The sequence below is a fragment of the Spea bombifrons genome, chromosome 5, assembly GCF_027358695.1.
Source record: "Spea bombifrons isolate aSpeBom1 chromosome 5, aSpeBom1.2.pri, whole genome shotgun sequence".
NCBI classification, from domain to species: domain Eukaryota; kingdom Metazoa; phylum Chordata; class Amphibia; order Anura; family Pelobatidae; genus Spea; species Spea bombifrons.
Genome location: NC_071091.1, coordinates 106,582,898 through 106,654,986, shown reverse-complemented (window position 1 = coordinate 106,654,986; position 72,089 = coordinate 106,582,898). Strand labels below are relative to the sequence as shown.

The 72,089-nt window shown below is 39.4% G+C and overlaps 1 non-coding gene across 1 annotated transcript; it reads right to left on the bottom strand.

Annotated features, from left to right (window-relative positions):
* Positions 1-38,614: 38,614 nt before the first annotated feature.
* Positions 38,615-38,755, bottom strand: LOC128498534 (U4 spliceosomal RNA). The gene has a single exon (XR_008354753.1). It is a non-coding gene; the product is annotated as a U4 spliceosomal RNA (small nuclear RNA).
* Positions 38,756-72,089: the final 33,334 nt, after the last annotated feature.

Sequence of the window (72,089 nt, the reverse complement as noted above, 5' to 3'; positions counted from 1 at the left end):
TTGAACGAGAGAGAGTGAATGAGAGAGAGTGAATGAGAGAGAGTGAGTGAGGGTGTCAGGCAACGAATTTCGTTCCCAAATCAAAAATGCACCTAAATATTTGGCCGAACCAAATGGACGGGGAATTAAATTTGTTGCCCGAAAACAAATGGGCAAATAATGAACCAAAAATGTGTTTTTGGCCCATTTGGAGATGTCTACTACTCACATGGAGTGGTCTGGCTAGCCCCAGAGTCACTTTTCTTGGAGGCGAAGTTGGAGGAGATCAGGTGAAGTGGGAGCGGAGCAGGCAGGACATAGGCAGGGAATTTGCGAGGCTGACCCTGAGATCCGGGGAAGCAGGTCAAACCATAGAGTTCCCAGATATGCCGGTGGACATGTGATGCGGTTGGGACATGCGCATAGGGTTGTGACATCTGCAGAATGTCCGATTTATTCTCCTTTTTCTGAGTTAGCTCACTAGGCTAACATTGCAAACCCAACAAGCGGGGACAGCCGATACCAGGAATGATTGCAGGGACTGTCCTGCTGAATTGAGGACTGTGGGAAGCTATTTGGAAAATAAAATCCACCATGCTGTAAAAACAACAAATACAGATTATAAAACCGGCAATGCTTTCTAGCTCGGCAGAGCACTTAAACGACGGTGCAATTTTCCTGTCTCTCAGCGGGTCATGATACAAAACTAAATACCTCCTAAAAGTTTCATTTAATCCGGCAGCAAGGCGATGGTCTGCGATGTTCTCTCACCATGTAATGGTTAAGCGAGATTGTCTGGGCTTGCAATCTATATCCACCATGTGACTGCTGGGACGTACGAACGCAGTCAGAAACGCTACATTTAAACAAACGCGCAAATGAGATGGCAATAAAAATGAAGAAATCACAGCGTGAGCTCCTTGCACTTTTTTTTTGTCTCTTTGCTCATTTTATCCGTTTTCTCAGCCATTTCGATTTGCAGATCAGGCGTCTCATTTTTAATGCATAATCATCCCTCGAAAAAAAAACGTTCCAGCTCTGCTTTTTTTCTCTTAACCTTTTAATGACGTCCAGAGGAAATTTTTAAATTGGAACAACTTGAGGTTTTAGCAGCTACAACCCACATAATCCTCAGCCAGCCTTGGGCTCAGTGCAAAGATGAGTAGGGTTAATCAGGTTTATTTTAACAATTGCCGGAGTTAGCTACTGAAGATGCGTAATCAGTTTAATTTCTGGAATGATATTTGTACAGAAAGTTGCATTTGCAATTTATCGCAACATTTATGATGTCAGGGCTGGTAATCTGGCACACCAGGAAAATGCCCAGAAGGCCATTGGAATACCAGGGAACTCTCCGGGTTTGACCCGGAGATTGCCGGGTGAGCGCTGCTCCTCCGGTTCTCCGGGTCAAGACGCGACTCTTTGGGGTCACTGGAGCGTGGTCTTGGACCCCTTTAAATGGGGGTCTTTCCCGGTGCCGTCAGCGTGAACTCCCCCGACGTCAGCGGGAACTCCCCCAACGTCCGTGGGCGGTCCTGGAGCAAGGAAAGGCTCCGGGTAGCCGGAGCCCAGAAGTTCCCAGGTATGGCCATTGGCTGACAACCCTCCATAAGGACCCAATCAGTTGCTCCAAAGCAGATCAGGTGCTGTTGGATATACTCAGCCGCACGGTACGTGAGCATAGAAACGTAACGTGTAGCCACTCATATCAAGCTGTCGGCCGCTGGCCTTAAAGTGCCAGCTCCTTCTGTACTTTCCCAGTCCGGCCATGTCGGGGCTTAACCTGTTTCACATAAATAATCTTAAATATAAAAAGTCTTTATCATTTCCCCAATTACCAGACTGAGATAATCTGATCATATAAAGCGTCGAGGACAGTTCCTACTGAATAAAATCACAAAATGCTATTTACTAATGAAATATATATGTATAAGAAACCCACCGTCTGTGTATACCATGGGAGGAACCACATTAACTTCCTGTTCACACGATCTCCCCTTTTTGTTATCTCTCTCCTTGTTAAATTGCTGATTGTTGTTGATTGGTTTAAACAACTCTTGGGCAAGAGAGAAAAACTTCAAAAAAGTTTTTGATATGGTTTCTAAGGCTTTAACTCCCTACCTCACTGGGCCCGAGATGGAGGGCAGGAGATGTGCTCCGTACTTTCCATAGTTTTTTTAATTGGCCATGGCTCATTTATTGCCTCATTTAATAGAACTTTTGATAAAATATGAAAATATGGGTTTGTATAAAAACTGATGCTGGTGAGAAAAATATTTGTATCACCATAGCAGACAAATAAATGATCAACACAAATGGAACATTCCATTGGTAACCATGGCAATAAGATACATTTTCCAATGGTGCATCAGGACAACTTTTTATATCTTGCCATCATTCTCTCCAGTTATTGTCACTTATACACGTATATAGGAGCAACGTATATTTTGTACACAGCAGTGCAGGTCCCTATCGTGTCGGATATATCAGGTATGTGGGTAGCCATGTTTATTAAAAGGGCAAGATATGGTCAGGTGGTAGCGGAGAGATTTCCAAATAGGCGTCCTGCTTGGGCTCCATTTCTGGGGCCGTAAATGATATTTTCAAAAGCCATCTTGGATGAGGCATCAATTTACGAAGTGGAGAGACACCTGCTGGTTGGAGGTGCAAACAGCACAGGTTGTTACACCGTGACATTCAGGTCTTCTCGGGGCAAATCAGTAGTGGTCCAAGACATGCATTTGGCAAATTCTGTTGTTGTGATTAGCTCTCCGACTACACGACATGAAAGCATTTTCCTTACGGGGACCTTAAAGTAACCCCACAATGGAGATACGCGTTTGGCATCCCGGGTCCATTTTGAAACCACGTATTGCATATGTGATTGGTACTGAAAGGGTTAAATACCATGAATGCTATTTCCCACAATCAATGGTATTATTAAAAAAAAAAATCCCCAGCAATCGCTATATGCTACTCTTAAAAACAACATCCTAAGTGTGATAAAAAAAATGATTATTATAAAAAAAATACTTCTTGTTCATGCCATGTTTATTTCTGATGGCGCTTTCTTTATTACAGACACATTTCTGCCAAATGCAGCGTATATTTCCTGCTCTTTGTCTATAGCTTTGTGAAAATGTTATAATAACAACCATAAAAAATGCCTGACTTTATATGCATTTCATTTAAAAGTCAGCGCGCTGTATATATGCCATAGAAACAGAAAAATAAAAACGATGGCGGCAGATAAGAACGGCGCTATCAAGACACAAAGCCCTTGGTCTCGTCTTAGATTCAGGAGCCGTATGTCTATCCCATGCATGTTTCATACCCTCACTGTATTACCCTCTACCACTTCTGCTGGGAGGCTGCTCCACTTATCTACCACCTTCTCAGTAAAGTAACTTCCTTAGATTCCATGGGCAGACTCTATGACCCGAATGAGACTGCCTGCGGATTCTATGCTTCGTCTTTATTTGGATTGGCCATATCTTGAGCTTTACGTCTTTCTGATCTGCATTCGGCTGCCGTAAAAAGTGTTACGCTGTTTTACCGGAGTTTTCAGATAATAAATCTTGTGCATTATCACCAGACTGTTCATTATGCAAATGTTTAAATACCGTAATGATCTTTTATATCATTTATTTGAAATGTTTTTGCTCTCGTTGCGTTTTATTTGATGAAATAAGGAGGCGATAATGTAGCGAACAAGCCCCCCTGCCCCCCCCCTTAGTAACGCACTAAACATTTTATGCCAGACAGGTAATAAAGTGGAAATGTTCTATTATATTATCCCAGCAGCTGGCGCCGGTGTGAGCCGAGGTGCGCACAACAGATCAGGATAATCTCCGTTACTGAGACGGTGTGAATATCCACACACACACAAAATATGGCAGATCGCACCGATGGAGGACACGACACGGGCGGCGTTAAAGGCAGCGCTCCGGATAAAGGAAAGACACGGAGCCGCGTCTTGGGGATTACTGAACAATCTGTCGGCGAAAGCTTCCTTCATCATCAGAGTTCGGGTATGTGTGGAAACGGTTAATTCAACAATGGAACCACTTACCCATACCTCCCATGTGTCCCTGTGGAAATTGCCCAGTCCCTCTCGCAAATCTTTGTGCCCTGAGGCCTCTGTTTTTTAGGTGACTTTGTGCCCTATTGACACCTATTAAGGTGATATAAAAAAAAAACATGTAATGGGTACCAGCATGAAAAAAAAAAAGAAAATATAATAAAATTAAATTGCTTGGCTTTAGATGGTAGTAAGAAAGCTACGAGAGTGGAAAGAGAGAGAGGAAGTTTAAAGTCCAGAACGGGAAGCGGATCAGGAGAAAGGAATGTCCAAAAACGTAAATACCAACATTTGGCCCAAAAAGAAACCATGTCCCCTAAATACATATTTATTACATGTGTAGGAAAACATGCATAAATGTACAAAATATGAATTAATAACCTAGCTTGCAGATCTGCCATAGTGGTCCAAATGAGGTTGAATACACTTTATATATTGCAGGGGCCTCACTTTATTTGGTAGTAAGCAGCCTGCTTGTGATGGCTGTACACACAAATACACATGCATACACACATACATACATGCATACACACATACATACATACACATACGTGCCACACACACACCCATACACAACAGTACTTACAGCATCCTCCACCTCCATCTTCCTTGTGGCCTACAGTGATCCTCCCTCACTGACATCTGCTTTATGGAGTATGAAGAGCACAGGGTTTAGGTTATTTAACACTGTGTAAGAATCATCATTTTAGGGAATAAGTTCAGTTAACGCCAACTTGGTGTTAAATAAAAATAGTTAGATTTGTTTGTTAAATTTACAGTAAAATTGTAGCAGTCTTTTCATAAAAAACGTGGCCGTTACAATCCAGCGCGACTCTGCGTCTTTATTACAGATGGATTAATAACATTTTGGATGATGATTTTTTGCGCAGTCATGTAGGGACGTTTGATTTTTCTGTTCAAGGAACAAACGCCAAAACATGAAAAAATAAAATAAACCAAGAAAACAAAAGAAAAAAACAAAACACGACTGCCCTTTCAAAGAGAAACGAAATGAGCCTTTAGTCCTTAAAAGCTTCAAAAGTTCTGAAAAGAAAATATGTTCTAAGTACAAGAGACGGTACGAATCAAAACAATTTTAGATGTCTCAGAACATCAAGGTTTTAGTTTTTTCTCTCATGTTTGAACCTCTTCAGGTTGGAAGTCCGCTCCAATAAACTAAAAACTTTTACAATTGAAGAAATTCCCATTAAAAAAAAAAAGATATTAATATCAGAAAAAATCTCCTTTGAAATATCTTGTTTACCAAAATCTGTTCCCCGCTGCGTAATCACTCGTCGGAATATATTTTGTGAAACGGAGTGGCTTGACATTTTATTTTTGAATTAATTTTCGCATTAGTATTTTATCTACGCACATTTTGTGGTAGATGAGGGCCCAAAAATTCCCCGATTTCTAAGAGCTGATAGATGGTTGTTTAAAGCGCCTTTCGGCGGCCGGGGAAGATTGATCTGCGGAATCTTGCGGCTTTCGAGATGTCGGCGGAGGGAAAGAATAAGACTTGTCACATGCATGGCAAGGGACGCAAGACAAAGCGACTTAGTCCCTGCTTCTCTGTCTCTGGAGTGGACCATTGAAATAGGAAAATATAGTCCGTTTATGAAAAGGGCAGTCGCTTATTCCAAAAGACAGATTTAATGTTAATAAACCGTTACAGAGAATTAAAAGAAACAAAGGGAAGCAAATAAACAACATGACTTTTCTTTAATAAAATGTAAAGTTTTGGTAAATTCTGAAACAATGAATAGAAGTTTCTGCATTCTAAACCAGCGATCAAGAATTCAATTATTAATTATTAAGAATCAAGAACTTAAGGGTTAGATCTTTATTTTATACTAATGATCGACATACCGCAGTTCTAGACCATCGAAGAAGTCACATGGAGGACCCAGCAGGAATATGATAACGGTTCAGCTGGTATGGTCCGTCACTCGTGAGTTACTGGAGAAGTCAGGTGAGGAGCATCACTCGCCTAAATGGATACCATCCTCAGTCCTTACTTCCTTACCCATGTAAGAATTAGTTATGGTCCATCTTTGTCTGCTGAATTTCTTCCGTAAGGTCTCAGCTTGTTTCGCGTTTTGTCTCGTTGTCCATCCACAGACCTCAACTTGCTTTCTACTCATCTCACTTGACCATGGTGGACATCCTTGACAGACCTGGACCTGCTAGACACCATAGTGTGTTGTCTCTCCTGGACCTGCTCACCCACGTGGGTCCATCAAAACTTCCAGTGGGCACAAGAACGGGAGGCTCAATCCTTCAGTTATCATGGCCATCAACATCAAGAACTACTTGAGTATTAATCTCCTGAGTATGTTTACCCCCCATCAAGGATTTGCCCTCTGAATTTCAAGAATAAAACACGAACCACAATATTTGAATGACTTGACCTTCCACAACGAAAGCAGAACCAACTGGAAGAGCCCCCCATCCTCAACTCAGTTCTAGCCCACCTTTCCTATACTAATCCCCCAATGAATAGATCTTTTGGGGTCTCTCCACAGAATTCCCAATATCCAGGGATGCTCCAACCTATGATGACCCATTTTTGATTCTCTTACTGTAACCCTAGTTTTCTTTGCATCAGCTACTGGTGTAGGCTTGCCGTTTTACATAAAGTAAATAAATAACCCTTTTGAAGCAATATGAAGCATTTCTGTTTTATTTCATGCCATCAATTTATGTGTTTATTGGTTGAGATAAATGTAATGTACGTTATAAACCTTAATATTAAGATTAATAATTCAAACTTGCACTTTTATTCCCTTTCAGTCTATTTTTTTTTATTACCATTAAATTCAGAAGTGAAAAAAGTCAGCTGGATCAATTTTCTTGTTAACGCGACGCATTCTTTTTTAAAATACTGGGACTTTCTAAAATAGATCCAGAACATTTATATTAAAATCTCCCGCTTGCTCTTAAAAATAGACGTGTTTCTCTAAAGGTCGCGTTGACCTGGCCATTTGACTCTTTATGTTGCCTTTTTTCATTAACGATCTTTCATATTCTTAACATTTTAGAATAACGTCACATCAAGTGGAGGTGGTCTTATTACCAAGGCAACCCATTAATTAGCCCCGCTGGCCGGGCAATACTATTGGTTGGTGCAGTGATAACATTGATAAAAAATAAACATTAATAGAATGTGAAATAATAATTGTTTTAATGTGTACATTAAGGGGAAAATATATATGAAATATACAGGAGAAGATCAAGGCCAGACCTAAGGGCGACAAGGCCTAAGGGCAACAATGTTACAAAGGGAAGATCAAGGCCAGACCTAAGGGCGACAAGGCCTAAGGGCAACAATGTCTCCAATAGAGATACAAACGTACCAGTTTTCATGTTTTAATACAAAACAGTCACAACACAATTTATCTTGGAATTGGAAAGCCTCAGTCAGAAAAACTCCATGGACTAAGTGGGCCCTCATGTCGGCCCCAATAACACATTTTTCAATGGTGGTAAAACAAGTAAGCAAGCAAGTGGTGGCCCTTCCAACCATAAGCCAAAGAGCATATGCCCCTTTCGTTTCAATGTTAATCCACCCCTCTAAACATGGCAATATCACATTCTATATCATAGACATATGATATAGAATCTAAAAAAGACTCTAAAAAGTAAAGTACAAATAACTAAAATAGTGGAAAAAAATATAATTATGATTTTTGTCCCAAAAATCCTGAAAAAAGATTGAATTCTTGTAAATAACCATTTTTTGTTGTGTTTCAAATGACTTTTTAAAGATCTATGACCCGTATGAGCTAAAAATCTGTATTTTTGTTCCTTTAGTATTGATTGGAAGTCACATAAGACCGGTTATACATTAAGTAACATATCGGTTTGTAAGTGAAATTGACATATTAAATTTCTAGCTCGGTCGGCAATCGTATTTGTAACCGAGCAATGGTTTTATATATATAATTGACTCCTGCTTAAAGTGCATCGGCCTGCTATTGGCATTCTTTCTTAAGGAAACAATCAATAAAAAGCAAATGAAACAGGGAAAAAAACATTTTTTTTGCTATGTTCCTTTCCAGAATTCAAAATGAAGGAATAGAAAAGATACATTGATTTAACAATCTTTAGAATAATTTAAACGGTTGTAGACAAATATATCAATTGAACGCGAAACATTTCCTGACCATGAACCCACAATTTCTTTCTGCTAAGGTATTTTTATTTAATTGTTTAATTGTCACATTATATCAAGAAGGCTAAGGGGGTGCTATACTTTTAATGATATTTTTTTAGGGATTAAATCCTTTTTAGATTGAAAAACAGAGAGAAAATAAAACAATATCTAAGGTGGAAGATGGAGCTAAAAATGGGTGATTCTGTCTTTGAATAATATGCAGACATCATTTTGTGGTACCCTGGAGCTCTGGCCTCATCTTCCAAAAATGGCCATTGTGGGAACCCTACCAAACAAAGGTGTAAGGATTGGCTTGGCTAGCTGTTATTTACTTATTATTTATATTTACTATAATTTGTTGAACCTTCCTTGTAATGTAATTGGGATTGAGTTTGTGCGAATTAAGCGTTTATGCCGAATTGTATTATATGCACGGGTCAGGGCTGTTCTTATACTAAACTGATGAGATTAAAAAAGATCGAAGATTAGAGGTTAGACAGGGAGCAGTCGTCACCAAGCTTATTTAAAGTCCTTTAGCGGTTTTGGGTATCTATAGTCACAACGTTGGCCAAGTAATCCATCCTCGAGATGGAGTTTTCATCAGTAATTGGCTCTTACTGTAGATCTTCTAAAGGACATCAACGACCCTTTGTGCGTTGAGCTGGAAATACCAATGTTCTTTCAGGGCCATTATTTTCATTTTTTTCTTGGTAGCCCATAAGTCTGGGCTAGGCAGATAATCTCCCCCGCAGTTACTATTCCGACTTGTTGTTTGTGGATTTTTCAATTTAGTCGTCTGTAGAGATGATTGGATACTGAAGTTAATAGGACAGTTCTGCAATCCCTCTCGTAATTGGTGAACCCACAGTTGTGTAAATAAATCCCATAAACCGTTTATACGACTTATTGATTCATGTAAAGTAGTTACAAGAGAGAGAGAGACCTGTATAAATCTCTTTGATTCTTTTGGGAGTCGGAGGGGGTTTATTCTAAAAAAAAAAAATCACCATATCACGTGAGATACAAAGATACATTGTATTTCCATCTCTCTCATCCTAATCTAAAAATAATAATAATTATTTTTATAATAATTAAATATAATGATATTATTATAATAATATAATATAATAATATAATAATAATAATAATAATAATAATGATAATATTTTGCCATTTTTGGGGTATGTCAGTTTAGCGATTATTCTCCATTCCTGTGAATAGTGTACCCATGTAAACTATATATTGTTTTTTCAAGGAGAGATAGAGCTTTCGTTTGATACCATAGTTGGATGATTAGCTGAAAATTTAGAATGAGAAATTTAGTAAAAACTAGCGAAGATTAGAAAAAAAAACTAATTTTTTACATTTTCCCTCTGAATCCTCACAATGGGTTTGGGGGTTGTGAACGGGGGCAGGAGGGTTATACTGACTAGATGTTATGCTAGGGCAATGGGAAGTAAGGTTTTTGAATATTTTTTTTTTTAATATATTTTTTTAATTTTTTTTGTATTTTTTATATATTTTTTAACACAGAAATGGTTAGAGGTCCTCCTGAACATGCCAGTGATGTCACAATGACATCACAGCTCACATTATAATTTTTTTTAGTATTATTTATATTATTATTTTAATGATTTATTTAATATTATTTTTTACATTTTTTAAATTAATATTCCCCCCCCCAGCTTTTCTGTTTCAGGACGGGAGGGGGAGTGAGAGAGATGGTCTCTCACTCCCCTCCCCGCGATCCCCCTGCACCGATCACACTGTGATCTCTATGCAGGTCCTCACAGACCTGCATAGAGATCGCAGCGTCTCTGTGCCTCATCGGAGGGCAGGATATCCCCGCTCCGATGACCTTCCGGGTTACGTCAGCAGTGATGCAACCTGGAAGGGAATGCCCGATCGCTCTTTTGAAAGAGTTACAATGTTCTCCCATTACAATGTAACAGCTGTTACAATGTAACAGCTTACCGGCTTTCATGCCGGACAGCAGAAAGCCGGCAATGCTGTCAGTGGGGAGTCCAGGCTGTCAAACCGGGACGTCCATATGGGTTTCTTAATAGGCGTTTTTTGGACGTCCCGGTACGTCTATAGGGGAATGAAGGGGTTAATGATATTATTATTATTATTATTATTATTATTTGCTACATTGTTAATAAGGCATAAATTGGAATAAGTTAAATAAAAAAGATTGCACTTTCCATTTATAATAACATAAAAAAAAAAACATGCACCGGATAAAGACTGTCAAAGGAAATATTCAATTCCCTCCTTATAAACCACTGTACAGAACAATTACTTTAAAAGATGGTATTTTTCTCCAAGATAATGCTTTTATGCTCACATCATGAAATTTACTGGTCAGCTATTTGATTTTTATTTTCTGACCACATGTCGCACCATAAAAAAAAAAAAACATAAAAAAAACAACTGCTAGTAAAAAATGTTTGATGAGATGAATATATAAAAAAAAAAAATTAAATATCTATAGAGTAAAAAAAAAAACATTATAAAAAAAAATAAACAAGCAAATAAAATGTATTAAAAGAGATGTATGATCCCTGGAATGTTAACACAATAGTTGAGATTGAAATTATCGACCCACGTTTGATTTAGATATGCATTTTCACATTCTGGGCAATGACTACATATTAAGTAGCCTGGAGGCAATAAAGACAGCAGAGCGATGCTGACTTCATATCTTTGTTTTTAATTTATACAGTAAAGTAGCTTTAGTAAGTGCCTTTTCAGTGTGATTTTAGGTGCCGTAGCACAGAAATATGTCTCTTGCCGTTCGGCATTAGGCGATATATCGGTGAAATATGGGAAGTAGACGTGCACTCCAGCCAGTGGGAATAATTAGCTTATTTTTTATTTCATAAGACGTTTTATAAGATTATTCCAGGCTTTGGCTGCATGGCGTTCGATAATATATTTTGTGTGTGTTTTGTCTGAGCAGCACGATGCGTTTCAAAGACAACAAGCTAGGATCTAAAACGTTCCATTAAAACAGGGATTGTAAAAACAGTCAGACGCGCTTTATCTGCCATGCGCGGGAAAAACACATGTTGGCATTAATTTATATGTCGTACATGCCGTAAACACATGACTCTGTCTCTGTTCTGAAATTAAGGTATGTATATTATTACAATGACAATCGTTCTAGTGTTGGGTTTCCAAAATGGCAGAACAAGTAATTTGTATGATTTTGATATATAAACAAATTACTACATTATTTATATCGGTCATGCTAAATTGCCATTTTCTAAATACATACTACTTCCCAACAATTTAACTAAATAACAGGGTAAGCGTGTGTAGTTATGTTGAATACTGATATGGTGAAATCTGGTAAGTGTGTTGCACAGGGGTGTAACTAGAAACCACGAAAATTCACCCAGGCCCCCCAACTTCAACAGCTAGTCTGTGCCTTCTTTGCCCCTTGGCCCCCTCCTTCCAACATAAAACATATGTAAACACACAAATTACACACACTTACTCATACCCACTAACACATACTCCATCTCACCCCACTTATACATCCATGCTCACACAATTATACATCCATGCTCACACACACACAGGTGCACATCCATGCTCACACACACAAACGTACACATCCATGCTCACACACAATTACACATCCATGTTCACACACAATTACACATCCATGCTCACACACTAACACAATTACACATCCATGCTCACACATACATGCAATTACACATCCATGCTCTCACACACACTAACACAATTACACATCTATGCACACACACTAACACAATTACACATCCATGCTCACACATACAATTACACATCCATGCTCACACACAAAAGTACACATCCATGCTCACACACACAAACGTACACATCCATGCTCACACACACAAAAGTACACATTCCATGCTCACACAATTACACATCAATGCTCCCACATACACAAAATTACACATGTATGCTAGCTGTTGTGTTCTATGTGCAGCTGATTACTGCCTCAACAAAAGGTATTCTAGTGAAATAAGTGTCTGACGTACCGATGTTCTAGTTCCTGAACTACTGCCTGAAGTGATGGTATTCTAACTTATGAGCACCCTTTAAAGGAAAAGTTGTTCTAGCTGCCAAGTATTACCCAAAGTAAAAGTTATTCTAGCTGCTGAGTACTGCCTGGAGTAAAGGTGTTGAAGCTGCTGAGTCCTGCCTGAAATAACAGTTGTTCTAGGAGATAAGAGAAAGGTGTTCTGGTCGCTGATTCTTACCTAGAGTAGTACTTTCTATACTGTCTAACATACTAGCCACTGATTACTGTACCAACTAAACATACTAGCCACTGATTACTGTACCAACTAAACATACTAGCCACTGATTACTGTAACAACTAAACATACTAGCCACTGATTACTGTACCAACTAAAGGTGTTCTAGAAAAATAAGTGTCTGAAATATTGTTCTAGCTTCTGCCTGAAGTACTGCCTGCAGTGTTCTAGGTGCCATGCACCTAGTTAGTAAACTAAAGAAAAGGTGTTCTAGGTGCTAGGTAGCCAGTAAGTAAAGGTGTTCTAGCTTCTGAGTGTTCTCTCAAATAAAAAGCGTTCTAGGTGTCAAGTCCTGCCTCGAGTAAAGGTGTTCTAGATTCTGAACACTCACTAAAGCAAAAGGTGTTTTAAGTGCTGAGTACCCACTGAGTAAAGGTGTTGTAGCTTTCAACCTACTAAGTAAAAACCTAATTCCACTAAATGTATCCTTTCTTCTCCTTTCCTGTAGGTCAACAGAATCTATTGTCATCCCGACTTATATGTTCTCCAGAAAGCTTTTCTCGGAGGTATTTCCGCTCTGTGTAATAAATTAACTTCATTATTCTTCTATGTTTGTTTTTCAATTATTATTTCTGACCCTCTCCCTAATCATTTGTTTCCCGATTCCCATACCTGTCATCTTCCCTCTCCCTACACTTATAAAAGCAATAATTAATCATGCGTCGTTAGAATTATTAGACATTGTCTAATGTCCTTGCCCCCCCCGCTCCACAATTTCCATTAACTTTTTCCACTTTGTTTTACTTCATAATGCAAAACAAACAAAAAAATGATTTTGCTTCCCGTCTTTACAATTAATTATGATAAGTAAGTCGTCACAGTAGAAGAACATTAATGTGTGCCCTTATAATAACCTAGAAACGGAGCTTGGGGGGGGGCGATTATTGGGGCAAAAAAAAACAAAACTAAAAGCGCTACGTACAAGAAAATCATACGAATTATAAATTAAACATAATGTTCATGTTTGCATAATGTCTAATAAAATGAAATAGAGCCAGACAAAATATTGATTTGTTTTATATTCAAATCACGCGATGACAGATAAACAGCAACTCGCATAAATTATTCATGGCAAAATTGAAATGATTGTTTTAATTACGTGCTATACGTTGCTGTAAATTTTATTGCGTGATATATGGTATTGAGGGCCAAAAACGCACAGGATTTGGGCAATCTGTATAGTAGCGCTGGGTTATAAAACTGTCACAATGTTTTCACGTCTCAATTAGCTATTTGGGAATCTAAAACCAATATTAACCCCAGCCATGAAGACCTTTTATCACGGACTTGATATTCATCAAAGGTGTTGTTGCACTTAGAGAAAACATTGCTTGCATGTTAATCAAATAAAGTAAGCAGATATGTTATGTTGTTCTTTCCTCTAAAAGTTTAATAAACTACATAAACATTTTTTTAAGATAAGTCTATGGCAACAACCTATCAGTAGATACTTTGATGTCACATGAAAATGAAGTGTTCGAGCAAAAACAAAATAGGCAGAATGTTAAATAATTGAAGGGGTTGAGCATTTAGGAGTAGTATTGCTAATAGTTACATTACGCAGATAAGGTGGGACAGCACCTTAAAATGATTTTGAATTGAAATGAGCTTCCATTTCTAAAAGTTTGCAAAGCCAAAAACCAACAAAAGCGCAACCATTTCAATTTAGGGAAAAAGGATGGCGCTTTTGGTGACATCCTCTCCCCAGAGTGTGGGGGGGGGGCGTTCCGGCTGGGTTATGACTGCAGAGATGCAGATGAAGATAGTAGATTAGATATAGCAGATTGTAGATAGAAGAGAGAAGTGAAGAGAAAAGAGAAGGGAGAACATAAAGAAAGAAGATAAAAGATGGAGAAGGAGAGTGAACAAGAATGTGAGTGAATGTGGGTTCATGTATTTCGGAAACTAAACTTCTGAGATTTTTGCTTAATTTTCAGGGGATCTGTTCTCATTTTCATGGCTTTGCATGAATTGCCGAATTTACCAAAATTCTGTAAACTTGCAATTCATTTTTGGCCCATATGTTTTTAAGCAAATTTGGGGGCATTGTTCATTTGTTGTCCAGTGCCTACGTTCACTCTTTTTCACCCACTCACTCTCTCACACTCTCATTCTCGTTCACTCTGTCTCATGCTCTCTAAATATTTCCCTACCTGCTCTGCCGACCACTTCAGCTTCCGCATCTTCTTCTGCGTTTTCTTCATCTCCGGTCTTCTCCCCTCTCTTCTCTCTTCAAACTCCAATCTTCTATCTTCATCCACATCTCCACGGACATAAACCTGCGTGAACTTCCACCAATATGACGGCGCTAGCGGTGACGTCCTTTCCCCAATCCTCCAATAGCCAACATGTCTAACCAACGAAGACACCTTGGACACTCAGTCTTAAAGACTTAAAGATATTTATTTCCATAGACCCTGAGGTTAAAAATATCTGTAAGTGTATCCAAATAATAAACCAGTTATTATCTCCACTGGAACTATAAATGAAAATAATTGTCATTGTTGGGATGAAGCACAGATGTGAATACATCTGTGCTTCATCCCAACAATGACAATCAATTAATCGCTAATATGTCACCCATCATGATTTGCTACAGTTTAAGAAAGCTGAGGGCAGTTTAATGGCTGAAAAATTGGAGAAAACTGAATTAAAACCCAATAATATCTGCAAGCGATGAGTGCGGTTAAGGAGTTGGTGAAAAGATCTTCAGTTGGTCATTATTAGTAACATTGGAGGACACTACTGTGGATGAGGAGATACGAGTATAATAAACTAGTATTTGGTCAAGGTGGACTCGAGCAACATGCAGATGGACAATTAAACCGCTGTGTGGCGGATACAGGGGACCCCGAATTACTTAGCCCCGACATACAAAAATTGCGAGGTACACAGAATATCTACGGAATTTACTGAACTAGCTGGTAAGGTAAGGCACGGAATATAATAAAACCCGGCTTATGCATAGGGTTACGTTACTATCCCCTGCATCTTCTACAGTAAGAGGAAAGATCTTGGGTCTCATTAGAGAAAATGAATGTGAATTGTAAGATGAAGATAAAAGCTACTCGCAGCCTCTTATCAGAAGAGCTGTTCTTGTGGGTTGAGGGAGAATGCACCCAGATCACCTTTAAGGTGAGTGTCATCATCATTAACACTGAAAACATCAAGCACAATTATAGCACAATTTAGCGATTATTGAATCCGGTTAAGCAAGGAATAGAAGTATCAATAAAAGAACTGAAATATAAGCTTTAATGATATGTTAGGTATCTGAAAGATGATTGTGATCTTAACGTCTCTATCTAAATATCAAGCAGCAGTCTGTCTGTCTGGAATTAAGGGTTGTAGATTGTAAGCTCCTTCGAGTAGGGCCCTCCCCCATCTTTTGTGTCTGTAAGTCCAAATTGTTTTGTGATACACTACCTATGTCCTGTTTATGTCTTGTTTACCCGTTGTACAGCGCTGTGGAATATGATGTCGCTATATAAATCAATAAATAATAATTTAACGAGCAGACTCGTTTTTCTCTGCATCCCGTCACACTCTAACCAGCAGAATTCGGGGCGCATGTGTACATAGAAAAAAGAAATAATCTGATAGTGTAATATTGTCAAAAACAATAAGATATGTAGAAGGTGTAAAATGCACTCACAAACAGTGCCAGCACAACAGGCTCGTCTGAGGTATGAAGACTGTTCTTTATTCTTTAAAATCTCTAAGAGCATAAAATAAAGAAAACAACCATATGGTGCAGTATCTTCCTTAATAGTATGTGCGCAAGTTAAAAAAGCACTTACAGGATGGTTGAATTCAAGTCGCTATTCAAAATAAATGTCCATTGAAGTGGATCAGGAACATGCAGATTAAAAACTTCTCAACGCGTTTCGCCGCTCACTGGGCTTCCTCAGGAGAAATAAATATCAATTGATGTCATCCGCTATGATAATCCGCAATCGTGGTGAGTAAAAATAGAATTCTATTTTTACTCACCACGATTGCGGATTATCATAGCGGATGACATCAATTGATATTTATTTCTCCTGAGGAAGCCCAGTGAGCGGCGAAACGCGTTGAGAAGTTTTTAATCTGCATGTTCCTGATCCACTTCAATGGACATTTATTTTGAATAGCGACTTGAATTCAACCATCCTGTAAGTGCTTTTTTAACTTGCGCACATACTATTAAGGAAGATACTGCACCATATGGTTGTTTTCTTTATTTTATGCTCTTAGAGATTTTAAAGAATAAAGAACAGTCTTCATACCTCAGACGAGCCTGTTGTGCTGGCACTGTTTGTGAGTGCATTTTACACCTTCTACATATCTTATTGTTTTTGACAATATTACACTATCAGATTATTTCTTTTTTCTATGTACACATGCGCCCCGAATTTTGCTGGTTACGTGTTTGAACGCCGAGAGGAGCGTTTTGGTTGGGCTGCGGCAGTGATACATTAGAGAAGTATTTTTTGGTTCCTATTCTTTTACCATCACCTTACACGTGTTTTTTGGGTGTTTTTAGTTTTTAGTTTTTCCCGTCACACTCTGTAGGGAAGCTTATTATACTTCTTGTTTCTGTAAGTCCAGTTGTTATATTATGCACTGCTTTTTATGTCTTGTACAGCGCTACGGAATATGATGCCGCTACATTAAACAATAAACAATAATATGTCTGTGTGTGTTTACGCGTGTTTGTGCCTTTGTGTGTCTCTGTATGTCGGCGCGGCAAAGTAAGTATAGAAGCAGATTCCATAACATATGTAAATGTTTATCTTTAGACTGATGGCCTAATGGCCACCTGTTTTCATGCAGACTAAAAAAAAATAGTTTTTCATAATACACCCAACAAGCGCTCTCTGTGGCCCTTTCCAGTCCTCTTGAATATGATTCCTTCTAAGTGTAATAGATATGCTGCCACTCTGTGTCCCCCCCCCCCCCGAGATATGCTGCCAGTCTGCTGCATGTCCTGGGCGTCGGGCGATACGAATTGTGCATTCCTGTGCTAAACCCCGAATATAGGCCTATATTCAGGCAAATACAGTATATATTTATATGAATTTCTTAATTATTTTTTTTATTTTTTTCTTCATTCACCGTATATATATATATATTGAATAAAGAGAAAAAAATATTTAAAAAAAAAATTAAGAAATTCAAATATATAATTATTATTATTATTTTTTATATTTTTTTTCTTCATTCACCATTACTCTCTACTAATCTCTTGGCAGGACCACTGGGTGTACTGCGCACGCACATTTGGCATTATAACTTTTAGTAACATTTTATAGAATATATATATACAATATAACCCATATATCTATCTATCTATCTATCTATCTATCTATCTATCTATCTATCTATCTATCTATCTATCTATCCATCTATCTATCTATCTATCTATCTATCTATCTATCTATCCATCTATCTATCTATCTATCCATCTATCTATCTATCTATCTATCTATCTATCTATCTATCTATCCATCCATCCATCCATCTATCTATCTATCTATCTATCTATCTATCTATCTATCTATCTATCATCTATCTATCTATCTATCTATCTATCTATCTCTATATCTATCTATCTATCTATCTATCTATCTCTATATCTATCTATCTATCTATCTATCTATCATCTATCTATCTCTATATCTATCTATCTATCTATCTATCTATCTATCTATCTATCTATCTATCTATCTATCTCTGTGTCTTCTCTATGACTACATCTATTCTTCGCTACAATTCGCTAAAAATGTTGTATTAAACCTACAGATTGGGAACATTTGCTGTATATAATTAGCTCGCATTTTTAAACACTTGAACCTAATTGCTGCTATATACGAGTTAATTAGTTGGATTTGAGACCAAGATTTAAAAAAAAAATCACTTTTCTATTTGTGTTGTGAGGCTTTTATTTACCGTATGTTTTTGCGCGATTCGTGTAATTGTTATTATAATTAATTAAGCGGCAGAGGTGCAATATTCCTGATCTTAATGAACGTTTGAGAATTCGCACCCAACCTCCTACATTTGTGGTTGATGCGGTTTGACGGAAAATAAAGAATGTTTTTTTGCTTCTTCAAAATATTTTTTTTACCGTTAATTTTAAGTGTTTGTCTCAGACATGATAATCTTTCTAGGATGTATCAGTTCTAGGAATCGCTGTCGACATTTCGCAGGGTAATCAGCGCAAACCTGTCGTCTCCATGCGATAACGATTCTTTCATAAACACAAAATTGCCACCGTTAACATTTTTCCCCCAATAACGAGCCAATCTTTATATATATATAATATTTATTAGCAAAATACATTTGATTAAGTGGTGTTGCAATATTGTAACATTACTCAGTACTGTAAGGAAATTAAATAAATGAAATTATTGTCTATAATATGGACAATTTACCCAATTTTGTATGAGACTCTGGCTTTCTTTAAAACCCTTCTTTACCCTTATACCCCGAAACTTATAAATACCCCCATCTTCTGCTTTTTAAGCCCCATAGTTGTACATTTTTTTGTTTGCCGCCCAAGAGTCCGTAGCGCTGTTACAATAAGGGAAAGTTAAAGTAAATAAGATAATTTAGATATCATTAACAGATGGTAAACATTCCGGTGCGGAAGGAGAAGACGGCCCTGCTCTAGAGAGCTTCTAATCTGTTTGGTGGTTGGGAGGGAAGTGAGAAAGTAGGTAGTGATACGGAGACCTCTGTGTTGATCTTGCAGGCGGCTTCTTTAGGATGTCGGTTGAGGGATGAAAGGTTGTCAGCTTCTCTGGGTATTTACTGAGCGTTTGAAATTAGAATAAGAGGCAGATGGAGCGGGGTAGGGAATTCCAGAGAAGTGGTACAGCGTGTGTGAAATCCTGAACACGGGAGAGGGAGGAGGTCATAACCTTAGAAGGATGCAAGTTATTGGAGTAGTGAAGAGGGCCGTTGGGAATTTATTTATATATATATATATATATACCATTACATAAGTTATGGTGAGTAAAGGTGATGGAAACCCTTCCATTTAATTTTAAGGGGGTAGTAGAAGTATTATTAAACACTCATCTACAGACACCAGACAAGCCAGAAGGCTTGTTTTTCCCTCAGAAATCTCATGGTGCTGCCACAACCACAAGGGATTCTGGGTAGGCGCATGCAAATAAGGCTAACAATAATAAGGTGATAATTGTTATCTTATTTGCATGCGCCTACCCAGAATCCCTTGTGGTTGTGGCAGCACCATGAGATTTCTGAGGGAAAACCAATACTTCTACTACCTATATATATATATATATCTATCCCTGACTTCTGTGATTTGAAGAGTAGTAGAATGTTACAACAGCGTTGATTCCAATTTCTTAATGATTCCCAAGAACACCAACACTTCTTCAATTCGTAGCGTCTGCACTCGTCGCCAGGTTTAGATCTTGTCATTTTGATTACCAAATGACAAAATCCCAGCTTCTTCCACAGATTTGAAGAAATCGGTCCCATTTATAGATTCCGGGCATGGAGCCAGCTGTCAGCCGTAGCTTTAAGGCCACTTAGTGCATTTTCAATTTATAATGCATCTCTTTGACTGGAGGTAGCACGTTTTATTTATTTATTTATTTCACTTTCACGCTCTTAAAACCTTCAATTTTATAGAATCTCTGCAAATTAAGTTAGCCAAATGCAGCTCGCTAGACCTTTTGTAAAAAGAAAACACCAATTTATTTTATTCCAAGAACATTTAAATTGTCCCAGAATAAAAATAAAAAAAGAAGGTGCAAAAAATGTCATTCATTTTAACTGAAATACTAATTATTGGTATAAATATAATCTAGTTAAGTAGATCCTTTTTCACATAATAGTAATTCACAAATAATGAAATTCTATGGTAAATTATAGTTCCTTTTTTATACAAACAAATGTATATTTTAAATTATAATATTTTTAGCATTAAATTACTGCATTCAATTAGTGCGGGTATGATGTCAGAGCTGAAAAATATTATTTATATCGGAATGATTTTAAAACAGGAACTTAAATAAAATGATAACACAGATAAGACCCGAAGTTTAACTCGTGATTTTGTGTGAAATTTCCCCCAAAAACCCCCTAAAAAAATAATAAATCCTATAGATTTTAAGGTTAAATAGGAAAAGGCCAAAGTCATCCTTTAGTGGGAGGGTAAGTAGGCAGGAGTGGGAGGGAAGTGGGAGGGAAGTGGGTGGAGAGTGGGCATGGCCGAATGCCACACGTCTGCTTGGAGGAAGACAAAACTGAACCGGAGACTCCTGAGTTTTACTCCAAGAGACTCCAGGTATGGTGAGGAACCCCAATTCCATGGCCATCTGTACACATTATCCATGGAAACAGTAAAAATAAAACCAATTGAGTCGTTATTATATTCAATATTCTTGTTTCAGTCCCAATGTTTGGAATTTGGCAGAAATGTTTAATCTGGCTTCTAAACCCTGAATCTACCTCTAGCATTTATGAACCTAGGTGAGGTTTCAGGACTATTCGACACTTAAACTCCCTTAAACTATGATGTGCTGAAACCCCCCCTCCCCGTGATGTTCTCCGACAAGAAGATTGACAATTCTTAGAAATCTCCTTTTGAGTCCGCCATTTTGTTTTGGGCTATTGCTTTGGTCATGTGTCTATAGCTTATGCCACCATTAAGACACATGCGCAATACAGAGCAATGTGAAATACAGAATGCAGGAAGACTCCTCTCTTCTAGAATGCATGCCAGCAAATAATGTGCGCCCCACGGACGGGGATCCTGCAATTATAACGATACGTGATTGTTTCTGTTCATCTGTCCTTAAGCATCAATGTCCGTATTTCTCCACTAAGAAATGCCCGGATCCACTCTTACCGTCTCTGACACTCTGTCTTGTACAATAATCGTGCGCCGCTTTCCTCTTTGCTTCCTTTCTTTGTCATGGAAATAAGAATATGTCAAGTATTTGAATTGCCAGATCTTCTGCTGGCAGGCTCCTTGTAAGAAGAAGAGAAAAATGTACCATATTAATCAAATCCCCGACAGCCGGAACTTCACATAAATGAGAATGAAGTTTTCGTGGAATATATTTATCCAGAACCTGTAAACATTAGCCGCTTTAAATCCACGTGAAATAAGCAAGTTAGCGCTCTATGGCCCGTGGTTTTAGCGCATCAACGAAACCTTCAAAACGGGATGTGAAACCTCAGGAAAATGTATTAGTAATAGTCTGTCCCCGTTACACTATGGCTGAATCCTACATTTTCATGGGTTTTATACTCGAAATGCTCAACTCCAAACATCCCAAGTGTCTCTGTTTAGTTGGGGAGTCCCTCTTTCCTCCCCTGATGCCCCTCTTTTCTAGGAGGTCAGAATGTTTGCTGGGTATGAGGGGATCGCAGGGTTCTACAGCCCTAAAAGCCCCGATAATGTGTATAGAAACAGCAGGGAATGGCTTTATTTATTCATCTAAACGCCCCACTCAGTTACACAAATACCCAGCAATGGGCAATTAGACATACTTAGGTTTGACCCTGAACCTCAGGGCTTTTTGCCCCAAACTGAGGGCAGGTTCTCCGCTGGCTACTTCCTATTTAACACTGCTGTGATCATGTGAAAATCCCCACCTATGGTAATAGGACCCAGTCACATAAAAAATCTTGGTAAATCCCCCCCCCTCGGCTATTGACCTTATACAGAAGCTGCAGCTCCAGGGCTGCAGAAGAATTACTCCTTCATAGACATTTCCCACCTGTGATTGGCTGCTTGAAGCAGATCCTCCCATAGGTTTACTGAGCAAGTATATCAGGCGCATGGAGATTTGTTTGGCCAAATATTGGGGCGGGGGGGGCAAATGCACATGGGGAGGGGGAGGGGTTCTGCAGAATCCCCTTTATGCATTTGTAAGGCAGACACCATGAAAATGTAAAGGGACCTCTCTATGGTAAGCGTTAAAGTGAAAATAGAAATTAGATCGTCTATTTTAGTGCAGCTGACATTCTATTTCCCATTGTACAACGCTACCGAATATGGTGGCGCTATAATAATAACATAATCATTTCTTTATGGGAAGGTATGCATAGATATTGCTCATTTTAGTCTGGGAACACAATAAAATGAGTTGATTCAGCGCATTGAGCTGTAAAACGTGAGATTTCGGTATTTACTGAATTTGCGTGCGAGATTTCTTTGTTTTTTAACAATTTACGAGAACTTTATTGAATAATTCTATCACAGACCGGGTTCCTTTCGCCAAAGCAGCAGAATATATTATTTTTGTTAACAGAAATAGTCCGAATTTCGGTCCATTTCCTGATCGATATTATATTTTACATAAAGCGCTAAATGCACGGTAGAAATAGGAGAGTAAGGACGTCTAGAACGGCATATCTTTCTTTCTTTTGTGTCGGAGCTTCTGTTCTGGGCCGGTTAATATATTCGATATCATTCCCGCAGAACAAAATCTTTTTCTATTACCGTATGACAGACGAGGGTTCGCCGCACATCCCCACAAGAGCACTTCTCAGACCTCGTCGCGTGCCATAAGTGAAATTGAAAGAATTCCAAATGAATAAGAAAAAGAGAAATTATGGTTATGTGTCGGGCAAACAGTCCTCGATTGCCTTCTCGAGCGGGCCGATCAGTCTCACAGCGCCGGCGGCTGAGCGCTTCACCTCTGGATCTTCCGTGTGTTTAGAAAATTCCGCACGTAGGTCAAAATAAAGAAGAAAAAAAAATGGCATGCTTTGAACATCTCATGGTTTGGCGTCATGGGACAGCACTGGATACGATTAACTTTTGGTGCTGAAGCAGCAGAATCAGTAACTATCGGCCAAACGGGCAACCCGGTGTACTAAGACGGCCAGTCCGTGCCTGATCGTACGCAGAACGATTTATGTACTAAAGCGAGAACAGGGAACGGGAATGATACCCCCGAGAGCTGATACCAAAATGAACTATCATTGTTATCGTATTATTTGATTATATCTCCATCTGAAGAAGAAACCTCGGAGGTCTTAAGAGCTCGCGTAACGTTGCATCTTCTTCTTACCCAATATCAGACTCCATTTTCCTTCGGCCAATACGGCTAGATCCATTTTCTTATCATCTTATGGTTTTTGAGGCTATACAGTAATAGCCTTATACATCTTTATTTTTATTTATCTTTTTTAAAGAATATACATATTTTTTTTATAACACTTTAATTTTAGGCTGAAGTCCCACTCCAACGTCAACCTTTTGTTATTTGTTTTTTCCACTTTTTTCCACTTTTCTGAAGTTTTATTGATGGGGATGACTTTTTTTTTTTTCACGATGTTAAAACAGTTTAAAAAAAAAAAAAAATCTAATTTTTAATATATATGGATATTTAATTTGGATTTAGCAGATTGCCCTAGAGTAGAAAATAATTATAAAGTATTTTCTCCAAGGTCATTTATTACTAAAAAAAAAAATCTTCCTTGGAAGATAATGACCGCGGGGTGGCTGTGGTTATGGGTAATAGATGGATATCTCCAGGATATATTACCCCAATATACCTGTAGGGTAAAGGACGAGCAATTAGGGAAACGTTTAATCATGAAAGTTTAAGAAATAAGATAGTCTAAATTAAAATGTAACATCGGTGAAAAATGGTTAGTATAAAAGAAGGCATAAAGATTGGGGAATAAAGCCTTTGCTCACACATAGGGCTAGGCATTCTACCTCAATGGAGTAAGATACAGGGCCGTTGGTTTTATCTGTAGAGCCGAGATGAGAACTTTCTTCGTAGAGGAATAAAATAAAGAACCAAATGGAGAAACCCCTGTAAGCCTTGGGAAAAGTCCATCATTTAGGGCTTGGAAAAGCATGTTTTTTTATTACAAAAATGTCGGCGGGTTTGTATAAATGGAAGCTAAGGTTATTAGCAGGGAAGCTTGCGATATTTAATTTTACAAAAATAAAAACCGTGCAACAATGTATTTCCCGGTTAGATTTAATCCATTATTGGATTAAAAATAATAAAAAATCAAAATAATAATAATAATAATAAATATAATCATATAGTCATAATTTTTTCCCCACCTTGGATTAAAAAGGATGTTAATGATCCCAAAGGTTACCTGTATGAAAAGAGTAACGTCAACAATTCATCTCTCATTAGTCAATGGAAGGTTGCTGTAGGAAGTTTTCATAGGACTTTTCAGAGAAAATGTTGGAAATTAGCATTCTAGCAGCAAAGTTTCCGGTAATGGAAGAGTGGACGCTCCGATCCATCCCGAGTAATGACAGGAGACGCTAGGATGGCAAACCTTATTTTGGAAGCAAAAAAAAGGAACATGTTGAGCGGTTGCTGAAATGGTTAAGCCAATGAAGAACATCAAGTGAATGGTGTTTGCCATTAGACATAGTGAGACAATTATGTTTCATGGGGAGAACCGATGATTATTTAAAGCCAAGCAAGAGGGCAACGAGGGAAACGCCACATAACCAACATCCATTATAAAGACATCATTAACACGTCAGGCACAAAGAGGTCAGAGGACTATTTTCAAACAGTCGGGATACTTTGATGCAAGATATAATTTTAAGATCAATAGTAATCTTCAGCGGGTCCAAAGGATTTGTGGAATATACAAACTCTCTTCGTAAACAATTCCTTGAGAAATAAGCCACTTTTATCCCAAATAATGCCTGTTGTTTGAGCCAAACACAGAATCTCCAGTAGAGTTTGTCCCTCTATTTGATTTTGCGATGGACCTCAACTGGATACCGTCTGCGATTAGCAGATTAGGTGTCATCGGCTCCGAGCTCCGGATCTCCTGACACGAGTTCTGTTGACATATCATGGTACAGCTGGAAGTCATAACTACTTCTGGCAGATGCCGCATCGATTTCGTTATAACAAATAAATAAAAAAACGCTTGATAACAGTGTGATTTCAGATTAATAGACGTCCCTCAGGCTGATTCATGGCGAAATTTGTGAAAAAAGAATGCATCTCCTCTTTCTGGACGGAGTTGGCAATAAAGACAGAGGAGAAGAAAATCTGAAGTTTAATTTAACGAAAGATACAGTGTATTCCTCCGAATCCTCTGAATGGGAGAAAATGAAGCCTCACATGAATCTTTATTTATTGAGGCTATAAAATGAGAAATTGCTCTTCTCTCGCTTTATTTATATCTTTTACCTCTCCTCTTCAATATCTAGCCCTTCGCTTGGGTGCAGCCATTTTGACCTTGACTGTAAGTTGAACGGCTTATTGAGAAGCTGACATCATCTCAACGGGTGATGGATACAGCTAGTGATATGCATATAATACAATAGGTCCTACAGGGACTGGAAGAAGATAAAACGAGAAACCCAATCCGGAACACTTTAGGAAACCAGGCGTTATTGATGAATACTGATAAACCTGTAAACATATCTGTAAAGTATCAAGTAAACAGAAACCTAAACCCCCTCCCATAGTACGACCAAAAACGTGACCCATCCAAAACGAATCAATAACTTCATTAAAAGCACTGGAACGAGTAACGTCCAACCAGTAGAACCAAGTGTTTGAGTTTTTGGTCATTTTTGTAGACCACTTATCTCACCCATCTGAATCCCATTGGGTTGGCGTTGGGTTGGCGTTTATGGACACTAGTTAACTTTCTTTCACATTCAGAGTCAGTTACGTCCCACACATTTGCGGACATAGGACCTGATCTTGTCTCCGATGATAACTTTTAAGCTATATGAATAACCTGTAGCAGATGTTTTATCACCTGGGGCTTGAAGCAAACCAACCTCTTCATCCTTTTTTTTCTGTGGCTCCATGAATACAGGCATGGTACATTATTTCTGAGCCCATCCAAGTAGATAATGCAATTTGTGAGTGTGATAATCATGAAGTGGAACCAGTATGGCAAAAAGGTTTATCTTTTTATTGAATAAATCGTCAATAATCTATTTATTTAGGTCTGTATTTATGCCAACGTCTTACACTGGCTCTTTGCCTTCTTCAAAATGGTTTGAATATTCAAATCTTTGTTTGATGTTAGTAATACCAGTTAACGTACATGTTAAAATACTGTTATGTGTGTTGGATTCTTATGGAATTTGTAGAACTTTTTTTTTGTGCAATTTTTGGTCCTTCCTTCCTTCCTTCTTTTTTTATTTTTGTTTTTCTTTTCTCGTCTTCTCTATCTCTCCACATCCTCTTATTATGTTTCACTTCACCCTCTTTTTTTTTCTCTATGACTACACAGTATTGCCTTGATACTTTTCATGGATTTAATATTGTATTATACATTTTCTTTCTGTACCTATGTAAAATTATTTTTTTCTGAAAATCTCAATGAAAAACTTATTGCATTGAAGTGGAACCAGTAACAACATAACCGTAGACACCCGAACGAGACAGGACTATTTTTTTTTTTACTTATGCCTTCAGATTCCATAAATGTTGGACGTTAGCAGAAACCCTCTTATAGACGCCGTTCCACCAAGTCAAAGCATGACAGTCAGATGTTTCTTTAGTTTCCATGGCAACAACCTATCATTGCCAGCGTTTGCGTCACGTGACCATTAAACCTTCCCAGGAAAAAAAAATCATGAGTGAGGCAACATTTTGTAGGATTCCACAATTTCTTCTGTAATATATGTGGTTAATAAATTGGATTTAGAATAAGTTGAATGGGAATGATACATTTCTTTAGGAACTCAAATGGAGCCTCAACGTGACCAAAATATGTGCTAAGAACAACATTTCGACAAATGTTCCGGGATTTAGTGTGGGGGCTTAATAAAGGAAAGGCACCCGTACATACACATAATGTATATATATTATATATTATTATTTATATATATTTATAAATACCTCTCTTTGTGTTAAAAACTGCATATTTTCATTTTAAGACTTACTCGTATTTGCTATAAATAATATGCTTATCAGCCGACGCTTGTTATTAACCCAGCTGCTGAAAAAGAGCGTTACTCATGAATAACGAGGGCTTTCTCGCGATTGAATTTCTTAATGCTGTCTGATTAAATGTAAGTTGTTCACAAAATAAAATCGAAAGCTGACATTGTAAATCAAGCAGAACAAATCTTGAGCCCTTTCAAGCATTATGGAAAGAAAATTAATTCTCTGCACCTAGAAACAGTCGTAATGTGTGATTAGTTGATAAACTGTTTTGGCGTCTGTGTAATTAGAAGTAATGGGCCTTTCTTAGTACGCCCAAAGAGATGGGCGGAACGGCAGCATTTGTTTATCAGATATGTCTTGGAGGGGGTTTTTTTTTTTGTGTGTTTGTCGGCGAAAGTTTGGAAAGCGGTCGTGCATCTGCTGAACGGCGCCATTTGACACGCACCAGATGTACGCGAAAGTAAATTCCTATCACACAAGGGCCTAACGATGGAAGAGGGGTTGCTGATCCGACGAGTTTATTCAGGAACATCAATGAGATGTCATCAAAGGGTTTTTAAGGCAAGGGACTCTTTTTATGCGTCAAAGTGAATTTGTTACCAAAATACACCATGTGTTCATCAAGTGAGCATTAAAAAGATCATGGATATATTTTTTATGTCCTTATGGGCATTTTAGAAATATCTTTTCTTTATTGAAACATTCAAACACGTTCGGAGGTCCAGGAGAACACCAACCAGGGCCACAGTGAGGATGACTAAGTGGTCCTGGTACTTTAAGGCCAGAGGTTGCCAAATGACTTATGGGTGGCTGCCGGTCAGATATCCACAGCCACATGTTACATTTTGACACTCTCGCTTGCGGCTGTACATATCCAGCTGGCGGTTGCACAGAGCTGGACCTGATCTGCCATTGGAGTGCCTTGTGTGCCCAATGGCCAGTCCAGGCCTGGCACCAAGGAAGACCAGGGCCCATGGGAAGCTTCCTGGTCTACAACCTGCCATACGCATTTCAATATGTTGAAGAACTTTGCCTCTGGCAAAGATCCAATCAAGAAACAACAGGGTTATGATGTCATACCTTGACGCTCTACTCTGTTAAGCATATAATACAAAGCTCTCATTTTACATTGTGCATCGCTAAATGAATGCAGAATTTAATATGACATATTTCGGTTGCCGCGTAACTAAAAATTTTATTTTATTGTGGGGAAAAAAAGAAATAATTTTGATATTAGAGGATTTAGCTTTTTTTTATTATTTCTATGATTTAAAGTGAACTTTTCACTACACATGAACCACTTTTGCCTAATTTGGGCATAAGAGACTTTTGGTTTTCATTACATGTATTTATCAAAAACTACAACATTTAACATTGATAAATATGAAGTTATGCATTTGGGTATCTAAAATAGATGCCAGTTAGCAGCTGCCAAGGCAAATTATCATGCACACATAACAGTGAAGATTGCCATTGTGCCTCTCTACAAACATTAGTTAAGCCTTAGAACATATAGTGGGGACAAATTGCATCAATCGGGGATATATTCCTGGAATTTCTGTACATGACAAGCTAACAATAAATGGAAATGCTTTTAAAAAATTCAACTGATGTGGAAAGTAGAAAGTAATGAGTACGAAAAAAAAAAAAAGAATTTCCGTAAGTCACCTTTGTTTTCCTGTTTCTTAGTTGGAGTTTTTGAGTTCTCGCCTCAACATTCCCTCACGCACATTCTATTTTGTGCATGTTACTCTCTCTGCTCCTGCATATTAACCTGCTTGTTTGGGGTGTACACATTGGTTTTTCACAGAAGGACAAAATATGGAAATACAGAGCTCAGAAAGGAAAAAGGAGGTGGTTTCTTTAGTTCTTGGACAACACAAAGCCCAGAAACTGAGGTCCAAACCCCTAAGTAAGTCAACATTTGTCATTCTTGTGGTCTCGTTGAGGGGACATCGATGGTCCTCTGACTATTCTCTCTTAATTTTCACTAAAGGGTCATCATCGGTGATTTCGTACTGCAGGACACCTCAACTGGCGAACCACCAAGCCTTGACGAGACGATGTGGACAATGACTATCAAGGCTCATCAGGAGCAGAGGAGAAGATGGCGAAGATGACAGATTGGGAGGTGAAGTCCAGGTTCGTTCAGTTTTATGAACCACGCAAAGACCAGAGGAAGACCCAGCTAGACTCAAAAACATTCGTGCATGCTCCGTTCCGTAGCTGGTTTTGTCTCTACGCTTTCACTGAAGGATTTTCTATGTTTTCAAAAAATTAACAATTATTAATAATCTGCTCTTCAATATCTGGTTGAAATAGAATTCAGTGTCATTCGACCCATATTCATTTTATGAAATGTCTGTTAGATTAATAAGATTAATTGCCACATAAAAACCCTTAAATAGGTCTTTTAGTCTCAAGTATAACATGAGAAAGAACATCGAAACCAAATGTTCAGGTATTCAAACGATCTTCAAACGGGCAAAAGAAATTCGGCCCGGGAATCGCAGATTAGAAATGGATATTTTAATCAGCTGCTCTGTGATGTGTACTACGGGGTATGGTAATAATAAGGAAATCAATTACTTTCATAACAACCGTGAAATTAATTATTCACTGATTATAACGACTTCTGTTTTATCATTAAAACAATCATATTCAGTGAAAGAAAGAAGCTGACAGAACGCTGACTAAGCAAAATATTAATTGCAAATTCTAATAAGAAAAATCATAAACAGTGGTATGTTAAATGACTTATTCCGAAATGTCTAGATCTTAATAAAAAATGTATTTCATCCTTTTCTTTGTTCTCCGTCTTTTGATTAAACTCCCCAAAATCCCATGCCGTTATAGATGAATTAAAGAGACAGTAACAAATTAATGGGGCTTATGTAGCGACTAGGTTGCCCGACTAGGTTGCCCTAGGTTGTACAATGTATACAAAAAACAAAAACTGTCCGCGCGTCTTACCCTAATAAAGTTGGCAACAAATGTATAGACATAATATAAATGAGAGGTTTTGGTTATATGAATTGGCCAAAGCATAATTAAGCTCACCCGCCACGTCAAGGCACACTCTCAATAGGGTGAGAACCGACTCTCACCTCCTACATAGTGGGCACACAAAGCAGTTTATACGGCTACCAAAACCTTATTAATGTGTTGGGGGAGGTGCAATTAAACCTCCACCCCATTAACCCCTGGACAGCAAGCTGCAACCAGACTGATGAGGAGCCAACAACCTCAAATATGTGCAAACAGGGAAAAGAAAAAACATCGGTGCGCTAAGCTAGTCACAGGCTCAAATAATACAAATGTATAATACGAGGCCTACCAGACAGGTGTAAGCATGCTGCAAGAAACAGTGTATTGGCTGTACAATGTATACAAAAAACAAAAACTGTCTGCGCTTCTTACCCTAATAAAGTTGGCAACAAATATATAAACATAATATAAATGAGAGGTTGTGTCTATAAGTTCACCTTGTTTAAAACCAGAGCCATCTTTAGAGATAACTGGGCAAAAATCTAGATATGTCCGGCTTGGAGGAGAGAAGAGAGAGAGGGGAAGGGAGAGAGAGAGGTTTAAATAGATAAAGGGATTTAACAAAGTACAGGAGAGAAGTTTATTGCAAAGGAGGAGAGAAGTTACAACAAGAGACCGGAATCTAACACCTGATTAAGGTTTCAGTCTTTACAGCAGGAAAAAGGGGCGACTAGATGGGGGCCGGACGGGGCCGATCTCCCCAAAAACCAGCCTTCAGCCACTAATATCTCAAAAACCAGCCCTCCATCATAGCAACGCTTCCTTTATATTTTCATCCCTTTTGGCCTAACCTGTCTTTATCTTATGGGGAACAAAGGTTGTGGGGGCATTGATGGCACAGGCTGGCTGTTGACGTTGGGGGGGCCCCTGGGGCAATTTTTCGCACCAGGGCCTCGTGGTTTCTAGTTATGCCCCTGCCCCAACCTACACTTACAAAGGCCCCCTGAACCAATAACAATCCGCATCTTAACAATAGGGGAGAGATAACGTAACGGGGAGGAATCCTAGGAACAGGAAGTGAAGATGGCTGCTCACATCGCATACTTAGAAGGTGAGTTTCCGAACATATATATAAATGTTGCTTATTTAAATATGTATATGGCATTGTATGCGTTTATTTCATCTACAGAACAAAGTAACAATATTAAAAATGTAACATAAGAAAAACATAAAGTTTTGTTTTTTTGTATTTTTATTTGGACACTATTTTTACACAGTATAACTAGAAAATCACTTTTATAATAAAATATATGATCCATGAGAAAGAGTCTTTTTTTCCACAAGAAAACAAGAAGCATGATATCAAAAAAAGACAATGTGATAAATAAATAAAACCTATATAAATTGGTGTTTTACTTATTAACCAATGCAAGATAAAAATTTCTGCATTTCAGGATTTAATATAATAAATGATAAATTATGATAAATTAGTACACAAATTGCAATATAGTATGCTTATAACAATGCCCAGCGGGAATGATTTCCTGACATCATTGTATTATAATTGTTTTATAATTAACCTACAGGAACACAAATAAACTCAGATAACCTTCGGCCATTTCCAAGGCTCTATCCACGAAGCATCTCAGAATATAGGATTCTGTGCAAGAAGTGTCCAGAATCGCTACAAATTAAATAAATGATCTCGAGTTTATACCGAACTGCAAAATCCTATCTTAATTAGTGATGTCATCACACTCCCTGGTTTCCTCATTCAGGATCGATTGATATGCAGTGTATACATTCTAAATTTACCTTAAAGGTGAATCCATTCAAGATTATGTCTAATCCCAGTTATTATACACCTACGAACAACATAAAGTCATGTTTTTTTTCCCTATTTTCACATTATTATTAATTTAAAATCCCCTTTTTATTTTTGTCATTTACGGGAGCTGCCATCTAGTTGGTTTAAAACCCCGCCCCTCCTTAAGCAACTTTTGGTGACAGCTTCACAGAGGAACTTTGTGGCTTTAGACAATCTCTTTATCTTCAGAGCTTGTGCGCATGGGGAGTCCAGGAAGTTGCTTACAACTTCCTGTTTGGGCTGACAGTAACATTCCAATGCAATCTGCACATGAGGGATCATGGGAAATGGGGACAAATTTGCATGATAAACATTGACTGTGTTTTGTGTCCCTAAATAGTATGTTTTTAGATTATTTTAGTGCTAAATTCAGTTATCTGAAATTTTACAAATCTTTTCTAGGTAAGTGCTCCTGAAAATAAGCCTTTTATGGATTTTTTCTCCGCTTGTTCTTTTTCATCTATTTTAGTAACCTTCGAAAAATTGCCTCTTAGTGAACCTTCAAGTGTGTAATGGCGCTCGGCACTTACATTAAATAAGGGGTTTGTATTTTTTCCCAGGGATTCTGTGACATATTTAATTTGAAGTTTTGATAATGAATCTCAGCTTTTACAAGTATCTTGATTATAGGATGATCGGAACGGGCAGTTAGATGGATTATAGAGTTTCAGAATCAACAAGACATTAACCAATTTTTCTATATATAAAAAGGGACGGCTGAGAGAGCCATTGATGTAATAGATAAAAAAAATAAAAAAAAATAAATAAAAAAAGAGAGAGAAACGTAAGATAAAATCGGGCAAAAAACGATTGGTGATTTTATTTAAAGGAATTTAATGGTTTAAAATAAATGGTGGATGTGAATAATCTATTGAACCTCCACCCTTGCTAAATATATATCCCATAAATAAAGTCGTTGGTCTCGTCTTAGATTCAAGAGCCACATGTCTGCATGTTTAGATTCCCTCGCTGTATTAGCCTCTACCACGTCTGTTGGGAAGCCGTTCCACTTATCTACCACCCTCGCAGTAAGATCAAAGCGGGCCCGTTTTGAGTAAATGTTGATCATGTTGCGGGAGGATTGTGAGAATTGTAGTTCCGCTACAGCTGACACAGGATAAGGTTTGTTAATTCGTGTAAGGCATTTTTTTTTTCTTTTTCAGAGACAGGGAAAATAAAGGTCATTATAAGTAAAATATGCTTGCTTAGTCAGTTTGAATTCGACTGCATCAAGAAATTTCCCTGGGGTAAAATAATTTTCAATCACTTTGGCTTTAATAGCTTTGTCATCTGAAGAAATGTATCTGCAGAATCCACTGAGGATGCCAAGGGTCAAAAAGTTTTCTCAGGATCTCATAAAAGAGTAATATTTAACAAAGTTAAACTGTCTTAACAACCTGAATTCGCAAGACTGTATCTAATATATATATATATATATAGACCAATAACATAAGTTATGGTGGGTAAAGGTGATGGAAACCCTTCCACATAAAATTAATGGGGTAGTAGAAGTATTATTAAACACTCATCTACAGACACCAGACAATCCAGAATACTTGTTTTTCCCTCAGAAATCTCATGGTGCTGCCACAACCACAAGGGATTCTGGGTAGGCGCATGCAAATAAGGGTAACAATGAATACCTTTGCCTCTATATCCACTTTATACATGGATCCCTTAAAAGTAATCGCCCGCTGTACAGGACAGCCTTTAGACAAAACTCAGGTGAGAGGTACAATAGCCAGATCACCACTCCATTTTTATTTATTTTTTTGGAGCCCGAGGTGCGTGCTCCTTTGGTGCTGCATCTGTGCCATAGGCAGAAGAAGCCCAGAATAAGTTTCTGGGTTCCCACAAAGAGGAACCCAGACAAATTCCCCCCCCCCATGGGAGGGCCGGATCTTCGATACAAAATACAAAATCACGTGAATACAAAATCATGTGCCAAAATCGTGAAGATGGCCTCGCCATGAAGTAAAAAAAAACAAAAAACGTGAAGTCCAAAAGAGAAAATTAATTGGCACACGTGTAAAGGTAGTGATGTATAAATAAAAGAATACATAGGGGCAGGCCATTTCTGGCCTAGCCAGGTTAAAAAATAACTTCGTCTTCTCTTCGGGCGAATATTCGTGGACATTGTTCGGGTTTGTTTTTTTCTTCGTTTTTCCAGTTAAGGGGTTAATACGGGGTTAACGTGTACCGCAGCTGCTCTGGCGCCAGGAGTTTAAATGTCCGTATGAGCAACTTTCATGCTGGCGACCAATGAGCTCACTACTATATATAGCTAATATATTCTCGGGCAGAATATTATGCTACTCAGTGTAAAACCAACAGAGGGCAGCATTCTGTCCGAAGATATATCAGCCATATGTGGCAGTGTGCTCATTTTCATTTATTAATTATTTAAATAAAATATATTCCCATGATCCGCTGGTCTCCCCACTGCAACAGTTAAATGTCCCCACTCGCGGACATTAATTCTGTCGAACTTGCAAACTCTTTTTTCTATTTATTTTGTGGGTATTTTTGTATTAAACCATTACACGAAAGGATCATGGGAATATATTTTATTTGAATAAATGCAAATGAGCAGTTAACAGGAATGGAAATCAGGAGTTAAAAAGGCCGTGTGAGTGAGCCTATTGGTCACCTGCAGGGTCTTCCTCTGGCTTCAACCAATTGGGTGATGCTAGAGGAAGACCCTGCAGGTGACCAAGAGGCTCACTCTCACTGCTCTCCGGAGCGGTCACAGCCCACCCAGAGGTAAGTGTTTGGTGTCGCTGGATGCCTCCTGATCGAGGCATTCCAGCGATCGTTGATCGCCTCCTAAACGCTTTTAAAACGGGCGTTCGCCGCCATACAATGTATGGCGGCTGTTGACGCCCCGGGGAGGGGCCAGACATGGCCCCCGATGCCGATCTCGGCCTTGCTGAATGCCTCGACATCGAGGCATTACAGTAACGCCGTTTAAGCAAAGAAAGTGATCCTTGATCACTTTCTAAGCTTATTTAATTTTTTGACGGTTCAGGACCGTCAAAGGTCGTTTAGTGACCTTCTTGTCATGACGGTCCTGAACCGGCAAAGGTCACGAAGGGGTTAAAACCATCACACACCCCACTACTAATGACACATTGACACAACTTAAAGGGGAACTCATTAGCATTTCCATAAGCATCAGTTTAGCACAGTCTGAGCTGAGAAAGTCATCCAAGATATCACATGGCAACAATGGCGGTTTCCAGATAAAGGGAGTTTACTGGGACAAAATGAGATAAAATCAGGTTTTTGTCACTGACTAACTAGAAAAAATCAGAGCACAGCCTTATGACACACACATGAAATAGGAGTCCATGTCAGAACATAAACACAATCATAAAGGGCAGGAGTCTTTAGACAGAGTTTTAAAAAAAAAGTAGTAGAAGAGACTTCTGAGGTTCCTGAAATCTTTTACGACTGCATGTTTTTTTTTCCTGGTTAGCCAAATAATTGTATCGCTTTTGTCTAAAAACTCTGTCTTCTCTTGGACCAATGTCTATAACCTGCAATATTTAGGTATTTAATTTATACATGTTGATATTAAATAAAATGTATCAGATTTTAAACCATACATTCTTGCGCAAGAACATATGTTTCCGCTACCGTATACTCATGAAGTTTGAACGCCCCTAATATCTCTCCACTACCTACTTTCTCCTTATTTCTGCCTTTCCTCCTTACCTCTGTCCAATTTTTATACCTCTTTCTCTCATTTGACCTTTAAAAACTTATTTTTTTAAAAATCATCTTTTTATGTATTTTGGTGTAATTTGTAAGGAAACGAGGAAGACATATTTTAAAATAATGGTCTCGGGAGGTCAAATCTAATTAAACCTTCTACTAAAATGAAATGGTTCAGATCTGTTTATATTCCGATATTCCATTTTTTTTATAATAACGTAACTCTGCTCGTTATTTTTATTTTTTTAATTACAAAAACTGAAAGTGAAGAATCTTCTTGGACAATTAATGTTATGTTTCTAGTAGAAAAGTGGAGACTCACCTATATTAACTTATTAAGTCGGAAGGTTGTCTCGCATCTTTTTACATCTTTGCTGGGTTAGGCTGGGTTAACAAGACTTTCTCTTGAAATCGTCATCATACCATAACGCAATACTTATTAAAAGTCATATCTAAATAAGTGGAGGGAAAAAAAATCGGAGGAATTTTTTTATCTATTAAACATTAAATTAAAATAAATAAATCCCTGGAATATGTTTATTTACACCTTCTATGCCTGGAATTTCATTTATTCATGGACTATGGAGCATGCGCCGCGACATTTCAGGCGTCTGAATTGGGACACATTTCAGGTAAGAGGTTGGATGAGAGGGAGAGGAAGGAACTAGACTTGGGACGCCGGCCAACTCTTCATGTTCGTGTCCTTCTTCGTGGGGAAAAAAATCTTCGTATTCCATGAATATTCACCCATTCCTGTGTCCGGTTCGGGCTAGAAGGGGTTAATACGGGGTTAATACGGGGTTAACGCGGTACGCACTACGCAGCAGATTTGGCGCCAGGATTTTAAAGGTCTGTACAAGCGACTCTATTGGTTGCCGACAGGGAGCTACTCTGGCAGAGGAGCTCCCTGACGGCGACCAGTAGAGTCGCTCGTACAGATCTTTAACTCCTGAAGGTGAAACTTCCCCTGGGGAGACCATTCTCCGTAGGTTCGTGCGAGGAGTTAAAGGTCCGTACGAGCGACCAATAAAGTTGATGCTAGAGGAGACACCTGCAGGCGACCAATAGACCAACGGTTTTCCGCTCCCGTTAACCCCTGCGATGCTGTGTAGATGAGGTAGGCTAGAAGGTAGGCTAGAAGAGTCCCGGGAGATTGGTAGATTAATGAAGACGAACATGAAGATTCTTCGTGTTGTGTGTCTTCGTCTTCATGTACTCTTTGCTGCCGCCATGTTCGTTTCTTCGGTATTCGAGCTGAACAACGAAAACGGACCCTTTGTGTTTGTTTTCATGTTCGCCCAAATAGGAATGCACAATTCTAGTAGGAACAGTGGCAGGAGGTCAGGGTTGGAGATAGGATGGGGACCTTATCAGAAGACCTACCTTAAGAGCGGCGCTGTAGAACATTGCAAGGTGGCCGCATGGGAGCTGTGATGAGATTGTCAAGTCTACTGATCCCTGGGATGATGCATGGAGATCAGGGGGTCTTCCCAACTGGCCCATGATGAAGGGGGGCACATACCTGTCCATCAAAAATGGGACGGTTTAGTGGTATACGTGCGAGGGTGTGCCTACATTTTTCTGAATTGGTAAACTGGGAATATAGACTTAATTACATTTTTTTATAAAGCGCCGGAAGATTCCGCAGCGCTGAATTATTGGTCCATATGGCCCTGGGCAGTCCGACGATAGCAGCCTCTGTCCCACACACCTGATTCCGGATCACCTTTTTTTTGGCTGTTTGGGCCTAGCTCCTTTAAATAACATAAATTTGAGTCCCAACTACGATTTTACAAATAACTTTCGTGCTAAACGCTTCTTTTAATTCCGTCAACTGATTTGACTTTCATATTTAACATGAAAGCTCCAGCGTGCCATAGTATTAACATATTGTGTTTATTTAAATACATAAACAGGGGCTGATTGATGAGTTTGCTAATGCTATAGGATATGGGCCACGCAGGGATTACTCTGAAAATGACTGACTTGTACATAAACAAAGCTAGGAAATTGATAAGAGAATTGAAACATAAAAATCGAGGAATTGTAAACATAAATTATCTGTAGCTAATTGTTTTGGGGAGAAGATACGGTGCCGGTGTCAAGGTATTTTTTTTTCTTAATGTTTTAATGCACGGCGAATTAATTAAGAGGCATTTTAAACTTAACTTCTGAATTCTATCATCTGTCAGCGTGCTTGTTAAGGGATTATTTATAGGAGTTTGATTTGGAAAGACAATGAAGAATTTTAATAGAAACTAACAAAAAACTAAGCGAGAGAGGGGAGTTATTTATTAAGAGAAATTAAGGAATAATTAAGATTTTTTTGTTAAAGAAAATGTCGTATTACAATAGCGACCAATCAATGTTCCATATTGCAGGCTCTCCTTCTTCTGGGAGAGTGGCTTCATGAGGAGCAGGGGTAGCCACATGTAGGTTTTGGGTCAGGGTCAGACTGGCGATTAACGTGGAGGCCGATGGACAACATGATTTGCCAAAGAACAAACGCCATATAATTCTCATTTGGGCTTCCAAACATATTGTTTCCAGATGATCTTCCCAGAGATAAAGCAATTTAGAAGTGAAAGCCCTCAAAACACAGAAACACAAACCAGGTGAACAAAACCTCACAAGAAGCTGTCAAAAAGTGCCAGCACTAACTATTTTTTAAATCATCACCATGCGATATTAGGAATAGTTTTCAATTAGCATAATTACACCTCACTTTGATCATCATGGGGTATGATACTGCCACCATGCAAAGCAGAAGAGCTGGCAGCTTTGGTATATAAAGGACGTCCACCAAGATCTCGTTAACGTTTTGGCTAGGTATGGGCAGTCATTAGGCCAGGGCAGAGCATTGTGGGAGCGGTCATGCAAATTTCACTGGCGAGTGACCAATGGTTTCTCCGGAAAAGGCCTGGAAGCTCAGATCTTTCAGGCAAAATGCAAACGAGGGCCCACCTTCACGTTCCGAGACAAAATGCACTTGTTTACCTCATGGGGCTCAAAGGCTTTCCCTACTGTCAAGGGTTTGAAGAATCAAGATCTGTTTGATGAGATTACTAGAGCTGACCCCATATGCCTGTTAAGACGATAAGAGTCACACTCTTGGGTTAGGATATAACACGGAGATATGAAAGACGGGTTTGGACTAGGACAACTTGATGTGCTGCAACAGGAGGGTCCACAAGAGTGTCTTACAAGGTGAACATAGATTCCGGTAGATGACGGGCTGCATGCAGGGGAGTTTCAAGTTTTCAAGTGAGGTTTAAATTTGTAAAATATGTATTCTGATATAACATAAGTTATGTTTTTTTTTATTTCCTCTTGAAAATACTGATCTATCCATTTGAATACACTGGCTTTAAAAAAAAATCTTCTGCAGTTTTATTCACAGCTAAAAGAACTTGCTATGAAAACAGACAAGTGGTATTCTTTATTTTGCCAAAAACAGGGACATGTGGTGACACAAAGCTCTTCAAATCCTCTCCAAGTGTTTAGACTTACACCTGGCTGCTTTTGCTGCCAAGAAGCAAAGTGTTTGAAAAAGATCTTGGAAGAAGCTGAAAGTAAACGATATAAAATTCTATATAAGTTAAACTATTTTATTGCCGTAGTTAAGCAGAACAGCCTGAAATGTGTTGAGACGACTTGGAAGTGTCCTTCTAATCTGTGAGTTGTTACCTTCTCTTGCCATCCTAGGCTTGGCTCTCAAAACAAAATTAAAATCTGGATGGTTCTAATCTGGGACATGGAGAATTTCGATAAGCACGTAGCAGAAGTCTTGGCAACATTTATCTTCTTTCTTCGCCTGCATCTCCATGGACATAACCCAGCTTGAGCTCATGCAGTAAAGTCCTCTCCGTGTAACCCCAATTGGGGGAGAGGACGTCACTGCAAGCACCACCATAATGCCCCAAAGTGAGGGCAAAATCGTGATGCTTTTGTTGACCTCCTCTCACCCGATTGGAGAATGACAGAGAGCATATCACAGAAAGTACTGCCATATTGCCCCAAATTCAAGTGAGGTCAACATGACAAGGCCTTAGGTGACATCCGCTCCCCTGATTGGAGAATCGACAAGAGCACGTCGCCGCAAGCACTTCCATTTTAGCAGAAGTTCCCGCTAGGTTATGTCCATGGAAATGCGGGTAAACAAAGAAGATTGCAGATTGAAGATAGAATATGAAGAGAGAAGAGAAAGAAGAAGATAGAAGACAGAAGATGTGGAAGCACAAGTAGTCGGCAGAAGTGGAATTTGTCAGCGGAGATGGTGGGGAAACATTTAGGGAGCATGAGAGAGAGAGTGAACAAGAATGAGGGTGTGAGTGAATGTGGGCTCAGAAATTTCGGACGAACATTCTGAGCTTTTTGCTTAATTTTCATCCAATTCATGGGGGGGGGGGGCGGGCCTCATTTTCAAGGTTTCGTACAAATAGCCGAATTTACCAAAATTGTAAGTCTAATAGTTACAATGAATATATAGGAAATGGGATTTCTACACTAACTAATTAATCAGTAGTTGATTGCGGTGCCCGTCGGTATTACAAAACAGCAAAAAATAAAAAAATAAAAAAAAAATTGAATATAATAATAAAAATTAAGGCACCAATGAATGGGAGAAGCTGCAAGTTTCCAGATACGGTGGTATAATCTATTTTTGGAATCATGGATTCCACAGGGCCAACTTAACCCTTTGACAATTTCAGTTTAGTGAATAAACCCCCATATATCTTCCCGCACAACAATAATAAATATTTATAAACTTTTACTCTCTGGAAAATATCAAACATTTTACCTCCGTGATTCTTTTTCTTGTTTTCCTATTAATATTTCAGATTACACAACATCCCATCAGGCCGAGCTAACAAGACTGTGCAGATTTTAAGATGAAAAAAAAAAAACTTTGACCCGACCTTTGAGGCTTTTAGTGGATTTATGCTATTGTAGATTTTTTGTTATTATAAAATTTTTGTGCGTTTCTGTTGAAGTGTGTAATTTTGTGAAGATTACTGTCAGCTATAATGATGCCGGTTTGCTGCTTTCATTTCTAGTCTTCTTTAATGGTCGATTTTCGTTATTTGATCACTTTAAGAGTTTTATGTATAAAAAGGTAAAACTATTAAAGTGCTTGATAAGAAATGCCCATAGGCAATAATTAATGGTTTTCTCTTATTTTCCACTTTATTTTTCATGAAAGGTTGACCCTAATGACCTCTAAATGTTATCAGTAGCAGGGCTCTAATTATTCTTCATGTTAAAAGCCATGAGGCATTTTGCATTGCGTAAATGACAAACATGTATGAGCTCTTCAACAGTATATAAAATAAAATAGATTTTTTTTATATATTTTATTAAATAAGAAATTGTTTAACAGCTTAAAAAAATACAATTATTTTTGGGGGATTTGGATTTTGGATTTGCTTATTTTGTGGAATGTTTCCTTTTTTTCTCCACTATAATTATTGACACATTGGGCAATTTTATGCCATTTTCCAGATCTCTGGTCAGACCCTCGCCTTTACGGATCTTGACTCATTGGAGGGCGACCAAAATGGGAATAGTACAGGATCTCAATATGTCTTGCTGGTGGGGGGGAGCAGAGAGAGAGGGGATGGGATAGATTAAAGACATAAAGGACAGGAGTGAAGTTTATTTCAAAGGAGGAAAAATGTTAGAACAAGAGGCCATAATCTAAATTAAACTATGCCTAATAGAAGACTAGTTATGTTGATGAGTAGAACTCATTGTCGGGTGAAGATATCCTGCTGCTCCAAACCATCTCAAATTATATTCATTGAATTCATGTTCTCTCTCCATTTTCTTCTTCTTCTCTCTCCATTTTCTTCTTCTTCTCTTTCTTCCTTCCTTTTCCCCACTTTCTTCTATCTCTCTTATTTCTTTCTCCATCTGTTCCTTCTGGCTGATTTTTTAAAAAACTTTTTTCCTCTCTCTCTCTCTTTCATTTTTTCCTCGCTCCCTTTATTTTGTTGCTCTCTCTATCTTCTCTGTAAATTGTTTGCCCTCCATTGCACACAGTATCCAGCAGCCCCTCTCCTACCCCCCCAAACAACCCTAACAGCTTCTACCATCATATCCCTTGGCACAGCGACGGTCGGCAGCACACAGTGTTAGGGAGTGCTGAACAAGAGGTCTAATGAAACAGAGCTCACGCTCTCTTCATTTAAGGTCGGTTAGAGGGAGATCTGTGAGATCCCCAACCGGCCCTGCACCCCAACACCTGCAACTGACCATTTCCCAGGAAAAGCTCCCAAATTTAGGAACTTTCTCAGGAAAGTCAGTTTCAGCCATTTTTGGTCATGAAGAGTTACCATGGAAGGAGGCAAAATCTTGAGTTTTCGGCCGGAAAAAAAAAAATATTGCATTATCTATTCGGTAAATCAGCAAAAATGATCTGATATTTATAATGGGTTCAGGAAGAGGTTTCAAAAAGAACAAAAATACAAAAAACTGTCTAAAAATGTTACCCTATATTCTCCGTCCTATATTCCTACGTCCATCCAGTGAATGAAAATAAACTCGTACGGATTTCGCACCTCTTGAGATTCCGGAATGTGTTTTGTGAGAAATTTGAAAGTTACAATTTCATGTTTCTAGTTTACAAACGAGACAAGCGCAGAACCGAGGCTCTGCCGGTCCTTTAATTCAAGTAAGTTTTACGGCCCAAAGAGAGGCCGGTCTTATAATTAAAATCAGATTAGCGATACCTCCGCTTTTACTTTTATAATTCAGATTCATTTGATTTTGAGTCATAACATGAACACTTTACAAGCGCAATGCTGGAATTTTAGCAAATTGCCTAGGAAATTGTTAAATCCCTTTAATCAGCTTTTATTCACACTGATAATAGCAGCCAATAACTGTGCTGGATATTATTTTCGTTAGGTTAATAGTTTTTTTTTTCGTTAGGTTAATAGTTTTTTTTTAATTATTTGGTAAATGATACAATGTTACAAAATACTTTTCCAAATGATACAATGTTCTCAAAAGGGACCAGAAGAACTTATTCACCTAGGCCTGACCCAGCTGCTCTGTCCATGGCTGCTGTCCTTACTGTGGAGTGCCAGGCTATGATGTCATACCCCAGCACTCTACGTCATTAATCACAGACAGCAAAGACTTGAGGCCTCATTACCGTAGTGGAAAAACCTAATGTTGACAATCAAAAATGTACATTTTGCCCAAAAATCTAAACTGTGTTTTCTTAATATAAAAAAATACTGATTTATTTTAAAAACAAAGTTTTTTAGCCATATATTATACAAATTACAGTTCATAGCTAGCATTTTTTTTTAAATCATTGCACTTATTGAATAGCAATTTAAGGCAGTCTGCAATTTCTTCATCTCATTCTTCTTTTCTGTCATGGATTGTCATGTTTGCTTATTTAAATATCATAATGTACATAATTCATGATATCTAATCTTTAAATCAAATGTATGATAATTAGTATTACTAGACTCGTGCAGTAAAATTTGCACACATTTTATTTTTTAACATTTTTTTTTTAATTTGTCAATTCATAGAAATGTGTGAAAAGGATGGGCTCCAACGACACAGACAACAATAAAACAAAGAGCACTGAGTTTTTAATTTAATTTTGTTGGGTTTTCTTCCACCTTTATTTACTCTCTCACTCACTCTCACACACACACTCACTCACTCTTTTTGTCAATGTCTCGCTACCTTATCCTTCACTCTACTTCCACAGAGGGATCCATGGAGAAAGAGAATCACTTATATGCTTCTTTTTCTCCGCAGATACGTCTACATTATTCTGACCTGGTGTAGTAGCTTGCAAGACGGCGGAGCCGAGGCTTCCCAAAGATTGTAGAAATGCAAAGAAGAGGCCAGAGTGGAGATGGGAGAAGAAATAGAAGAACAAGAAGAGGAGCTGCAGACAGAGAAGAGGCGAGACGGAAGCGATTATCAGAAAAGGTAGAAAACATTGAGTGAGAGTATGAGTATGACTGTGGAAGAGTGTGAGAGAGGGTAAAGACGAGTGAAGGAGTGTGGGAGAATGAATAAGAGTTAGTGACACTTAATTTACTTTCCGAATCAAAAAATCTCTCCGAATTTCGTCCGAACTGTGGTCCACTACCCACAAAACCTCAGCTAACCGACCCATATGAAAAGAGCCTGTGAATCATCAGTCTCTTTCAGGCTGGACCCAGGCTTATCACAGGTTAAACTCTGGTCCGGGATATAATTTAGCAGAGCTAATAATACCCCAAGATCAGAAATCTTCTAGTCGTGTATCGTATGGGTAGAAAGACAATGTTTCTTTAGAATGCTTGCAGAGCATCTCGAGATGTAGTAGCAGAAAAGTAAGACATTCGGAGGGTGTTGATATCATGCACCTGGTGATACTTACATCACACAAATGTGTGTGATGTCATGAAGCATATGAGAACTTTTACAAGCATCTTTCTTTCTGCAGAAGATCGAAGAAGGGAGTGAAACCCTACAAGCCACACGGGAGGAGATGTGGCTGCTCAAGGTTATGGTATGTGCCAAACTGGGGCCAAGATGGGCAGTCAAGGACAGGTCAAGCTCATCCACTGAATACTTGAACTGCCAAAGGGGAGAAAGAATTCAAACCACCTATGGCTAGATTTCCCATACTGTCTCATCCCAGCTATAGAAATGTGGGGTGGCTGTGCCATTAATCCAAAAATCTCACTCCAAGAACCTATCCATTGTGCTCAGAATGGGGTTTTTATACAAAAGCTGAGAATCTACAACCTACACCATTGTTTTTAAAGGCCAACTCTTCACAAAGTATCGATTTGGGTCTACAAATCAAGGCTTTTGTCCAAAAAAAATAAGCGTTATAGGAGATTAAAACCACTTGACCACTGGAAAACTACCTCTTCCTCTAACACAAAGTATATCCATCCATTAAAAACTATCAGTAACATAACTGCTTTGGGGAAAACAGATCGTCGTTATAACCGGATACTTAAAAGCCAATGAAAATTGTATCAAACGTAATATTTGAATGGCTTCCTAAATTGTATTTGTTATGCGCGTTCTCCTATTTTGTGGTATATTTCTGCAATTTAGGAGAATTGGTTGTTGGTGTTCTGCCCCTGCCTTTCAGGGATGACAACGTTTTACTTAGTGCATAGAACGTGGAAGTTATAAATGATCCTGTCAAGATGTCCTCAGTGGCTCGGAGCAGGAATTAGTCATTATCTGCAAATCTCTTGCATCTTAGTTATCAAATAGAGCCAGCGCTCTCGCCAACTGGAACGATTTGTAAACAATTGGCAATTCGAGCGCGTTCAGCTCTGAGGCTAGGACGCGGCACCGAGAGCCATTGCATTCCGAGAGGGGGACACATAAATTCTGAATGACAGCCTCTAATAAAACCATTATCTAACAAAGCCGCGAAGAAAAGAAAGAACTGATTATTTTAAGATGCTACTAAATCAAAAGTTCCAATATATGCTAAAAGTATGATAAAAATACATTAGTTGAATATTAACGATGCAGGAGTACTTTCGGGGCCTCCAAAGAAACTTTTGCTCTTTATATCATTTCACGGTGGAGGTATTCCAGCTTGGGTGCGTATTTTAAAAGGACAGACAGATCGGCTCATCTATACTCGAGATAAATTATCAAGAGGCAAGGTCCAGCCAATGGCGTACCAGGTTATAGGCATATCTAGCTGTCAGAGCAATGTGTAACCCTGGGACATGGTCCAAGTCCGCTTCTAGGTCTCACACAGGGTTCTAGCTCACTACTTGTCTCAGTCAAAGTCCCATGTTGGGCCTAAGCTATGATCCCACCAGCTCACTACATACGCGCCAGGATTCCATCAAGCCATTGGGCTTCAGTCAAGATTCCAATCATCTCTTGGTCTTGAGCAAGGGCCTCATCCTACTTATGGACCTGATTCAAGGTTTGATCCAACTCCTGGATCTGAGTTTGCGATCCATCCAGATTCTGGACAGAAATCGGTGTTCCTGCCAGCACTTGGGCCTGAGTTAGGGTTCTCAGTTTTCTTCTGTAGAAGGATCAAGGTCTCTTCATTAGTGCTCTGTCTATCGCTTGCAGTTAGTAATCTCCTCTTTGCTTAAGTAGAGATTCCTGAGTTTTCAGACAAGCATCAACTTTGCCAAATCCTATAGTTTAAAGTAAAGGTAATAAACCTGTTAAAAGATTTAAGTAGCGACTTGAAATCCACCTCATGCTAGTAAAAAGAACCATCTTAATTATTGTCTCTGGAATTATTGATTCATACCCGTTGGTTTACTCCTTTTGCAGAAGCTGATTGGCCCGGGAGTTCTTAAAATGAGGAAGCATGGAGAATGGATCATCGGAACTTTGTCTCAAAAATTTTCCTTTTGTAACTAAATAAATAAATGTATAAAGTGTCGCGCAAAAAAACACAATTTAAAAATATATGTATATGTTAGTTGAATAATTTTACCAAATGAATTTATATATAAATAAAAAATAAAAAAATAAAAAAATAAAAGTGAAAATATAAAATTCACCAGAATTGTGACACACACAGTGTATAATCCACCAGAAATATAATTGAAAACAATACTTATATCCTCAATTAAGTAGAATTGGCATCCAACCGTTTTCAAATGGAGGCTTGTTGACATATGAAAATCAAAAACAAGTAATAATCATAGTGCTTTCTATATTATATCAGTGAAAGACTTCCCCCCAGGATAATATTGCACTCACGTAAGGTTGAGCAAAACAGCTTGCTCAAACTAGACAAGCCTTGTGGGATTTCTCTCCCAAGTTGTATCTCCTCTCATTTTCTGATCCATACAAACAGCGAAATGCAGATGGGGAGACAGGATATGTATTGCAAAAAGATTTATTTGCAGCAATAAAGTGCAATGTGCTCTTGAATTAAAATATCAAAGTATCGGAGTCCTCTTTGTAGCTCCAACCGGCAAGAAACAGCTTCCGGGTATAACGTCAAACACCTAAACGCGTTTCGCCCTATCAGCAGGCTTCTTCAGTAGTGTGTCACAATTCTGGTGAATTTTATATTTTCACTTTTATTTTTTTATTTTTTTATTTATAAATAAATTCATTTGGTAAAATTATTCAACTAACATATACATATATTTTAAAATTGTGTTTTTTTGCGCGACACTTTATACATTTATTTATTTTTTGGGTATAGGGGGTATACCTTTAGTGCTCGCAGCATCCACTCATTCTTTTTAGTAGTATTTATATTTTTTGGAGCTATATATATCAGTATACTTTAGCGCTTGATCACTATTTAAATTATTTGTAGTTTTGTAACTAAATGCACAAGAGCAGATCCAGATCAGGTGGGAACTCTGCGGCAACAGAGTTACAAAGACCCCTCCATAATATATAAGTTTATATATCACAGTGTTATTACATTAGAAAGCCTTTGGCTGCTCAGTAGGGCAATCACATTACCTTTCCTTTTTTTAAAGTGATTATTCACCCAAGAGAGTGGTAGGGTTGCCAAGCGGTCACTTTTATTACTTAATGCCATGCTGGTTGGATATATTGACCGGCACCATACAGAGACAGTTTTTGCCTCTTCTCTGTTGGGAGAAATAGAGATTGCTGGCTCCTCACTCACTGATACAAAGTAGCTGCGCTCCAGGCGAGCACTGTTACATTTTGTCGTGATCAGGCATCCAACTTACCTTCACTGTTGTCACCTGTGTAATTTATGTATCTAGTTATCTAGATGACTGAGAATGAGGAGAGTCCAATAATAATAATGAAACTCACACATTTTGACTGCTACAAAGGTTCTATAATTGCCGTTGTTAACTCTGATCATGCTCAGGCAACAGGAGTTAGTTGTTGCAGTCACTAGCACCTAGAGCACTAAGTGATGCCTGTCCATGCCTGCTTACTCCCAATCTCTAATTACCCCGGCCTCACCCCTCTCTGAGCTCCCCCTATGTAGTTCCCCAATTTCCCCGCACGTTTGTCCTTTCCACGGACCTGTAGCCAGGCTGCATATCTGACGCCTGCGTTTGTAGCTGTTATATATGTTACTATCCAATCAACACAATTCTATATAAATAAATATAAATTAAAAATAAAATGAAATTAAAATATTGTGACTTTTCCATGTATTTCCCATTATTACCTTACAAATGTCATTACTGTTTTCGAAATTGTTCTTACCTAGAACATCAAATTAGAGGATGTACTGGTAGGTAAGTGGAACAGCCTCCCAGCAGAAGTGGTAGAGGGTAATATAGTGAGGATATTAAACATGCGTGGGATAGACATACGGCTCCTGAATCTAAGACGAGACCAATTTAAGGTTTGAGTCTTTACAGCAGGAGAAACGGGCGACTAGACGGGGGCCGAATGGGGCCAATCCGCCAGCATGTTCTGCATGATCTGTTTTATTTTGGTTTTTATTAAGTACTTTAAATGTATAAATTTTTTTTATAACTATTTAACACTAAGCCGAAACTTGAGCTTTATCTTAAAGTTTTGCTTAATGTTTTAAAAAAAAAACTATCTATTTCAACTTTATTAAGTAAAGTTTCTGTATCCTTTTTTTTATTTTTATTTTTTTTATTTTTTTTTTTGCACTCGAAAGGCATTTCTTTTTTTTCCACCGACACCGATAATACCGACAAGCAAGCTGATTCCGGTTACGTAAACTATCTGGAAAGAACTGTTTTTTTTTTCTCAATTCAATGTTTTTTTGGCACCATCTGTTCCGCTATGATCACAATGTAACAGCTGGAATAAAAATAGAAGGTTTTCAGAAGGTTGTTCTCTCTCTGGAATCAAACGGTCTTCTGGTTAATAGACGCCACATTTAAGTTCTAGGCACGGTTATTTTGGGCTAAACAGAGATCTGTATTTTTTTTTTTTAGTTGTTAATGAGAGAAAGTCCTAAGAATTTAGATTTGATCAAAGAAAGCCATTGATCATCGGGGTTCGTAGAAATCTGGCAGAACAGAGCAAGTTTAATAACACAGCAAATGGACGTTGTCATTAGACTTAGCGGCATACGAGAAGAAGCATGACGGGCACATCAGGAAAAGCAGCTGCGCTATTGTCTACAAAAAGCTGGCAAGGAAGGAGACAAGAAGTTTGAATCCACCTTGTGTTTTCAGCCCGAGGTCCGGGGCAGGTGGTTGTATGTAGGAGCGTCAGTGGACGTCTGTGCCGCTCCATGGGTTTTTTCATGGGAGATCAGAGGGGCTTCCCAACAAGGCATGATCCCCATTGACAAAAAAATCAGGACTGTCCTGCAAAAACCAGGACACTAGGGAATTATTATTATTATCGGGGCCTGCGATACCCTCAAACATTCTGGGGTCCTAGAAAAGAGGGGCATCAGGGGAGGAAACGTGGCATAGGGAAAAAACGGCCGAGGGATTTGGGACCGGAAGAGGGACTGGCCAAACTAAACAGGGACACGTGGGAGGTATGGACAACTCATTTTTTTTAAAGTCAGTATTCTACCGGCTGCTTATGGACCACGAGTTCCTTACCTTTCCTGCTTCCACTACCCTGGCCTGTAATGAATAAAACGCACTAGATAATTAATTCATAATTAATCAGCGCGGCAGGGCGGGGATATAACGCGGAACAATTATAAAAATAAAATCTGCCGTACCCGACAGCCATAAAGTATATCGGGAGTCGCGTGAGGTTCCAGGGATGCATCTGTATTACGGAAAAATGTATGTAAAACTGATTGGCGTTCTTCCTATCATTTTGTAATTATGTCATTAAAGTCCTCATCTCTCTCTCTTTTTTTTATGAATGGCTGCAAACTGCCTCATTTCTACAACTCGATGCGGCGCCATTCACACCAATCGGAAGGCGCGCAGTCCCATTCTCCGCGTTTCACAGCTGTAATCATGCCAAATGTCACCGGGTTAGGAGATTTTTTTTTCTCTCTCCCTCTCTCTCTTTTTCTTATTGAGCTTCCATGGAAATGAGCCGTTCATAAAAATGCGCAATTTACTTTTGTAAGAGAAAAAAACATCGTTTTGACGATTTGTGGAATTATTTGAATGCGGCGTTTAGATATTATTTTTATCACTTAATTTATTATATGAATTATATAAATTGCCATGAGCATTAGTATTTTTTTAAGGTATTCTTGAGTTAATAATGAGTTAACCTGTTAAGTGCCAGGCCAGATTTTGTCGTTTTTATAGTTCTACTCAGGTCACAACCATATAAACAGTTTATGCTTTACCTAGGGTGATATATATATATATATATGTTATTCAGGACAAGTTAAGCTATTATTAAATAGGAGGCTTAAGGCAAATTGTGGATCTGATCCAATGATATGAGAGCGGGGAGCCAGTTCCAAAACAAAAATTACAAAACAAATAGCGAAAGTAATAAAAAATAAATAATTATCTAAAACTCGCTGCAAGATTAGTATAATTTATATATATATATATATACGGGTGTTACATTCAAGGTGTGGCACTGAAATAGTTAAAACCTCTTGCTGAGTTCCCTATCCATTATCAAGGGCCGACCCCGGCCCTTCATAAATTAGATTTAAGTCAGAGAGAGGGAATGTTCTTCATCGCCCCACTTCTTTTACAATTTACTTTTTAGTCAATAGACTGCATGGTGGAAGGTACCCCTCCCCCTCCTTCTCCCTACTATCTCGCCCCCCCCCACCTACTGGGGTACCCATATTTTTTAATGGCAATTATTTACTGATGCGTGAGTTTGCAGGAGAGTTACAGTTTCATCTCAACTTCACCAGCCAACCCCACCAGGTTATCCCATTCCACCCAACAAACCTTTAAAAGGCATCTGCAGAGGATGGGGCCGCCTGGCCTGGGGCAGGGGGAGGTAATTGCCCCCCAGGCCGGTCCAAATTCTCAAAAAAAGTGTTGATCCCTGGCCGGTGGGACCAGTCAGGCAAGATGAGTGTGTTAGTGTGAGTGTATGTGTGTATGTGTGCATGTTTGAGAGAGTGTGTGTGTTAGTAAACAGGGCCAGCCTTAGGGGTGCCCGACCTGTGCAGCCGCACAGGGCGCCATGGCAACAGGGGTGCTGTCCGGGACTTAAATTAAAACATCGTTTGTTTTTTTTGTAACTTTATTTAACATCCTCCATGTTAAATAAAGTTTTTTTTTTACTTTATTTAACATGGAGGATGTTAAATAAAGTAAAAAAAAAACAAAAAACGGTGTTTTCATTTAAGTCCCGGGCAGGCAGGCAGTTTTCAGCAACCACTCGGCGCCCCTCACTCTCCGTGACTCCGTCGCGGTGCCGGCGTTTCGTGCTGAGCGCCGGAATTATTCTGGCGCTCAGCTGTGAAGCGCGCACCGCAGCAGAGCGGGAAGACGGACGCCTCCCGCTCCCACCGCAGGACTCCGGCAACAAGCTAAATAAGGATAGGGAGAGGGGGTAGATAGTGATAAGGGGCGGGGGGGCAGTGATAAGGGGCGGGGGGGCAGTGATAAGAGGCAGGGGGGGAGGCAGTGATAAGGGGCAGGGGGGAAGGCAGTGAGAAGGGGCATGGGGGAGGCAGTAAGATGGGGCAGGGGGAGGCAGTAAGATGGGGCAGGGGGAGGAGGCAGTGAGAAGGGGTAGGGGGGGCAGTGAGAAGAGGCAGGGGGGAGGCAGTGAGAAGGGGCAGAGGGGGAAAGGCAGTGAGAAGGGGCAGAGGGGGGGAGATTTTTTTCCTTTCTTTTTTTGGGATGGGGGGGCGCCAGAGGAGTAGTCCGCACAGGGCGCCAGAACACTTAAGGCTGGCTCTGTTAGTAAAGTGGAATAGCATGGGCTGAGTAGAGCTGCTCAGGTTTACTTGCCCACCTGGGCTAGAAAGTGCCAGCCCTTGGGGGGACAAGAGTAGGGGCACTTAGCTTTGTTTTGCCCCAGGGGAAAAGTACTAAATTTCTACCCATACACAACCTGCTGTCCTTATAGGGACTACACAATGATAACAGCCGGGCTGTTTCTTCCGTCTGCCAAGCGAACTTGTGTGTTTTTTTCTGCATCAATTTATTTTATTTTATTGAGGAGAGAAAAAAGATGTTTGCAACGGAACAAATCAGCGTATCCTCTAAATAACGTGTAACTCGCACACAAATGAACAAGCAACCCCATAAAAAATCTAAAAAGCATTAATAAATACTGAGCACTTAGACGCCGAATAAATATTATTACGCAACGCTTTTCCTTACAAAAGACTAATCGCCGCCATAATTTCGCAAAACCACTTCCCTAAAAAAAGTAATTTAGTGCGCATGGAAAAAAAACAGTACTTTTGCATAAAAAATTCCATGTTGTATTGCAATGCGATTTTTTTTTTTTTGCATTATTAAAAAAAATATATTACATTTAAAAAGAAATAAAACGCCCCGCATCGTTCGGTATTCAAGGGACACGAATAATTAATTATTTATTTTTCTCAGCCTGAATCTTACTTTTAAAGCCATTTCTCATAATTTTTTATTATTATTTTTTTAATCATTGTTTTTTTTCCCCATTCCTCCAAAATGTAGCCGAATAAATTTCTAGCAAACATAAAAAAATGCATTTTTTTTTTGTTTTTTTTTGTGTCATATCACACTAATTAATTCCATAATCCCCAATTTGTTTCTTTGGTTTATGTCTCTCTCTGTCTTCGATGATAAGAAAAAAATAATTATGGCGAACAGAGCCATAAACAAGTCGCTTTCTTGTAAGTATACAAAAACGTACAATTGATTAAATGAGTTGTTTTGTGAGATCAGAGATCCCTAGAAAAAGCTTTGATGTCATATTTAAGCTTTCCGGCACTTCCCTGAGTCCCAGCTGAAACATTGTTTCTTTTGTAGTGTTTAACGTGAATATTCATGTTAAAAAAGTGAAATATCTATTTTTATTGTTTTATTCTACTTCTCCCCCGATGAGGAAAGTAACATGTACGAGACTGATGAGTCCTCCCGTGAGAACACAGACACGCATTAAAAAACTTTGAATATGACTCACTATGATGTAACTACACAGGCAGCACGATGTCACATGACATAAATGCCATGACGTTTTCTGCATTTTTACTCATTTTCTGGATTATGCAAAACATTTTGCCCATCTCTAATACCAACCATCCGTCCTGATAAAAGGTCCATGATAGAAAGATAGAACCTGCTGGCAAATCGGCCCCATTCGGCCCCCATCTAGTCTGCCCGCTTCTCCCGCTGTAAAGACTCAAACCTTAATCAGTCGTTGGTCTCGTCTTAGATTCAGGAGCCGTATGTCTATCCCATGCATGCTTAATACCCTCACTGTATTAACCTCTACCACCTCTGCTGGGAGGCTGTTCTACTTATCTACCACCCACTCAGTGAAGTAAGGTAATACTTTAAGGAGACATTTTCATAGTTAGCCACCTGTGAGTTTGGCATGCTTACTCACCGTATATCTTTCACGGGGTATTAAAGGGTATGTCAGAATTGAGTCATCTATTTTTGCACTGTCAGCGTATCTGTTGTATTGTAATATTCCATCAATCTGTTAATACGATTCGTTGGCTGATTTTCCTTGTTCTGCGAGGTAGTAAATACATTACATATTGTAACTCTTGGCTTCTTTATCATTTGTCTTGATACAAATATTTTGAGTTCTATTAATTATTTAATTTAATATTATTTAGTACTTTTTATATTAATATTATTTTGCTCTGGAATATCCCATTGATAAATAATCCTCAGAACCGGGTAAAGCGTCTGGGTTATAGATGATGTGTCTAAAAGGTATTTAGGTATTTTTTGGCGAGATAGAGCGATTTGTCTCATTTAACTATTATGAGCCCTTATTGTAACAGCGCTACAGAATCTGCTGGCGCTATACAATTACATGTAATGAGGTACGGAGAACAAAACCTCACGAGATTCTGATGATCTGTTTGATATGTGTGGTTACACCGTTACAAGTTTTGATAAAGATTTCATTTTGGAGAACATTCCGTATGTCCCTTACCTCACTATTAATGTATGGTTTAGTGAATAAAACCCGGTTGCTGACCTCATTTAACCCTTAACTGGGAGCTCAGGAAAGGGACTTTTTCTCCACTTCTCTCCCTTCTTCCCCCAAACCTTACAAAGGCTGCCAGAACCAATCAACAAAAACCAGCAACGTGACGATAAAGGGAGGAATAATCAGGAAGATGACATGGCGGCTTGTACAGAATACATGGAATGCGGGTTTCCAACACAAATTCAGTGTTTATTTTCATTTGGAAACACAAATGTGTTCATTGGGTGAATGAAGGATCTGAGAAAAGATAACATATCTCATGTATCTTCGGAGAACGTGTTTAAGGATCTCCATTTAGTTTCCCAATGTATCATTAAAACCTAAATAAACCAAATAAAAGAACGCCCTTTGACAGATGACTGACGAAAAAACAAATTCCATGCGCCATTAAAGTTTCACCCTAGAACTTGTATGAGTTCTCACTGAGCCCCAACCTACTAGACAAACACCCGGACTCCTTATCATACTGCCTGTGGGGAACCATAGAATGCCTCGGTCTTAATCACCCCAGTGGACTCTCTGACTAATAAACGTCTATGGAGGAAAGGACTTCATTAGCATGGCCATAAAGCTGAGAGCCCCGCACCATACCTGTGAGCTCTCCGGGTTTCGACGCTCCTCCGGCTGTTTGTATTATAACGCGTAAAGAAAAAATATATTTATTTTTCCATCAGATTTTCCCTTTAAGAGCGTTTTTTTGTTGTTGTTCTCCTTTCCACGGGGTAAGAGGCGATGAAAAACGCGAGCGCGGTATGAATAACACTATATTATGGCTCTAACGTTTCCAAACTCATAAATTATTCTATAGTTTAGTATAAAAGGCTGGCTATAGAAGCATTTCAAAGAGATATCGCTCGGCTTAGGGGCATGGAAACATCCCTTTCATATTAAAATGATGATCAGTGGCTCTATCAAGCATGTGATTACCGAACAAATTACTTTAACTATATATAAGGAGACGGAAAAAAAACAGCCCGCTTTAAAGTTTGACAACAATCGCAGCCGTGATTAACCCCTTAAGGACAATGGGCGGTCCCTAAACCCATTGAAAACAATGCATTTTGAGCCCGTACTTGTACGGGCTTTGTCATTAAGGGGTTAAAGATAAACCTGTTATCTGTGACATATTTTTTGGGGGCAATAAATGATAATGGAAAAAAATGGAATTTGCTGAGCCGCGCAAAAAATTGGGACGTTGCAACAAAGCAAATCACTCATTTGTTAATGCCACCGGGGAAAAAAGCCATAGATGAGCAATGAAAGCCGTTAATACTGTCATCCGAAAAATAATGACTTGAACTTTTCCATAAAGAGACTTCTTAACGAATCGTCTCTTCCGAAATCTGCTTCCCTCGTCAAATAAACTCTCGTTGGAATTATACTGGCATTAGCTAATTTATTCCGAGACAGTAAATATATATATTCTAATGTTATTTGCATATAATATACTTTGTACCCATTCCTTTTCGGCAGGTGGTGCTACTCCTTACTAAGAGGACAGCGGATTATGGCGTCTCAAAAGGGCCCATTTACTATAAAATCACACTTTTATATACCGTATTGGCTCAAATATAGGCCACACCCTAAAAGTTAGGTGTTTTTTTAAAGAAAAAAATGTCTGCCCCTCCGAGATATGCTGCCACTCTGTCCCGAAGATGTGCCCCCCCGTGGGAAGTGCTGGCAGGGGAGGCTGTCTGAGCGTATCGGAGAGTAGGATGCAGGTCCCCTGCAGCGCTGCGGGGGATCTGTATCCTAACCCCGCTGCCTGCCCGGCAGGCGCTAGACCCCGAATATAGGCCGCACCCCCACTTTAAAGACTTAAAGTGGGGGGGGAAGTGCGGCCTATATTCGGGCCAATACGGTATATATATATTTAAATAAAAACATAGGTCGCTAAGGGCCATATTTAAGGGACTTGTGCATTTGAATTTATACAAATTTTAATTTAATGGAATTTTAAAAATTTCTCTGAAAACAAGGAGGGACTCCCAGGGAAACCAACATTTCTGAATGTTTTTTCACTCTACCTCTTACGCTTTCACACACTCTCTGCTATCCACTCTAATAAACTAGCATCCCGGAGCTCTTCTCCAAAATAATAGAGCCGCCGCACAAACTCTCCCCTCTGATTGGAGGAATGGCGGAGAGGCTATCCAAAAACAAAAAAAAAAATAAGGAAAAAATCAAATATATATAAAAGAAGAAATACAATTTATTGGGAGCCTTTATCCATCCAGCCCCTGGAAATATGTCTTATGATATTGTTCTCTAATTATAATCGCCATGGCGACTCTTATGTGCTGCTTTTATTTTAATGATAGTTTTTTTTAAATTCCAGTAACACACAATCTCCCGTTTAGAGAAGTTGTAGCGACTTCATAAACTCTTCACTTCCCCCGTTACTCAGTTTGTGATGTGAAACGCAATACATTGTAAGCTGGTTTGAGCCGTGCCCCCCCCCCCACACCTGTTAGTAAAATTATGTTATATACTTGTTATGTCCTGTCTACCCATTGTACGGCGCTACGGAATATGATGGCACTATATAAAACAATAAATAATAATAATAATACATTTATTAAGATAAATGTCCATGAGCTGTGAGGAGCCCCTCACTCGCTGCTGCTGCCATCACTGACATCGCCGTCGGGTTCTGAGCTCAGGCTCGTGTCGAGGACGGTGTCGCTGCAGAACGCCTCAAACTTGTTGGCGTTGGGAGCTCTGCCGATGAAGTCGCAGATACTGCTACTCGCAGGAGGCTCCTCACTCACCGGAGTGTCAGGTACGAGCTCGATGGCCTCCTCAGTCCCATCTGAATCCTCCGCACCCCACCAGTTGCAGCGAAAGCAGCGCCTTAAAAATCCCATAAAAGAAGAACTCTGCAGGAAAAAAGACACAAAAAAATCGGCATTTCTTATCTATAATCTAACCCGGCCTCACAGCAGGGATTTTTGGGAAAGCCTAAGATTTTAGCCTAATAACTGCTCTATTAAAATAGTTAGTTTTGTATCTTTATCTCTACAACACAACATATTGACTTTTTGTAATAATAAAACCTTGAAGCTCTATATAATATGTTCTAATCATTTATGCTGAAAAGGTAATAATAATACGAATTTACAGATTCCATATTTATTGTAGCCGAATACTCAGAACAACGCAGAATAATTTCCGTTATCTCTCGGTAAAGCCTTGTGTGGAGAGCAGGAACGATCGAAACACAAGTGAGTGACATCAGCCGAGATCACAGAATGTATTGCGCTGGGCAGCCGATGACATCACAGAGGCCCGAGAACAGTCACCTGTGTTCAGCCTTGGTAACATGGGCATGACCTTATATGGGCATGGGAGTGGCTCTGGGTTGTGGCTGTTATGGGCGGGGTCTGCAGCGGATTGATTTTGTATCATTATATTCTAATAGAAATCCCATCTTTAAAGCCCGTGTTGTTGTTAGATTTTGCTCCCTAATTTATGGTTTTAGTGTCTGTTATAATTTATACCTCATTAACCTTCGAGGGCCCTTTGAAGATCAGTGAGATTTCCCAAAAATAATATATAATTTATAAATATCTGTATGGAATGATCCTGGTAATTCTTTCTTTAGTGCAGAGACAGCAGTGAGTGTTATGTATCCAGCCTCACAGATATAAAGTAGGATTGGGAGGAGGCTTTCTATTAGACATGCGCACGGCGAGCAAAGTCGCTGCGGAATACATTTTCATTTCATTTTTGCCGCGTTTGTTTTCGGGGAGTTAATTTAATTTTTTGGGATGAAATTCAGAGGTCTTTTTTAATTTGGAACAACATTCGGGGGGGGGCGTTCCTTAAAGGAGGAAATCCCTGACCCTTTCTGGACTCGCCTTTCATTATAGAAATTAATAAAAAAAGGTAGGACGGTCAAAGAGGTGCAGCAGCAGCAGCCGCAGTAGTACAGCACTCGGCCTGGGCAGGCAGACACTGAAAGATCATAGGAACGTTTTTTGTCACTTTTGCAGATTGTTTTCGTTTGTTTTGTCGGGGATCTTCCTTGCTTTCGTTGATTTCTATGAACGGATAAAGCAGACAATTTTCGTTAAAAACAACGAAACCGAATGCACGCGACTGCTTCCTATTCTGGTTTATTACCCCCAGTATCAGGTTCAATCGGGGTACAGCTAGGAAAACGGTCAGAAAAGAGCAGAAATGGCAGACGTTAAAATATGAAGAACTGCGTTGCGTAAAATTGTGATTCCTCCTCTTACATGACAGACAGAAGACGCAAACATCCAATCTACCATTCAAATAAAAGCAGCGCATGTTTCGTCATGGTTCTTATAATTAGAGAACAGTCAATCCGTCGGTGGAGATCTCCGGGTGAAGCCCGGGTAGTTCCCAGGTACGGCACCCGGCAGTGAATATTCCTTTCCGCAGCGGCCGTTTTCACTGCAGCTCCGCGTCTAAAAGACTCAGCGTTTAAAAGGCTGCCGCGATGGAGTAAATGGGCCGATTGCGGAGATCAGAGATAATGTAACCGGCCCATCGAGCTGCAGCGCAGTGAGGGTCCCGATCACCCCGCGGGGAGGTCCTACCCCCGGACCGGTCACTTTAGGGCTGGTTGAGAAGACATTTTTATTCACATGTTTCATTAATGATATTTTTTCATACACTTCAAATACTTGGATGGCAAAATTGGCAGATTGGTTTTATGGTGGAATGGAGATTATTCCCATCCACAGAAAACATGCGTTAATGCCGTATCATCCATACATTTTAAAAATGATATAATTGCGAGTTGAAGAATCGTTTATTTGTGATAGAGGAATTAAAAGCAATGAAGAAACGCTTGACCAGCACTGAAAGGGTTACAACGCTGCTATTTAGTGTATAAAAGTGGACTCGGGGAACGGAATCAGACGTCCATCGAAGAAGCCGATACTGAAACGGATCCCAGAGGATCCCCGACTTACACAGAAGTTCAACTACAGACTGGGAAGCCTCAGCGGAGAGATGACCGCCGTCTGGATGTTTGCGTCTTCTGTCTGTCGTGTAAGAGGAGGGATCACAATTTCACGCAACTCAGTTCTTCATATTTTAATGTTTGCCATTTCTTCTCTTTTCTGACCGTTTTCCTAGCTGTCCCCCGATTGAACCTGATACTGGGGGCAATAAACTGCAATAGAAAGGGGGGCCCCTAGACCCATAGGAAAGGGGGGTCATGTCTGCTGGCCCATGCAGGGTGGCTGCAGTAAGCCCCTTTGCCATTGGTGGGGAGCTGCAACAATGTTGCAGCTATGAGGGTTTTATAGGTAGGTGAAGAGGTGACTCTTACCACTTTTCCTGTACCCACAGGAAGCTTCCAGACGTTCCCCACCGGCCCGCCCTGGGTCTTGTACGCAATTATATTTGTGGTTTTATTGTGTTTGTATTTATTTGTTCTTTTACTATCTATGTTCATTCTCTTCCATTGTCACAGCTGCAGTCTGGGTCACCTGGCCAGCGCGGTTTTTCGGGCAACTTTGATCATTTTGCCCATAGCGGGCTTGGGGAGGTGAGTCCTGCGGGCGGCTCATGGCTCCCGCAGGGCCGGGACTCTTGGTTATTTAACTGCCTGTTGGGCCGAGCGCTCAGCAGCTGGCAGGTTGTTTTTCCGGATGTATCAATGTTTTTTTTTGTTTCCGCTGGCTTGGGGAATGGTTATTGTATGTTCCAAAAAAGACGTGGCCAAATGCCCTAACCCACATAATGGTGTCTATTGTCTTTATTTCACAGGGGGTTTTGGGGTGGGGTATTTGGTTCTTTTTTGTTTGCCCCTTGCTATGGGTTTAAGCAGTCAAGTAGACTATAGAATAAATTATAACAGACACTAAAACCATAAATTAGGGAGCAAAACGTAACAACAACACGGTCTTTAAAGATGGGGTTTCTATTAGAATATAATGATACAAAATCAATCCACTGCAGACCCCGCCCATAACAGCCACAACCCAGAGCCACTCCCGTGCCCATATAAGGTCATGCCCATGTCACCAAGGCTGAACACAGGTGACTGTTCTCGGGCCTCTGTGATGTCATCGGCTGCGCAGCGCAATACATTCTGTGATCTCGGCTGATCTCACTCACTTGTGTTTCGATCGTTCCTGATCTCCACACAAGGCTTTGCTGAGAGATAACGGAAATTATTCTGCGTTGTTCGGAGTATTCGGCTGCAATAAATATGGAAGCTGTAAGTTCATTATTATTACCTTTTCAGCCTAAATGGTTAGAACATATTATATAGAGCTTCAAGGTTTTATTATCACACAAAGTCAATATGTTGTGTTGTAGAGATAAAGATACAAAACTAACTATTTTAATGGAGCAGTTATTAGGCTAAAATCTTAGGCTTTACCAAAAATCCCCGCTGTGAGGCCGGGTTAGATGATAGATGAGAAATGCTGATTTTTTGGTGTCTTTTTTCCTGCAGAGTTCTTCTTTTATGGGATTTTTCAGGCGCTGTTTTCGCTGTAACTGGTGGGGTGCGGGGCCATCGAGCTCGTACCTGACACTCCGGTGAGTGAGGAGCCTCCTGCGAGTAGCAGTATCTGCGACTTTATCGGCAGAGCTCCCAACACCAACAAGTTTGAGGCGTTCTACAGCGACACCGTCCTCGACACGAGCCTGAGCTCAGAACCCCACGACGATGTCAGTGATGGCAGCAGCAGCGAGTGAGGGGCTCCTCACAGCTGATGGACATTTATCTTAATAAATGCCTTATTATTATTATTTATTGTTTTATATAGCGTCATCATATTCCGTAGCGCTGTACAATGGGTAGACAGGACACAAAAAGTAGTATATAACATAATTTTACTAACAGGTGGGGGGGCACGGCTCAAACCAGCTTACAATGTATTGCGTTTCACATCACAAACTGAGTAACGGGGGAAGTGAAGAGTTTATGAAGCCGCTACAACTTCTCTAAACGGGAGATTAAAATGTGTGTTACTGGAATTTAAAAAAACTACCATTAAAATAAAAGCAGCACACAAGAGTCGCCATGGCGATGATAATTAGAGAACAATATCATAAGACATATTTCCAGATGTATTTTTATATTTTTACCCATGGAATGAATGTGATTTCTTGTGTTCCTTTATATCCTATTGACCGGACTTTGACTCAGATTGTGTGGTGTAATCACCTTGAGGTGGCGTTCCATGCGCACAGGTGAGATCTTCTCCATTGCGACTCTGCATTATATACATTTATATACAACCCTTACAGCGCCAAAATTGCATTAAAATAGTAAAAGAAAAATCTGATTGCTGTCGTTAGGCAGGGATCGGTCCATGGAGCTCCCAGCCGGTGCGGCTGCTTTCTACATAGCAGCCTATTTTAGAAAGTAAAAGCAAAAATAAGTAAAATTTTCACCATACATTATTTTTTATATATATATAGGAAATTAGATTATATGATTAACAAAATGTTATCTGAAGAAAGCCCTTCTTGTTCTGAAAAAAAAAAACTATAAAAATAAAAAACAGCCCTTAAGGGGTTAATATTGCTGTGACTTTGTAATAAGTTATGTTTAAAAAGCCTATCGTGTTAATTCATAAGCAACGCTAAGAAAAAAAACACAATGATGTAACGGGATGGTGTGTAAAAAAAACCCCCACTTAATAGAATAATATTTAAGGCTACAATAAGCAAGGAGTTATGACATCATTGAAATTAAGTTTTATTGTCAATTATAATACTTTTTGTAAAGGTGGAAGCGTCAGTTTTTGGCGTATTATAAACCGTCTGCTATCATCTGGAATAGGAAGAATATAATCTGACTTCCGAGCTCTTAGACAGAATCTGTAGAGTGTCTTAAAACGCGTGCGAGACAAAACAGATGAGAGCCGATCTGCCAAAAAGGCTTTGATCTGTAAACCATGAAGAGCGTCTCTGTGCACAAAACTAAATTCAACATACGGCGGAGAGTATAAAATATAACATGAATTTATTACAGACTGGTGCAATACACTCTCTGATGAAGCAAAGTATTCAGGAGCTGCAGATGGTGCAGACAGCAACTCAGGAACCCAGGTCTCAGACGTGGCCTCCTCCGGCAAACATCACTCATAATATGGTTAGAAAAGTGTAGATTGCTAGCAATTAAGCCAAGGTATACTTTGTATAAAACAGATATTAAAAGTACCGGGATAGACAAAGACGTAACCTGAAAACAGCAGGCGGAAAATCTTACAGGGTCTATATTATGAAACAAGGGTTCTGAAGTGGCTCTGGGACTTTAAGGCCAGCGGCCACCAAATTACACAGAGGCTACTGCTGGTGGATGTGTGCAGGTAAAATCATGCGGCATAAGTCGTACAGCTCGATCGGTAAGTGCCCTGCCTGCCGAGCCTAGCCAAATCTCGGGGGCCTTGGTTCGATCAACTCATCTTTCTGAGGTTGATAAATTGAGCACCGTTGATTGGTTAATGTCTGTTATTCGTAATATTGATTTGGTTCATTCCAAGAGCGTGCGCTAAGAATGAGCTTTGAGTTGAAGGATGCAATATAAATACTAATTGTTGTGAAATTGTACATATTTAGTTGGTGGCCGCACATTGCTAAGTATTGTTAAGGAAGTAGCCCTATTTGCCACTGGGAGGGGTAGGGAGAGGGTAGATAGTGGGAAGGAGGGTTAGGGAGAGGGTAGATAGTGGGAAGGGGTAGGGAGAGGGTAGATAGTGAGAAGGGGGGGTAGGGAGAGGGTAGGTAGTGAGAAGGGAGGGAGAGGGGGTAGATAGTGTGAGAGGGGGGCCCTTAACAGATTCTCGCACCGGGGCCCTGAGGCTTCTAGTTACACCCCTGGGGACAAAATACCTAATTCTATCCCGCTCTTAGCTTGGAAGTTCTAGACATGCAGGCGGCCATTCATAATCCTCGTCACGAAGCACCCAGTCCCAAATTAGTTAGAGTAACAACAGCTATGATTAGTTTTATTTTTTTTTTTAAACAAAAAAATCATTGGAAAATACAATTAATTGATTAAATACTTAAATAAAAGCCAAGGAAAGGACAGCAAAGTCTTTTCTTTTCAACCGTCTTGAATATTATAGAATGTTTCCAAAAAATAAAAGATTGTTGATCTTGGAATTTTAAAATGTTTATTGTGAAATATATTTACGAGCGCCCGGCTATTTCATGCCATTGAAAGAAATCTCTTTAAGTCTATATCAAGCAACCAATACAGGAGGAAAAGTCACTTTGGAGATAGCACCTGCTTAAGGAGGATTTATGTTAAGCCCATAATACATACGTCCATTTTATCATAGTGTCGGGAGTTTATAAATAATTTTACAGGAGCAAAAAAAATGATACCCCGGGGAGTTTTGTCATCTAATCATAGCGGGAAGGTATTTAGTTCTGTAAAGTGGAGGCCATTAAAAGGAAAAAAAATCCCCACGAGTATGAAATTAACATTCAGCGGCCTTTTGAGGGTATAAAGGCCACTTCAGCGCTATGTCATAACGTCACTTTTTCAAGGTCATAGGGTGAGATATATGAGATACATACAAGGAATGTGAAGAACAGCTTTAATTCTCTTTAACTGTTTGTGGAATCCCCATTGCAAATACATGGGGGGGGGTATCTGCAGTTTCCCCCCATATGCATTTGCCCTTTTCCCCACCCCCCAGCTTTTCACCTTGTAAGAGATGTGTTTGGCCGGATACTTCTCCTGGCACGAGATATACCGGTACTCACTGCCAGTCATCTCACGAGAGTGCTCGGCGAATGTTGGGGGGTCTAATGCAGGGACGGATCCAGAGTCTGATCTAGGTAGGGGCACCGAGATCTAACACAACGAGCCACTAACACACACTAACACATGAACTCACAGACACTAACACAACTAGACACTCAACACTAACACACAGGATACACAATAATATACACACACATTCACACTAATACACATGCACACAGGCACAAACATTAACACACACACGCTAACATATCCAGACACACTAACACACACACAGCCAGATACTCATGCTAACATGCACACACAGACGGTCACACACACTAACATACTCAGACTTACTAACATTCTCACACAGACACTCACACTAATACAAGTAGACACACACACATACAGTAAAAAATCCAGACACATAAACTAATATACACATACACACCCACAAATACCCTCACTAACAAAAACACACTAACACACACACTAACAAACCCACGCACACTAACATACCCACACACACACTAACATACCACACAGTTACAGCAAGTATGGACTTCGTACCTCTTTATGCCTACTATAGGAGCATGCTGCTGTCTTTCTTGGTGGGGCAATTATCTAGTTGCCCCCCTCCCCCGGATCTGCCCGTGGTCTAATGAGACCCCCGGAATGTGTGAGCAGAAAGCGCTCCTATTCATACCAATAGGAGCAATTAACTGCTAGTCATTGGCGGCTGTAGCATCCATCATACCCCAAACAAAATTAATGATAACACGTAATCGCTAAAATAAAGCAGAAGGTAATTTTGACCCCAAAAATGTGCATGAAAATACTTTCAAAAATGAAGATATTTGAATATATTTTGTAAATTAGGGGAAAATAAGCATGTTTCCTCTGGAAATTGTACTAATTCATTTTTCTTGTATGATACGAACGATATTACATCATATTTATAGAGCGGTGAGTAAATGATAACATCAGATATGTGATTTAACAATGCGATGAAGACATACTGATACTGAAGGAGAAGAGGGTTCTGCTCTTGGGAGCTTACAATCTATCAGATTCAGTATTAAATGGACCCACATGCTTAAATGTATGCAAATAGGCTACATTTTAAATACAATGAAATCGTTTTTTAGTATTTCATTACAGATAGCTTTGCCGCCCCAAAAACGCTCATCTTCGCATTTATGAATGAAACTAAATGTATATACCGTAAATATATTTTTTTTATATATTTATTAAGTCCAAAGCTGACCTTTCCGCCTCTAATTTCTCCGTCGAAATCTCAACATCTTTTATTGATTATTTTTAGCAAATCAACGTCACCTTTTCATTCCAGGAATTAATGTCTTCCTATAATATTTCACATCTCAATAAAGCGGTAAAGTGTTCTGTATCAAGTTATCATTGTCCAAAGAGTGACATTTATGAAGTATTACGCACTGATAGACATCGAGACCAAACCCAAGAGAACCGAATCAGCTGATGGACACCGCAAGAGAAACGGGACCCCGCGAATCAGGCCCAGGGACAACGCTTCGGTGAAGGAGGTCGGGAGCCAACCGGGTATATAAAGGTCACATATTAGGTGTGAAGGAACCGGTCCAGAAGATATGGGAGGCAGGAAGCCCGGTGTCCTCAGACCCTGCTGGAGGCGCATGCGCAGATGTGTCACCTCCTGAGCTCAGGGTTCAGGCGCAAATCCCTTGGTTCCTGTAAAATGAAACATAAAATAATAATTATTACAGATGGGTTTCAAACATATCTGTAATAAATCCTTATTTTAAGGCACATCAGGCAGATGAATGTATATAAAAAAAATCTTGAAAACATTGATTATTTTTAGGATTTGCAACCAACCAAGCTAACAGCCTTAAAGGAGGAACAAGAAGAATGAAGAGAAATCTGGGACAGAGCCGGCCATTAGTTATGGAATACAAAATCACAAACCTATGCATGTTAAAAATACATAACCCCCCAGCGCTGTATACAGTAATATAACCCCCCAGCGCTGTATACAGTAATATAACCCCCAGCGCTGTATACAGTAATATAACCCCCACCGCTGTATACAGTAATATAACCCCCAGTGCTGTATACAGTAATATAACCCCCAGCGCTGTATACAGTAATATAACCCCCAGCGCTGTATACAGTAATATAACCCCCCAGCACTGTATACAGTAATATAACCCCCAGCACTGTATACAGTAATATAACCCCCCAGCGCTATATACAGTAATAAAACCCCCAGCGCTGTATACAGTAATATAACCCCCAGCACTGTATACAGTAATATAACCCCCAGCGCTGTATACAGTAATATAACGCCCCAGCGATGTATACAGTAATATAACCCCCAGCGCTGTATACAGTAATATAACCCCCAGCGCTGTATACAGTAATATAACCCCCAGTGCTGTATACAGTAATATAACGCCCCAGCACTGTATACAGTAATATAACCCCCAGCGCTGTATACAGTAATATAACCCCCCGCGCTGTATACAGTAATATAACCCCCCGCGCTGTATACAGTAATATAACCCCCAGCGCTGTATACAGTAATATAACCCCCAGCGCTGTATACAGTAATATAACCCCCAGCGCTGTATACAGTAATATAACCCCTCCCAGTGCTGTATACAGTAATATAACCCCCCAGCGCTGTATACAGTAATATAACCCCCCCCAGCGCTGTATACAGTAATATAACCCCCAGCGCTGTATACAGTAATATAACCCCCAGCCCTGTATACAGTAATATAACCCCTCCCCAGCGCTGTATACAGTAATATAACCCCCAGCGCTGTATACAGTAATATAACCCCCCAGCCCTGTATACAGTAATATAACCCCCCCCAGCGCTGTATACAGTAATATAACCCCCAGCCCTGTATACAGTAATATAACCCCCAGCGCTGTATACAGTAATATAACCCTTACAAAAAAATTACTGCAGTTTTTCTGAAGTAATACTGCTATTTTTTGGACATGAAAAAACTGCAATACTGCACTTTTACTGCAGTTTTACTGCATTTGTACTTCACTGTACTGCAGTTTTACTGCACATTTACTGCACTTTTTTTTTTTTATATTGCAAACCTACAGTTGTAATTCAATGTACTGCAGCTTTATTGCATTTGTACTTCCGTACAAAAATAACTGCAGTACAACTGCAGTACAGTGAAGTACAAATGCAGTAAAACTTCAGTAAATGTGCAGTAATACTGCAGTAAAAGTGCAGTATTGCAGTTTTTTCATGTCCAAAAAATAGCAGTATTACTTCAGAAAAACTGCAGTAATTTTTTTGTAAGGGTAACCCCCAGCGCTGTATACAGTAATATACCCCCCAGCACTGTATACAGTAATATAACCCCCAGCCCTGTATACAGTAATATAACCCCCCAGCGCTGTATACAGTAATATAACCCCTCCCAGCGCTGTATACAGTAATATAACCCCCCAGCACTGTATACAGTAATATAACCCCCAGCGCTGTATACAGTAATATAACCCCCCAGCGCTGTATACAGTAATATAACCCCTCCCAGTGCTGTATACAGTAATATAACCCCCCAGCGCTGTATACAGTAATATAACCCCTCCCAGCGCTGTATACAGTAATATAACCCCCCAGCGCTGTATACAGTAATATAACCCCCTATAAAATAATATGACCCCAGTGGTGTATACAGTATTGACAAAAACCTGGTTTATCTCATTATTGTCTGAAGACCTGGAGCCGCCGTTGCTGTCAGTCATGTGATATTTTGGGTGACTTTCCCGGCTCTAACACCACACTGAGCTGACGCTTTATGGCAACGTTAGCGAAGTCCCTTCCTCCATAGACTTCCATTAGTCAGAGCGTCCGACAAGGTGATTAAGACTCATCCATTCTATTGCCCCCCACAGGCAGTATGATAAAGAGTCGGGGGGTTTAGTAGATCGGGGGTCAGATAACAGAGCCAGAATCATACAAACGGCTAATATGCAGCTGCCTGAAAACGTTATATTATATATTACATTATAATATGGGGCAAAAACTGTTTCTTTTTTAAAAGTGTGTCTGGGAAAACAGTAATTAAAAATTGATGAGAGTTCTTTGAATCGCACAGTGGAAGCTGGAGACAGTTACTAATATACCGGTATATATATATATGTATCCACATTTTGTAATAATCTAGGTTAGTAAAAATACTGCATTTGTAAAAAAAAACTACATTATACTTCAAAATATCCCACATATCATCAAATGTCCCTTTATGTTAAAAAAAAGATACAAAACGCCATAAACTGCAAATGAGCCAATTGCAGAAGTAGTTCTTTATATCTGCGTTCAGCAGATTAGATAAAACACATGAGAGGGAATGGACAAGTAGTACAGACAAGACCTGCCGCTATTTATAATACGCTTTTAAAATGTCTATTAATCCGTGATTCATCCAGATAAAGTGCTGTGAAAAAGTATCTGCGCCCTTCCCGATTTCTTCTATTTGCACTAAAAGTTTTTCGATCATCAAAATTATTTTTAATAATACACAAAAATGAGCAAAGTAAATAAAAACACCATTTTAAATGATAATTCCATGGTGGAGGAGGGTGAATTTTTTAACTTACCAGCCATTGGCTGGGGCCTGTGATACCTTCACTGGCACTTATTTGGCGCTTTTCAGTTTTTTTTTTATTTCAGAGCATGTATGATTTCAGGTTTCGGGTGAGTTAAGTACCATTGGGTCGCCTGAAGCTACGGTGAAGCTGAGCCCCCCGAAGATTCAGTCCGGTTTTGGCCCCCACTCCCCCTTTGAAGACTTTTCGTATGGGAGGACGTGAAGACTTAAGTGGATCCCCCATCGGGGAGATCCTAGAAGATCCGGCCCACCAAAGGCTCTTGCCTGGGTGGGAAGGAAGGGGCTGCATATCCCCTTGGGAAGTGCAGCCCCAGAAGACGCAGATTGGGGACTCTGCTCCACTGTGATCACCAGATCACCTTCTTCGCTTCGTTAGTCGAAACCTAGGGAAACCATTTATGAAACTAACGTAATTTGTAGCTTGATGTGGGCTTTCAAGACCTTAGAGGTCCATTCTTCGGATGTACAGATATATTTGGCACTGTGGCATTTATTCACTCCTAGCCAATTCACCAAGTTGATTGCATCCTACCCTGACCTTGGGCTGGATTTGCATTTCACTTGCCACAATTGACAACCTCTGAGTCTCCCTTATCCCCTATTTTTTTTTAGGAATATTTAATTACTTCTGGCGCATAATATGTTAACATACGTGGTTTTTTTTTACATACAGGTTCTGTAATGATTTAATTTCAACTTAGTACTATGAGATAAGTCTCAAGATGGAATCTCAGACCAACATTTTCTCGTGCTATATATTTCGGCGGAGCTTATTATCCGTTATTACCAAACAGTTCGGTTACATAATTGAAAATTATTAGCGACTCATTAATTTTTACATACTCTAATGGCCTTATTGCTATGGGAACAGAGGTCAATGTGGAATACTGAAGGTTTGGAGGGGGCGCAGCGGAGCTTGTTAATACAATGCACTTCAATAGAAACCAAGTGCAAATGTTATGATCGGACTTCATGCATCCATACGGATGACTGAGATGCTGCTTTATTTTACAAATGGTCTGCATGAATGAGTTCATAAATCCTGCTAGGGATGGGGTCCATGCTACAAGTAGTCTCTTTCATTTTTGGGGGTCTTTATAAGGCCAGGGCCCTTTGGGTGGGGCCCTAAAGAATTTATACAAAAAGGGCCCCTCTTTTTATGCCCCCCCTTATTTTTTCACGTCAACATAAATAAAACAGGGTGAGGGGCTTAGGGCCCCAGCCCACTTTACATCCCTGGAGCAATAGCTCACCATGTATGTTCCTGGAACCTGCCTTGCTTATAGCACGTTATAATACCCTGCTAAGCTCCTTCCTCCCATATCAGGTTGGCCTCTGATGAGCATCTGTTCCAGGAAGGGCTATGTTGGCCCTGTGTAATGTATGTGTTAATTGTTTAAAGCTAAAATATTTAAACCCTAGTTTAGTGAACGTATCAATATGTTCCTACCGCATCAAACAATTCAAATTGAGCCTTTTCTACAGTCATGTGATAAAGAAAGTACACCCTTTTTGAATTCTATGTTTGTTACATATCAGGACATAATAACAATCAGCAGGTCTACAAAAATTAGGTAAATACAACCTAAGATGAACAACAACACATGGTGCCATGATTTATTCAACAAAAATAAAGCCAAAATGGAGAAGCCATGTGTGAAAAGCAGATGTACTTTCTTTTTCACATGACTGTATATAATCTTCATTTTGCTACAAGTTTAAAATACGCTGCAATTATAATGTGATGCTGTTTGCAGTTCAAATGAATTTCATCTGACATCAACTGGTATAAAGTGGAATTTCTTCACACATACTGGCGGAAAACAAATGAGTCTGTTAAAGAAGGGCCAGCCCTTTGAACGTGATTAGTCATACTCAAAGAATTTATAATTAAAATTTGTTAATTAACTTTTGGTGGCTTCTACAGCACTTGCACAAATTGGGTTTTGAAAGTTCAGTGACTTTAGAGATTTTGGGAAAACTGAGGCCATCGGATGCTGTTAGCAACAAAAATTCAACGCGCGACATCAAAGCCTGTACAGAATGCGATCGGAGATAGTTTAATGGCGTAGCAGAGCGACACTATCTGAAGATACAATGTATTGCCTTTAACGTGAGCTTGTAGACTAGGGAGAGAAGCACATTTTCTAATTAGTAAGCATGAAATATTTATCAGGCAATGTTGGAAACTTTCCTTAATTATGTATATTCAGACTTGAGTGCGTTGAGTATTTTTTGTAAAATGAAATAATTATATATTATTATTATAACAAATATTTAAGGTTTGTTAACTAAGCCCCGGAGAAGCTGCACTCGACCTAAGGTATTATATAACGAGAAGAAACTCTTCCAAGCGGCTGGTTTGCCAGCAATTAAGGGATCAATAACGGGGTTTAGATTATTTATTTATTTTTCAAGTGCTAACGTTTTCCGCAACGCTCTTCAATTTAAATACAGGATGGTTAGCAAATAGGTTTATACATTCAGATACAAAGTTCCTGGCAAGAATGGTGGGCTCCTGAAGGACTTGCAATCTAAAAAAGAGTGCTGGAGGAAGGGTTGGCAGGAGGGTTGTGGTTTTAACTCTCACTCTCCACCATTCATTATGAAGGGGCCAACACGATGGGTTTCTCCACCACGATGCACAGAGATGACCCTATATAATCTACAATTCAGTGGGTGCTCTATACACGACCGGCCAAGTTCTTCTTGCCGAAGAAGCTCAATAGGCTGGGAACCTCCTTATACGTAGGGTGAATGGAAATCACAACTCTCAATAGTGAATAAACTCTACTGAGTCTACAAAGAGCTCTTGTGTCTGCAGATTAGCATTGCTTGGCAGGCATTTCTAAAAAACAGAGGCTGTATGGAGACTCACATGGGAAAAAAGGGGCTTGTTGCGTTTCAACCACGCTTTTTATATGGCACGACCTTGGCGCGGTCCTCCATAGTGTTAATGGGCTAGCTGGGGAGACCACTGATCTTTCGTTTAGCTGGTAGAGTCCAACAGAGAGATGAGGCAATCTTATGAGCTGAATAGACACCCGTTGGAGAGATGTTAAGTGATGCTAAGTTCCCGAAGAGTTTTTGGTAAGACTGGGACCAGGCGCGCAGGCAGAAGCTTGAACTTTGAGCATCTCATGTATTTCCAGCCCACTCAAAACTAAGGAAAAGTTTGTGAAGAGTAGCCGGAGACTAAGTAGACACTTCTTCATTGGGCAAATAAATTATTCCATACGAAGAAGAGACTTCTTTGCTAAGTTGACCCAATAATAGAGACCCCATTGATCCAATATGGCGGCATTCGTGTTTCTTATTACGGTGGCATGTGGTACGGAGGTATCCTGTTGAGAATGAACTAACTACAGATGTTTCCTGCCAAAGAGTTGTGTCATATTATGGCGTCTTCTTTTCATTTTAACACTCTAAATAAATTGGTTTGAGACCCCAAAGGATTACATAATATATAAAATGACTTTTAATAAAATCACTTATTTTATGAAATATAGGCGTACATTTTATCACGCTGCCTATTAATGAAACATCTACGTTTTATAAGGCACTTTCACAATGGAGCTTTTGCCAAAATATTTATTAATGGCACGTCTATATTTCACAATGTGCAGATCTCAGCCGCAGTGCATTAATACGGGCTTCGTAAATATCGGATTGTCATTAAATCACTGGCTTTCTTGTTTATTTATATTTTTTAGTGTAATGTCAAGGGGTA